Raw genomic sequence first — 62,444 nt, 5'->3', positions numbered from 1 at the left:
AGGAGTTGCACAAGATCTTGTGCAAACAGAACTACACTGAGTCTGTTTATTATTCTACTTGTGCACCACTAGATTCAAACAGTAAGCAAAATATTTTCTATACTATATTTTGAATGCCATATACATGAGAATTACATTTATACCAGACTGCAGAGCTCTTTGCACTTTGGGTAATGTGTCTTGTTTTTAATACTGTGTTAACAGTATTCTAGTTCCTGTAAGCAAATTCTTATTGAGATATTTAAATTATATATTTACCTTGTTTGGGGAACAACCCAACAGAACAATTCCTCGATCATGTGATATCCTTTAAAAAAGGTAAAGGTAGTTCCCTGTGCAAGCACCGAGTCATTACTGATCCATGGGGGGGATGTTGAATCACCATGTTTTCTTGGTAGACTTTTGTTACAGGGTGGTTTGCCATTGCCTTCCCCAGTCATCTACACTTTACCCACAGGAAACTGGGTATTCATTTTACCAACCTCGGAAGGATGGAAGGCTGAGACCCAAGCTACAAGTGACAAATTACATTTGCCTGACAAGTGAACAGACCCACGTGTATTCCTCCACTTATCAAGTGGAGCACAAGTGAATGGCAAGTGAACAGGGAGGAATACACATGAGTAGACATGGGCATGAACCAAAAAAAATATAATGAACCTGCGGTTTGTGGTTCGGTGCCAGCGATGAAACCGAAGTAACGAACTGCAACGAACATTTCCAGCTGACGAACCTGTTCGGGGTTCTTGGTTCATCGGCAACTGAATGGCCCCCGTTAGACTTAGAGAGCCCATATTCACAGGGAGTGTTTAGCAGGCTCTCCTCCAGCCAGCATCCCAGTTTGGTTAAGATTGCAATAGGGATCTTGGAGTTATACCCTCTCCAATCCAAGGCCCCCAGGAAACTTGCTCTCAATATAATTACAGCCACCAGTTGACGTTGGCCCAGTGTAAAAGGGGTGTACTCAAAGGTGTACCTTCTCCCCTCAGGGGGTGGGGGGTCTGGCCATTTGCCAGTGGCACCCCCCATGTGCCTGCCCGCCAGGCCTCACAGGAGGGCGTATTTATTCCCAGCGCAGGCCAGAAGGCAGGTGATGTTAGCAGCCGCTGGGCCTGGCGGGCACAGGGAGGCAGTGACATGCCGCCTCCCCTCGGGGTGGGGGGGGTCTGGCTGCTTGCAGGCGGCAACCCCATGTGCCCGCCTGCCAGGCCTCACAGGAGCACGCATTTATTCCTTGCGCAGGCCGGAAGGCAGATGATGTCGGCGGCTGCCGGGCCTGGCGGGCACGGGGAGACGGTGGTGTACTCCCTCCCCTCAGGGGGTAGGGGCCTGGCTGCTCGCGAGCGGCACCTCCCATTTGCCCACCCACCAGGCCTCACAGGAGCGTGCATTTATTCCTGGCCAGGCCGGAAGGCGGGTGATGTCGGCGGCCCCTGAGCCTGGTGGGCACAGGGAGGCAGTGACATACCGTCTCCCCTCAGGGTGGGGGGGGGTCTGGCTTCTTGCTGGCGGCAACCCCATGTGCCCACCTGCCAGGCCTCACAGGAGCACGCATTTATTCTTGGCGCAGGCCGGAAGGCAGATGATGTCGGTGGCTGCCGGGCCTGGCGGGCATGGGGAGACGGTGGTGTGCTCCCTCCCCTCAGGGGGTAGGGGCCTGGCTGCTCGCGAGCGGCACATCCCATTTGCCCACCCACCAGGCCTCACAGGAGCATGCATTTATTCCTGGCGCAGGCCGGAAGGCGGGTGAAGTCAGTGGCTGGCGGGCCTGGCGGGCACGGGGAGACGGTTAGCGTGCCACCTCCCCTCAGGGGGTGGGGGGTCTGGCCGCTCACCAGCGGCACCCCCCATGTGCCCACCCTCCAGGCCTCACAGGAGCTTGCATTTATTCCCGGCGCAGGCCAGAAGCGGGTGATGTCAGCGGCCGCTGAGCCTGGCGGGCACAAGGAGGTGTTGGTGTGCCGCCTCACCTCAGGGGGAGGGGGGTCTGGCTGCTCGCCGGCGGCACCTGCCAGGCCTCACAGGAGCACACACTTATTCACGGCGCAGGCCAGAAGGTGGGATATGTCAGTGGCCGCCAGGCCTGGCGAGCACAGGGAGGCGGTGGCATGCTGCCTCCCCTCAGGGGGCGGGGGTCTGGCTGCTCGCCAGCGGCACCCCCCATGTGCCCACCTGCCAGGCCTCACAGGAGTGCGCACTTATTCCCGGTGCGGGCTGGAAGGCGGGTGATGTCCCCTCTCTATTTCTATCTCTATTGTTTTCTATATACATTTCTCTAACTATATGACATTTTCTGACTGTTAACATACATTCTCTAATGTATGTACATACATTCTAGTGTATGTTCATTATACTTAGACATTCTCTAATGTTTGTATCTTTTTCTGTTTTTGATTTTCAATCCTTTTATCTATGTATGTGTCGTGTTCTGTTCGATTCTATATCTATTTGTTGCATTCGCATTCTGTTTCTAGATCTAGAACAGTTGATATCTGTGTACCCTTTTCTGTATGTTTCTCTGTATCGCTCACTGTCTATTTGTAACTTTCTATCTGTTTCTTTCTATGTGTTTCCACCACTATCTATCTGAATCTATATCTTTCTGTGTATATCTGCCCTCTCCTATTTATATCTCTAGCTGTCTTTTTCTCTCTTTCTATAACTATATCTTTTTCTACATCTTTCTCTATCTTCATCTATATGTATGTTTGTGTATCCATCTTTTTCTAATGTATTTCTTTTTGTTTTTCAATGCATCTTTCTATCTATCTGGCTATCTTGTTCTGTTCAACTCTGTATCTATTTGTAGCATTCGCATGTCATTTGGAAGGGAAGTGGGAAGATCCCCCAGCAACCACGGGGCCTCACCTGAGGGTCCCCCTGAGGATTTCTCTGGCAGCAGCCAGCATCACCCACCTTCCTGCCTTTGCGGAAAGGACGGGAGTTGCAGGACACATTCCCACTCAGCTTTAAGGGGTCTAGTCAGTCCTGTTGGAAGGGGAACCGCCATGCTCTCCAACCAACTGTATCCCTATATGATACAATCGGCTGCGCAATCGCAGCCGAGCTGTCCCTCGTGACCAAGGAGGGAGCAGTAACAGGATAGTCCCCTGCGCACCAGGACATCACAGGCATGGCACCGCACCACACGGGGGTCATTAGAAAGGACCCGAAAGTGCCTCCATATGGAAGCATTGAAACGTGGACCTCTAACTGTCCCAGGGGAAGGAGGACGAATGGTTACAGACTGTGCTGCAGAGCTGGCCATGGATGATGGGGTGAGGGGTGGACTGCAGGCAGGGACACCACCGAGAGTTTGGGATGGGGATGGGAGGGATCTTTCATAAAATACAAACCATTCCTCCAGGGATCCGTCACCCACTCCCTCCTTAAAATGTTGAGAGAGATCCTCTCCCCACAGCGGGAAGACCTCTTTGGCCTCCTCAACAGTCCCCACAGGTGACTTTGGGGGAGCGGGAGGACTCTCTGCTCCCTCCGAGCCACACCCACTACTGCTTTCCACAAGTAAACCAGGAGGACTGCCATCGCACTTCACCCCACGACCACCCTTGGTGGCCAGTACAACAGGAAGACTCATTGTGCCACCAAACTAGAATTAAGGAGGACAGAAAAGGAGATGACTCTGTGAGCTCTCAGCCACAATGCCCACTGAGCTTGGCCCCAGGGCCTGGCAGCAGCCCTGGAACCAGAGGGAGGGAGGGAGGGACTAGAGCCATAGCCCACCACTCCCACAAACCTGACCAGATCAGGCACTAATAATACTGTGAGCCCTTAGCCAAGGTGCCCACTGAGCTTGGCCCCAGGGCCTGGCAGCAGCCCTTGAACCAGAGGGAGGGAGGGAGGGACTAGAGCCATAGCCCACCACTCCCACAAACCTGACCAGATCAGGCACTAATAATACCGTGAGCCCTCAGCCATGGTGCCCGCTAAGCTTGGCCCCAGGGCCTGGCAGCAGCCCTGGAACTAGAGGGAGGGAGGGACTAGAGCCCTAGCCCAGGACTCCCAGATACCTGATCAGATCAGGCAGTAATAATCAGGGTGAGCCCTCAGCCCGGGTGCCCACTGAGCTTGGCCCCAGGGCCTGGCAGCAACCCTGGAACCAGAGGAAAGGAGGGACTAGAACCCTAGCCCATCACTCCCACAGACCTGACCAGATCAGACACTAATAATACTGTGAGCCCTCAGCCCCGGTGCCCACTGAGCTTGGCCCCAGGACCTGGCAGCAGCCCTGGAACCAGAGGGAGGGAGGGACTAGAACCCTAGCCCACCACTCCCACAGACCTGACTAGATCAGGCACTAATAATACTGTGAGCCCTTAGCCGAGGTGCCCACTGAGCTTGGCCCCAGGGCCTGGCAGCAGCCCTAGAACCAGAGGGAGGGAGGGACTAGAGCCATAGCCCACCACTCCCACAGACCTGACTAGATCAGGCACTAATAATACTGTGAGCCCTTAGCCAAGGTGCCCGCTGAGCTTGGCCCCAGGGCCTGGCAGCAGCCCTAGAACCAGAGGGAGGGAGGGACTAGAACCCTAGCCCACCACTCCCACAGACCTGGCTAGATCAGGCACTAATAATACTGTGAGCCCTTAGCCAAGGTGCCTGCTGAGCTTGGCCCCAGGGCCTGGCAGCAGCCCTGGAACCAGAGGAGATAGATCCCTATCCCCCAAATCCAAGCTCAATTATATTCTCTCTGTCTCTCTCCCCAAAGGCTAGCAAGTAGCAAGCAACAGCTCTGTCACACTCCACTGCTCGCTGAAAGTGAGAGCCAGCCTGGGAGCCCAGTGCTTTTTATAAGCACAGGTCCCATAGACCAACACAGGAGGTCTATGGTTGGCCGTCAGAGCTGCCTATCGGGGTTTGCAGGGATGAGATTGGAGTGCCCATGGCTACAGAACACCACCCTCCACCCTCCCTCCCCCAGGTGCCTTCTCCCAAGTTGTAACCACTTTGCAGCTCCATGGTTGGAAGGAAGACCTGCTGATCAAGGTAAGCTGGACTTCGATTCGGGTTTCCGGGGTGACAGAAGGAGTGTAAACAGAGTTCAGGCATTCCCCACGGCTCCATTTCCAAGGGAATTGATTGATGGTGCCTGACTGTCTGGCTTCATGAACAGCAGATGGGTGCAATGAACCGGGCTTCTTACAAATGCTGGATTGTTGGCCTTGGACATTTATGAACTGCCAGATCGCGGCCAGACGATCAAGCGGTTCATGGGTTTTTAGCATTCGTAATGCGGTTCGTGCCCATGTCTATATGTGAGTCTGTTCATTTGCCAGGCAAGTGTAATTCGTCACTTGTAGCTTGGCTCAGAGTCAACCTTGAGCCAGCTACTTGAACCCGGCTTCTGCCAGGATTGAACTCAGGTCGTGCAGAGCTTGGGCTCCAGTACTGCAGCTTATCCTTTACTGTGTCCTTTAAAATCTTAAATCGAACTATAATGCTTTAGCAATTGGACATCACAACTAGATGTGGGGAACAGATCCCATCTGCCTGTTATACCTCCAGATTTTTTTAGACTGATGGAGTAATTTTTTGTTATTCTATTTACTTGTGTTTTGATAGTGCAAGAAAAATAAGGGGATTAATTCCAAGGCTTTGTGGAAGACAGAGACAGGGGTGGCACCAAAGGTGGATATTGAGGTGATTCAGGCATCAGAGACCAGAGGGGACAATAGACATACTTGATTAAGACTGCAGAAAACTTTCAGGTTGCAGAAGGTGGTAGAGTTGGAGAAATAATGAAACTTGTTGGATGACTGAAGCCCTTCTTATAAAGCTATATGTAATGAAGAAAGGGATTGCGTATCAGATTGTGTCAGACAGCTGACAGAAGTCTGCAAGCTGTTGTTAGTTTTCTGTAAAACTTCAGGCAAGTCTCCTTGGCTCAGTTTTGTAATAGCCAAGCAATAATCCTTCCTTGGGTGCTGCGTCACTAGAAGCAGTGGGTTTAAGAGGAAGACAAAATCCTCTGAAATAGCATCTGCTTGCAATTTATCCATTTATTTCACCTAGAGACAAACATTCTGTTGTGGATATGATAACAAGGACCGTGATAAAGACTTGGAGGTATGAATCAGATTAGTCTGTGGTGTGCCTTCAGTTTTAACTAATAAATCCTAATTTCATTCTACAGATAATGCTGTGCCACCAGCTGCCACTGTTGTTTTTGTTGGAGCAGAGGGTAAGGAAATACCCATGTTTCTGTAGAAAGCAATTATTCTCTTGTATGGGAAAAAATGATTTTGATGACCCTGATCTTTCAAGAGTGGAGCAACCTTTAACCCTCCTATTTCCAGTCATGCCCTCAAAGCTAAAAACTAGACAGAGCTTGCTGAGCAAAATCTTCAAAGTTCTGTTGGCTGTAATTGCTGATGTTTCTGCCATGGCATTTACTATCATTTAAGATGTGTGATGCTCCCATGTGTTCAACACATGGCTACCAGATAGTTCTAATCTGAGGAACTATATAGTCAGTGGAAAGCAGTTGCTGTCATAAATAAAAGGAGCCTGAGCAGTTACTACAGACTTCCTTCTCATGGTGAATTAGGAGAAGACCCAGGAATTCAAGTTGATTCTTCAACTAATGTCAGCAAACTTCAGCAGGAAAATGCTGGCACTGTACTTATGTCAAAAGAGAATTATGAGCTTTCACTCTTGCTTGGAGAAACAAATTTGTCCAGTTACATTCCAAGGTGCTTAAGAACTAGATGAATTGAAATATTGCTCCATCTTCTATACTTTATATATTCTGATGCCTGCTTTCAAAGTACACCTAGGGGACAAAAGTTAGTAATAATTCATCATAGTGTGTGTATGTATACATACATGTGTAGGGATCCAATATAAAACTCTCTTACAATGTGTCTGGCTATGAGTTCATCAAGTCCAGCTTTGTGTACTTTGACTGATAGTGGGTCTGCAGGCAAAGAGGACTTTCTGTGTTTCCCCTTCAATAGGGTCTCCAAGGTAGCAAACATCAAACATTAAAACATTTCAACATTAAGAACATTTAAAATAAACATTTAATATAAAGGATAATAACAGTTATTGGTGGTATGACAAAAATTCTTCACCCACTGGCAGAAGACAACAGTATTGGGAGACAGACAAATCTACCTGGAAAGGGAGTTCCAAAGTTTAGGCATCAAGACCAAGAAGGCCCTTTCTCAGGTTGCCACCCATCTAGCCACTGATGCTGAGGGTGTCCAAAGCAAGGCCTCTGAAGATGACCAGAGTTGATGGATAGGTTCATATGGGAGAAAGTGGTCCTTAAGATATGCAGGTCCCAAGCCATGTTGGGTATTAAAGGACAATACGAGCACGTTAAATTGGGCCCAGAAACAGTGTAGATGGAACAAGACTGGAGTGATATGGTCCCTACAACCCACTCCAGTCAATATTCTGGCTGCAATATTCTGTACCTATTGTAGCTTCTGGATGGTCTTCAAGGTCAGTCACATATAGATGCATTCTAATCTAGATGTTACTAGGGGATGCACCACAGCGGCAAGATTCCCCCCTCCTTCCCAGAAGGGCTGCAGCTGTTTCACCAGTGGAAGCTGCTGGAAGCCCCCCCCCCCCCGCTAAGCCTATTATTGACTATATTTCCTTTTTGTTCCAATGTAACTGCTGTTTTCTGACATTTTCTAATGGTCCCTTTCCTATAGAACATTAATCTTACCCGCTCATGGAGCTATAAATAAATTGCTATAATGCTTGTATTTTTTCTCCAGGTTTTGCATTGGGCCATATTAATTGCCACACTTGAATCCAACTCTTTATTCAAAGTTTAGCAGCAGCATACATTGGGCTGCTAAACTCTTTTTGCAACGATCCTGTGAGATGTTAGGACAAAAGATAGTGAGTTGCACAAACTCACTTCATGGCAAAGTGAGGATCTGAAATAAGGCTACTTGTATAAATTGAGCACTGAGACCAGTATATAATTTGCTATGTTACATTTAGTGGGCATTTTATTATCTTTTGTTTTTTCCTTGTGTTGTTACCTTGAGGAAGTAGATTACAAATTATCTATAACCAGGTTTATTGAATATACCTGGCCCTCTCCTCTCTTTAGAAGATCTATCCCCTTTCTTTGGGCCTTTTGGGAGTCTGCATTAACTTCTCAAACCTCCTTGACAACTTTCCCCAGTTCTCGTCGGTATTAAAACTGTTTTCAGTTAGGACTCTGTCTCCCAACCATTCACATTTGATTCCTTTCTTTGATAGGGCTGAAAAGAAAACAGACCCTCCTCTTTCCAGCTCATGCTACCCAATCTGATCCCTTGGAGTAGCCTGTCACTCAGAGATCTTTGTTTCTGTTAAGGGATTAATGCTTAACAGTCCTGCAGCTATATGTGTACAGCACTTCCAGGCTTTTAAAAATGTGCAATCTGTCGCAACAGTAAATACAATTTGAACACCAGGAGGTATACCATAGCAAGAAACAAGCAAGCCGGCAGACAGCCCCTTCCCATGAATTACAAAAAGCAGCAAAAAAAAAAAAAAGACAGCTCTGTAAATCTTCTACAACCCATCTAATGGTCCTGATCCATGGGTTGAAGACCATGCTAAACTCAGTTAAAAGCTGTAAGTTAACTCCCTTAAGCAAGACTGCCCAATACTGTGGCATGATTTATAAGACAAACCCAAGGAGCTAACCTGCATAACTAGGTGAACATTGCATGCATACCTTCTTGGCTTTTTGACACAGTGAAGTCAGGTGAATATAAAATCTCCTGTATACATGATGGGCAGAAGATATGGTGGATTTGGATTACTTGAGCAAAACTTGGCTGGATGAGGTTGACTATATCACTGTGTCTCAGATTAATTCAGCCAGATATACAATCACCAACTTTGTACTGCGGGCCTGTGGGCGCTGTGATTCTCTGGAGCACTTTTTCCTTTCACAGATTCCAACTGCAATTTTATTGCATTTTGCTGAGCTGGCCATGCTGATTCATACCTCCATAACTTCAAGCCTAGTGATTCTGAAGCTAGGTTTGATCATATCACCCATATTATATATCATCTATATTGGCTGCCTACTATCTTCTGAGTCAACTTTGGGGTGCTGGCACTTACCTTATAAGCCTTACATGTTTCCACATTTCTGAAAGACCATGTCCTTGGTGTTTTATTCCAGAAGTCTCTTTTGTTATTGTAAAGGGGTGAAGCAGGGATGTGTGCTGGCCCCTTTACTATTTAATGTGTATATTAATAACATAGTTGAGAATTTATCCAGCCCCCACTTTGTTCCCTCTTCTTTAGGTCAACAAAAAAATTCTATTTTGCTTTATGCAGACGATATGGTTTTAATTTCCCAGACCCAAACTGGTCTGCATATGTTACTACATCAACTTGGGCATTATTGCAAGGAGGAAGCTCTTAATATCAACTTTGAAAAGACTAGAGTAATGGTCTTTAGTAAAAGGGCAAAGCTGCCCTCCTGGAACATCCTTGGTAACCCTATCAGTCAATGCAGTTCTTTTAAAAATCTTGGTGTTACTTTTAGAGAGACCTTAAACTGCAATACTCATTTGGAAACAGTAAAATCTTCAGCATTAAGAATGGGAGGGTCTATCCTGTATTTGTATTACTCAAAAAGGCAGACATTTTATTGATCCAGTCTTGCAATTATTTCAAAGCAAGGTCATTCCACATCTTCTTTATGGAATTGAAGTTTGGGGATGGAGAGAGGGAAACCTATCTAGTATAGAAGTAATCCAGAACTATTTCTTATCCTAGCTCTCCCCAGGGGGTCTCCGGCTGCTTTGATGAGAACGGAATCAGGTATCCCCTCCCGTAGAGCTTTAGCGCATCTGGCCATTATAAAATATCAGGTAAAGAATAAAAATCCTAGATAAGTTTCACTTAGTCAACAATCCTTGGATCTCATACACTAGGTTATTTACCTCATTTTATCCTTTTTTTGCCCTTCATATTCTGACCCTAAAGTTTCTGGCAGAATTTTTATCTGGTTTAAGCTTATACAGACATGGAGAAAATCTCATTTTTGCTTTCTGATGTTGATGTGTACATTACGTAGAGTTTCACTTTTTGCCTTTGCTGCTATGAAGATCGAATGCAGCAAAGATAGAGGGTGTTACCTGAAATAGCAGTTAACGTGGATTTATGGTTTTAATTTATGTCTGTTTTAAAAGAATTTTCCCCATGTTCTGGTAAATCTGCATTGAATATAGCTGTATTTTACCTAACTTCTATCTTATCTAATGGGTTTTTTGTAATTTTGTGATGGCCTATGGCTATATACAACAAACTCTCAACTGAAATGATTTTGTATTAAATATAGCTTGATTCTTTTTTACTTTTAAAAATATTCAATGCTTTTCTACTTACCAAACTTCTCTCTTCTTGCCTTCCTGGACTCACCATTCTTTCAGCACCAACCTCCTAGTTCAGCTTTCTGCTCCATGCGCTATTTCCAGGGTCACAGAATCACAGGGTTGGAAGGTACCTCCAGGTTCATCTAGTCCAACACCCTGCACAGTGCAGGAATTTCACAACTACCCCCCCAACACCCTCAGCGACCCCTGCTCCATGCCCAGAAGATGACAAAACCCATCAGGATCCCTACCCAAACAGGCCTGGGGAAAATTGCTTCCTGACCCCAAAGTGGCAATCGGCATTACCCTGGGCATGTAAGAAGGGGCCACAAGAACTAAGTACTGATGTAACCCTTTCTGCCCTCCCTCTCATGATCTGCCTCGGTTCAGAGAATCAGGATTGCTGTCAGATGGCCATCTAGCCTCTGCTTTAAACCTCCAAAGGAGTGCCCACCACCTCCCAAAGAACCCTGTTCTCAGAGGGACCACTCTGTCAGGAAGTTCTTTCTAATGTTTAGCCAAAAACTCTTTTGATTTTGGTTCTGGTCCGACCTTCTAGGGCAACCGAAAACAATTCCATGCCATCCTCTATATGACAGCCCTTCAAGTTCTTGAAGATGGTTATCATATTATCTCTTCTCCTTGGAATACCATATGCTTAAAATTCTCCGCCTTCAAACATTTACTAGATTTCAGTATCTTCAGATCTATTTATCTTGTTTAATTAATTAAGGAATATACATGGAAATGTTAAGTGGCCGTTTTTCAAATACAAGTTCCAGGAGTTGTTAGATGAGTTTAATTTATTTTCTTAATACTTTCATACTTTTCCCCAACATCTTTTTTTCCAATAAGGGTATCAGTTCTGAAAGCAGATAAAAGCAGTAGATTCCATTCACAGCTCCATAATTTAAAAACTGACTTATAGTAACTATCACAATCCATTTTCTCAAAAATCTTCTGAAACACATATACAGCTTCATGCAAATTCTGAAGCTTGCTTTCAGTGTTTATTAAAATAAACAGCAAGAATCTAGACATTTACGCTGAGTTGGGCTACCGGTGAACAAAACTTGATCAGAAACAATTGTTATCAAATGTCAAATATTACATCATGTAAATAAGCAAAAGAATTGAGAAAATCATGTTTCTCTTTACATCCTTCTTCTTAAATCCATTAAACTGACACTGGATATTAAATTAATTAATTTTTAAAGCTTGTTTCTGGTATAAAGGAAAAACAACAACAAGGAATTGTTGCCATAACTTAACAGAAAGCAGAACTAGGTTTTCAATTATTCAGAAGAACAAATGTTATAAATGTAGCTGCTCTTCGGTGACAATTATATAAGTAATAAACATGCAGCAGCTGTATTTGAAGCAGTGATTATATGTAAGGATGACATGGAGCCTCTACAGTATTTACTCAGTCTCTTTGTCTTCATCTGAAAAATGTGGAACAGACTTCTTTGCTACGACATTGTCCAGTCGCTGTCCTTGAAGGTATGGATTCAGACTCTGAAAAGTAATATTTTTAAAGAGATTAGGATGAGAAAGAATATTCCAGGGGGATAAAACATCCTACTATTTAAAACAGCCTTAAAATTTAGCAAGTCTATTATTTATTTTGATATTTATTCATAGTTCCCATAGTTCAAGGAATAAAATTCACCACCACCTAAACTGGATAAAACCCAATACAATTAAAAAAGTCCAACCACAGACCACATCACACAGATCAGAACCCAGCAAGATTTTTGAAAAGATCAAAAGACCCAGTGGAAAAACTTTTTCTCGCATGTTAGATTAAATAACAGTGTTCCAAATTGCTGCATGTCATTAAATCTGAAACAAATTAAGATTATCATTTCAATAGTCTAGTAGTACAAAAGAAATGAAGCACACATTTGCTATTTTACAAACACAGTTCCCAATAAATAACATCACCAAATGTGTCTGTACAAAATAACTGTTTGAATTCTTTGATACATCAGGCTGGATTGGAACTGCTGGCAGCTGAGTAGGACATTCCTGTCTACTGTAATTCATTAGGTCTCCCAAAATTCTTTTTGTGGGGAGTTAAGGGACCCTTAAGAATAGTGGGGAGTATGTAATGGGTAGAAGGAATCAGGAGAAACTGGCCTTTCCTTGTCCGCCTGTAGAAGAAGCATTCTGCCAGTATAACTGATGTTACCAATAGAATGGCAACCTCTGAATCCAACCCATTAACACCTGTTAGTCTAGGTAAGTGGTATAAAATTATGAATATACATAACATGAATCCAGGTAGAATTAACCATCTCCTAGGATCACAGAACTGCCAGAAATTCATTAAAATCTAAAATTTTCCTGTATTTTAAAAAGTAATCATTAAGCCAAATACTATAAAACATTTCTTCATCTTTATTTACAAGAGAGGCAGTCATTTTGGATCATTTTGCCCAAGATACAGCACATATCACCTATCGTCAATTTATTTCATTCCTAGCATACTCAGCCAATGTTAGTCTTAAAATTGCCTTACTCTCTTTTATTAAGTCAGTCACAGTAAAGTAGAGGGCTATCATTACTGCTACTATAATCAAAGTACATCTGGTATTGTTTTTATCAGATTCTGTGCTGAAATCTTTCCCATATCAGAACTTTATCATAGCCCATTACTCATAGAGTGCAATGCCAAACACAGCTACACCATTTAATTCCATTAATTTCAATTGACATAGAAAGATGTAGCTGTTTAGGATTGCACTGAACATAACATATCTGTGTACGTGGTCAATGTCTATATAGGAGTGACAGGAAGTGCTCGCATAGCTTGCAAAAAAGTGTGCACTCTGTAAAGAAGCTGCACATTTGCAGTATCTACTCCATGATCTGAAACTATGCTTGTCAATCATGCCCACTACGGGGATGGATCCTGTGCCCACATGCAGCAAATGCATGCAGGTGGGGTAGGACCAGCGTGCTCAGTCAAATGCAAGGGCAGGACAAGCATGCTCATCCCTCTTTATGCATGAAGGCCTTGAATACTGTGAGAGTGGCCTGCTTGATGAGGTTAGGAGGGCTTCTACTCTCCTAGCTTCCCGCAAACGCCATTTTCATGTTATAAAAACAAGTACATATTCACATTTGAATACAAAATTGATAAATATGTATTCATAAGCTCATATGATGGCTATCCGGCCATGAAACAAGTCTGTTTGCTGCCACTTAATGATATTTCCAGTTCTCCTGCCCGATTAGGCTGACTCATCTTGGTCTGTCATGGAAAAAAGATTCATGAAGATTCAGTTCATAGATATTAGTCCTTACATCCCTTTCATCTTCATTAATTAAAATAATTATTAAAGAGGCATCTGTTCAATGGATGGGCCAGACTTAATTAGTTCCTTTCTCTGAGACAGGAGGAGGACATTAATACAAGATATTTAAGAAAGCCCAATAAATGATAAAGAGCTCTTTGTGGATTTACTGTGAAGACAATATCTATGTTGATATATATATATATATATATATATATATATATATATATATATATATATATATATATATATATATATATATGTATAAACAGAGAAAGAATAAATATGAATCTCCTTTTGCTAATAAAGTGTACTTCAGAAGTCGTAGCATCTATGAGTTCTTTATTAGCTCTCCATGGCAAGTGTTTGGCTGCTGTGTGAAAAAGAACGTTAGGCTAGATGGACCACTGGTCTGATCCAGCAAGGTTCTTATATTCTTTAGTCACATTATAGATATGTTACCAAGTACACTAGCACCTAGTGTTGCCAACCTCCAGGGGGTGGTTGGAAATCTTCCAGAATTACAACTGATCTCCAGGCCATCGAGATCAGTTTCCCTGGAGAAAATAACAGCTTTGGAGGGTGGAATCTATGGCATTATACCCTGCTGAGGTCCCTCCCCTGCCCCCTCCAGGCTCCACCCTTAAAAGCTCCAGAGATTTCCCAACCTGGAGCTGGCAACTCTAGTAGCACCACAGCCACACTCATAATGCCCACTACACTTCATGTGTTACCTGCAGACTGCTGATCTAGCAGATAACTAATATTTAGTACAGAATGTTGATAGATGTTTTCTGAAAATTCTATAGGACTGAGAAATTACTGTCACATTCAAAGCTAATACTTGTGCAAAAGAAAAAATATTTAAAATACTGGATAATGTAATATTCAGATGGTACTACACATTATTTATTGGATTGAAATGTAGTTAGCTACCGAACAGATTAAGAGAGTTTAGAACAGTAATCCACACATTAGTGTGCCACGAGTGAATTGTTAATATGACCCCACCCCAAATTAAACTTAAAAATTAAAGTCTTCACTCAGACCAGAGATACTCACAGAAAAAGATAGCTGCCTGCTATATCTCTACATGATTTTTAATATCTAATCTTGCTTCTTTCTGATTAACCTGTTGGGCAATTCTGCCACTTATTTGCAACAGGTTATAACTGGATGACTTCATCATGCCTGGTGCACAGAGGCAGGAGGAATAGCTGCCACAAAGAAAGACGTGTTCCAAGTAGTGAGACTAAAATAATAGGTGTATTGTCGAAAGTTCTTGTGGATATTACGGGCTGTATAGCTGTGGTCTTGGCATTGTAGTTCCTGACGTCTCGCCAGCAGCTGTGGCTGGCATCTTCAGAGGTGTAGCACCAAAAGACAGAGATCTCTCAGTGTCACAGTGTGGAAAAGAAGTGGAAAATAATACGGTTCTTCTAAACTCTAATAGTAAATTGTGATGCAATACAGCCCATCTAAAGGTTAATCTTGAAACTAAGTGTTCAGCTCTCTTAACAAGATGCACTTGGTCAGAGAGGCCCTTATTCTTCGTTATCTCCTCAAGGATGTTCAACTAGGAGAACAGTGCTAATTGATTTTAGAGTTGGGAGGGGAAGAGAAGACCAGTGATGTAGTATTTCTGGAAAATTCCCTAAAGCAAGGTTTTCCATTGGTTAACATAAGTCATCTGGTAGAGCAAACCAAAACCTGTATCTAAGCAGGAGTCAGTTTGCACTTTTCCCACACTTAGCATGCACACATCTATTGTTTTAAGATGCACAACCTGCTCTTTACAAAGGCTTACATCTTGCCTGTGTGCTTATCCTGCCACTCAAGGTATTGCTGTATACTGAATTGCCAACTAAGCTGCAGGTACTGACTGTGTTATCTAGACAGCTAGTTTTATTGTTTTAACCGCTAAACAATCTGTTGAGATTGTACTGGCTTTTGTTTAAATGTACCAGCTGTTGTTTAATTGTTAATTAATAAAGTTTTGTATATTTCTAAACAGTTTTTATTTTTGAGCAAGACCACTTTGGGATCCAGAAAGGGTTTTCTGACAGTTTTACCAGGTTTAGAAAGGGCTCCCTAGGTTCCAAGTATTGAAACCAAAATGACAGACCTTGACCCTCTGTGAGTTTAGGCCCTGCAAGGTGGGAAAAGTCACACATAAATATTTTGGGGTATAAAATGAAGTGCACCATCAATTTTAAAATGTGCCTTAGGTATCTGAACATAGGAAAAAGAAAACAGAAACGTTTGCAAACAGTGCATTGCTTATCACAAACATTCTCTTGAAGCAAAGTATAAGGCCAGGTTTTAATACAGATGTACTAGTCACAGCAATTTCAACAATGTGATTTTACTTTGCATTCTTGACCGATCCTGCACTGAGGAACTGAAATGAAAACAAGTTGTGTTATGAAAATTACCCTTTTCTTTCTTTTTGCTCCACCCTTCATTTTCTCAAATACTAAATTCTTATTCTGAAAGAAAAAAAATACAAGTATGGATCAAATTTTGTAACTCCTCTGTTCAAGCAAGACTGTGCCGTCTAAATATTAGCATATGAAGATTCTGGAAAGAAGTTTAGAAGAGAATGTCATGTTGCTGGAAAGATAAACCACAAGAAAACATTTGAATTACTACAGCTATTAATAAAACATTTTGCTATTCTTCTGGGATTCTGAGTGTCATCAACCATTACAAGAACAGGAATATATGATGATTTTAAGTTGCATGGTGGTTTTAATCTTAACCATTTTAGCAAGAGAAGAATCAAAGTGGAAAATAGCTCAGTGGTAAAATATATGCTTTGCTTGCATAATATCCCAGGTTCTATCTCTGGCTAATGAGATCTCAGGTAGCAAGGACAGGAAAGATCGAAGCCTGACACCTTGGAAAATCCCACCAGAGGAGACATTCCTAGGACATCCATGGGTCTGACTCCATATAAAGCAGCTTCACGTATCACATAAAGACTAGAATTAAATTCCCAGTGTGAAGGAAAGCTTTCTTATGATGGATTTTGATTCCTTGAGTACTCCCTTCCAAGACTTTTAACAAATTCTTCTTACCTTGCGTCTCCTGCTAATTTCCATATTTCATTCAAGTTGCTAAACACAACTTGTCAGTATAAGGAAATTCTGTTTGCGGTCCTTTCAGTGCCTTTCCCTTCCCTCATTTAAATACTACTCTAATAAAACTTTCTTTTTGAAATAAAACTGTTTGGTCTATAACATTTTTAATAGAGTGAATGTTTTTAATACTGCCAAAAATTGCCTTGGCAGACAGAAGAGTTGTACAAAAACAAGAAGTGGTGGGGGTGGGGTGGGTGGGACTATGACCACTGCCTTATGTTTCCACATACTGTTATATTTCATAGACATAGTGAGCTCAAGTAAGGTCTTGATAGCCAGGCATATGCTTAACAGATTTTATTTCAATTGAGTTTTACTGTGGAGAGAGGGAGAGAGGGAGTTAAGAAAATAGACAAGAGAAACTATATTGTAAGAAGCTGAACACTATACAGAGAAATTTTTATAAACTGGGTAACTGTAGCACCAAGAAGCAGTGCAAGAGACAAATTAACAAAGCATTTATTTCCAAACTGAAACCTCAATTTGCGTGGAACGAATTATTTTAGAAGGTTAAAACGATCTATGCCAAGTGCTGTCTGTTTGGTACTTCTCATGTTAATTTAGATCTCAAATTCACAAGACATATCTGTTGTCTGAACTCAGCTATTTCAGCTGAGCTGCGCCAAAGAGACAAGGGAAGAAAGATGAACTCTGGCCAAGTAAAGACATTCCTGGCTACAGCAATCTGTGCACATTTACACATGGGAAAACTTCAATTTAACATAACACAAAAAAATTCGGAAGTGTTGATTTTTTTCCCCCTCTGGGAAGCAGAACATCAGTTACAGCTTCTCTTAACATACTGCTTTATCCAATGATCTTTAAAAAAGCTGCCCCTCCATAAAAGCCTAAAAGTTGCAACTTGGAAAACTCCATTCAACAAAGATCATATTTTGTTTTGTCTGAAGATATTTTAAGACCATTACTAATTCTTAAATATACTAGGGAGTGGAGTGCAGATAAGGTTATGAAATCTGATATAAGACTTTATTCATGCAATCACGGTAAATCTGAAAATACAGGAAATTCCACAAGTCCTGCAAGTGGAGAACATAGCCTTTTTGGTTAGATGCTGGGCATCTTTTGTTCCCATATTCAGGCTGGTACAAGGTATTCTATCACCAAAGCAAGGTACACCTGCCCATTAATTCCTAACAAGCACAACTTGGGTTTATGGAAAACAAGTTGCAGTTTCTTGGAATATAGTTATAGTTATCTTTAATATTAAATATATAATATTAATTCACTGAAAGGGATCTTCCCAGCTGAATTAAGTTTTAAGCAGTGTTAAAATTGCCAATGAAGTCAACGGACTTAGACTGGAGTAACTCTCCATAGGATTGCGTTGTTATTGTAGCTTAAATAAATGCTAAATAAACCATTTGCTGCATAAGAATTTAACAACAGATTAAATTGTATTAACCAGGACTTAAACACATGTTGTTATGGCAGGGCTGCTGTGAAGTTTACAATGCTTGTACTTCTAAGTTTATGGACACAGAAACACTTCCTTGATAGACTAGCAATATCACATTTAACTGACTCAATGGTTACTTGAAAAAGTTCAGAGCAAAGACAGCTACGCACCCATTTGCCCATGCTGGGATAGTCATGTTCCGGATCAAACAGGTGTTGGTGCAGCTGGTACTCTTTGCTGAACTGTGCTGTGTCAGGTGTGTTTTCGAGGCATCCATCATCAACTGCAAAATCATTGGGGAAAGTCTGAGTTCCATTACAACTTGTAATAAATAACCAAGAACTTTACATCAAGATCACATGCAATTAATTTTATCATAAAGGATGAGAAACGAGGATAACATTATTCTTGGCAATAATCCTCTTGGGATATTTTATATGATTTCTTTTTTATTTTATTTTTTTTAATATTTTTATTGAATTTTAGAACTGTAACAATAATCAAACAACAAACCAATATAATACATTGCATTTACAAATATTAACACAGTGCTTCAGCTTTAATACATTAACAATGAGTGGTGTGAAGAGGGAGGTTGCAGATCTCTTGCTTCTATGAATTCGTAAAATGGGATCCACTTTTCCCAGAAGTTTGATCCCGAAGATTGATATTCCGTCTGATGTAGATTGTCAGTTATTTTTTCCATTATCAAATGGTTCCAGATTTTTGTAAACCAAAGTTCTGTAGTAGGTGGAGATTGGTCTTTCCATTTGGTTGCTATGGATATTTTATATGATTTCAATGTGTGTGTGTTATGTGCTGACAAGTCATCTCCGACCTATGACAACCCTATGAATGAAAGACCTCCATTAACAGACTTGCTCAGATCCTGCAAACGGGAAGATGTGGCTTCTTTGATTGAGTCAAGCCAGCTTGTTTTAGGTCTTCCTTTTTTCCTGCTGCCTTCCACTTTTCCTAGCAATATTGACTTTTCCAGAGAATCTTGTCTTCTCATCACGTGACCAAAGTACGATAGCCTTAGTTTTGTCATTTTAGCTTCTTGGCAGGATTCAGGATTGATTTGATCTAGCACCCACATTTGTCTTTTTGGCAGTCCATGGTATCCGCAAAACTCTCCTCAAGCAACACATTTCAAATGAATCAATTTTCTTCCTGTCAGCTTTCTTCACTGCCCACCTTTCACATCCATCCATAGTAATGGGGAATACCACCGTTTGGATTATCTTGATCTTGGTTCCCAGAGTGACATCTTTATCTTTGAGGATCTTATCTAGCTCCCTCACAGCTGCTCTTCCAAGTCTCAATCTTCTGATTACTTCATTGCAGTCTCCCTTTTGGTTGATGATTGAACCAAGGAATAGAAAATCTTGAATAACTACAATTTCCTCATTGTCATCTTTAAAATTGTGTAATTCCTCAGTAGTCATTACTTTTGTCTTCTTGATGTTCAATTGTAATCCTGCTTTGGCGCTTTCTCCTTTAACCTTCATCAGTAGTCATTTCAAGTCTTCACTATTTTCTGCGAGTTACGTGGTGTCACCTGCATATCTCAAATTGTTAATGTTCCTTCCACCAATTTTCACTCCACCTTCTTCTAGATCTAATCCAGCTTTCTTTATGATATACTCTGCATAGAGGTTGAACAAGTAAGGAGATAATATGCATCCTTATCTGACACCCAACTGGAAAACAGTGTTTCCCCATATTCTGTCCTGACAGTAGCCTCTTGTCCAGAGAACAGGTTGAGCATCAAAACAGTCAGATGTCGTGGCACCCCCATTTCTTTTAAGACTCTCCACAGCTTTTCATGATACACACAAGTCAAAAGCTTTGCTGTAATCTATAAAACACAGGCTGATTTTCTTCTGAAATTCCCTGGTATGTTCCATTAAATGTAAATTTGCAATGTGACCGCTGGTGCCTCTTCCTTTTCTGAATCCAATGATTTCAATAATCTCTTAAAATAAATTAAATCAGTGTCTTTGAGAAGGGTCATTGGTTAATGTGCAGCTGGAACAAACTGTCGTTCATAAATTTACCCAGAGTTTGTATTTGTAATCATATATGTTAGTTGGATATGTAGCATACTTAATACAACTATTTTGTTGTTGCTTGCTATTTAATATGTGAATTCACAATCCTTATTTTGTTGCAAAGGCGCAACTACTGAATGGACTAATATAACTAAGTAAGATTTTTTCCCCATGACTTTGCTTGGAAATAAAATAAATTGAAGGAATAGTTCATAATGAAATAAAATGAGAGATTTGTTTATCCTCGTGAAGTTTATCTCTCTGGCACAATAGGATGATAATTGTAACTCGTCAGTGAATCATTTCTCTGCATTCTGATTATTATCAGGTGGAAGTGGAATCCTGCTAATATTTGAGACTACTCCCTTGACCTTTATTCAACACAGGCTTGAGTTTGTTCATTCTTCTTCCCACAAGCTTGTTAATCAGTAAGACTGGGCATTTCATTGGTATTGCAACATCATATTATTTCTAAGCAAGTTTCATGGTCTGGGAGCCGCTAGCAGCCCTGCAGGTATTACAAAATTGAAAAGTCTAGTGGCCTGTCCTACAAAGGATAGCAAGCCTTGATATACCACCCCTTCTAATTAAGTTTTAGCAAAGAGGTGAGGCTTCAGAATATCAATAGGGACCTAACTAGTGAATGCTTTAAGGTGCCAAAAAGCCCAAATCCAGCCAGAACATCTTGCTATAGAAATAACAACTAAGAAAGTCTTGTCTTTTACTAAGCCAGTCCACAGACTTCACTGAGGAAATTCTCCAATAAGTTTAATATGTAATATATTTTTATAGTATCTACTTAGGCACAGTCTGCAGTTTATATTTAAATTTCTGAAACCACTGTACTTAGATACTCATAAGATATAATCTTAATTGAGAATGTATCCATGAAAGAGGGCAGCTTTACACAGACAGCAGCAATTTCTGAAGAATGCTCTCAATTTTCCTATCTGGATGCATCATCTTAGTTGAACCACCACCAATTTTTGCTGTATTTTTAAATCAAGGACAAAGAAGAGAGGCCGGAAACTTTTTAAAACAGAATAATTCCACTGGAGTCATGATTTCAATCTTGATGTCTTAAATACTAACAGAGACTATTGGAGTAAACAAATAGGAGGAAAAAAATTACATCTGAATGAGAGAGATGTAAGTCTATATTCAGAATTTTTTTTAAATGGGGTTGAAAAGGAGAATATAGATGCTGTTTCTAGGAGAAGGAACTACACAACATTAATCTACTGCTTAGCACACCACAAGGAACTTGTGTACCACATGGGAAATTCTCACAGAAATTGTCAATAATGTTATGTCCGATGGTTGTTGTGGGTTTTCCGGGCTGTATTGCCGTGGTCTTGGCATTGTAGTTCCTGACGTTTCGCCAGCAGCTGTGGCTGGCATCTTCAGAGGTGTAGCACCAAAAGACAGAGATCTCTCAGTGTCACAGTGTGGAAAAGATGTAGGTTATTTGTATCTACTCAGGAGGGGTGGGGTTGAGCTGAGTCATCCTGTAAGAGTTTCCCAGGGTGTGGAATGCTAATGGCGGGAGGCTTCACTGTATCCTGAGGAGGTTCTTTTGCATATGGATTGGTACTTGATGTGCTAATCTTCTCTGCAGGACTATTGTCGGGTGTAGAGTGTTTTGTTAGCCTGGTGTTTTTCAGAACTGGCAACCATGCTCGGTTCATTCTTAAGGTTTCTTCTTTCCTGTTGAAGTTTTGCTTATGCTTGTGAATTTCAATGGCTTCCCTGTGCAGTCTGACAAAGTAGTTGGAAGTGTTGTCCAGTATTTTGGTGTCCTGGAATAAGATACTGTGCCCTGTTTGAGTTAGGCTATGTTCAGCCACTGCTGATTTTTCAGGTTGTCCAAGTCTGCAGTGTCTTTCATGTTCTTTTATTCTTGTCTGGATGCTACGCTTTGTGGTCCCGATGTAAACTTGTCCACAGCTGCAGGGTATACGGTATACTCCTGCAGAGGTTAGGGGGTCTCTACTGTCTTTTGCTGATCGTAGCATCTGTTGTATTTTTCGGGTGGGTCTGAATACTGCTTGAAGGTTATGCTTTTTCATAAGCTTTCCCATCTGATCAGTAATTCCTTTGATATATGGCAAAAACACTTTTCCTGTGGGAGACTGTTTTTCTTTGGTTGTTTGATTCATCCTGGGTTTGATTGCTCTTCGGATTTCATTTCTGGAGTAGCCATTTGCCTGAAGTGCGTGGTTTAGATGATTAATTTCCTCATTGAGAAAGTGCGTCTCACATATCCGTCTTGCACGATCCACTAAGGTTTTCATTATGCCTCTTTTCTGTCGGGGATGGTGATTGGAGTTTTTGTGTAGGTACCGATCAGTGTGAGTTGGTTTCCTGTAGACCTTGTGACCTAACTGAAAGTTTGCTTTGCGGATGACCCAGGTATCCAGGAATGGGAGTTTTCCCTCGATTTCTTTCTCCATGGTGAATTGTATGTTCAGGTGGATGTTGTTGAGATGATTCAAAAACCCCATCAATTCTTCCTCCCCATGGCTCCAAATGATAAATGTATCATCCACAAACCGGAACCATACACTAGGTTTGTGGGGTGCTGATTCTAGAGCTGTTTTTTCAAAATGTTCCATGTAGAAGTTTGCTATAACTGGGCTGAGTGGACTCCCCATGGCCACCCCATCCATCTGTTCATAGAATTCGTTGTCCCATTGGAAGTAACTGGTTGTCAGGCAATGGTGGAATAAGGCTGTTACATCCTCTGGGAAAATCTGATTAATAAGTGCAATAGTGTCTTTTACTGGAACCTTGGTAAACAGGGATACAACATCAAAACTGACGAGTATGTCTTGTGGATTGAGTTTCAGAGAACTGATTTTGTTGATGAAATCTGCTGAATCTTTGATGTAAGATGAGGTTTTCCCGATGTGGTCCTGCAGGAGATCTGCCAGATGTCTAGCTAATTCATATGTCGGTGAACCAATGGCACTCACAATGGGTCGGAGTGGGACTGAATCCTTATGTATTTTGGGGAGTCCGTATAGTCTAGGTGGCTGTGCTTCAGTCTTGCATAGTTTGGGAAAGCTTATGAAAAAGCATAACCTTCAAGCAGTATTCAGACCCACCCGAAAAATACAACAGATGCTACGATCAGCAAAAGACAGTAGAGACCCCCTAACCTCTGCAGGAGTATACCGTATACCCTGCAGCTGTGGACAAGTTTACATCGGGACCACAAAGCGTAGCATCCAGACAAGAATAAAAGAACATGAAAGACACTGCAGACTTGGACAACCTGAAAAATCAGCAGTGGCTGAACATAGCCTAACTCAAACAGGGCACAGTATCTTATTCCAGGACACCAAAATACTGGACAACACTTCCAACTACTTTGTCAGACTGCACAGGGAAGCCATTGAAATTCACAAGCATAAGCAAAACTTCAACAGGAAAGAAGAAACCTTAAGAATGAACCGAGCATGGTTGCCAGTTCTGAAAAACACCAGGCTAACAAAACACTCTACACCCGACAATAGTCCTGCAGAGAAGATTAGCACATCAAGTACCAATCCATATGCAAAAGAACCTCCTCAGGATACAGTGAAGCCTCCCGCCATTAGCATTCCACACCCTGGGAAACTCTTACAGGATGACTCAGCTCAACCCCACCCCTCCTGAGTAGATACAAATAACCTACATCTTTTCCACACTGTGACACTGAGAGATCTCTGTCTTTTGGTGCTACACCTCTGAAGATGCCAGCCACAGCTGCTGGCGAAACGTCAGGAACTACAATGCCAAGACCACGGCAATACAGCCCGGAAAACCCACAACAACCATCGTTCTCCGGCCGTGAAAGCCTTCGACAATACAATGTTATGTCCCACCATGTAGCTCTACATAAGATTCTGAACTAGGATATATGCACAATTAGAACAAAAAGGAAATCTAAATATGGCTGTTCCAGGTGGGTAGTCATGTTGGCTTGCAGGAAATTTGGTCTTTAAGGTGCTAGTGGACTTAAAACTTGCTTAACTAAGGCTGTAATCCTGTGTGCACTTACTCTGGAGTAGGTTCCATTGAACTGTCTATGGAAATTTGTTGGAATATAAATACATGTTGGAATAATCACATCACCTTTTCAAAAGCATATGGTACACCACTATTCAAGAAGAAATCTAAGTAAACAGCTGTCCCTTAAGCCAAATTCCATCTATTTAATGTTATGGATTCTCATTTTGTCTAAGAAAGGATTTCTGGATAATAATTCCAATTTTGCAAAACATTTAAGCTCCAAATTAGAACAAGGAACGGATCTCTAATGGAATCTAGCTCCAAAAAACCACAAGTAGAACGGTACTCATAGAACAAATCTTTCCTGCCTCTAGCTGTCTTCCACAGCCTCCTGCACCATCTGAAAAACTGCGACGGAGAGTTGGGAGGCCATAGGAAACATTGTGGGAAGCAGCATATTTATGTCATTCTGATCAGAAAACTTAGGTTATCCTTAGGTTAATTTAATTAACTTAGGTTAATTTTTAATGTAAAGGTACACAAAACCCTGCCTCTTTAATACACAAAATTCATGTCAATGGACTTAGAAGAGTGTAACTCTTCTTAGGAGAGTACTACAAATCTTGTAATTTACCTGTTTTTCCAACTGGGCAAGGATTTGGAGGATCAGGATATCCCTGATCATCACTGAAATCTTTAGGTATATTGTCACCAGTTAACTCAGCTACAATATTTGGTATATTTCCATATGGGCCCAAGTGCTGCAGACCTTCATGTGCACCACCTAATAAAGACAAAATCATATAAACTTTGCATTAGACTTCCTAAGAAACCCAAGTCAAGATTTCTGTTTATTTTTGCAATAGCAGTGCCAGGACACAGCATTAAGGCTGCAGTCCTAAGAATAATTTCATGGTATTAAGATCAATAGCACAAAATGTGTCTTACTTCTGACCTGTTTAGGATTGTTCCCCAAATTTCCCTCTTTTACCTTTCAATACCATTCTGTATCACTTCTGTAATCCTCAATCAGCACCTACTTTGCTGCTTTACTTGAACTTCAATAAGTACATTAACACTGGCTTCAAAAGCAACATGGACCCAAGAAACAAGGCTGTGTAATGTTCATACAAATTAGTGATGCACATGTACAAATTCATTATCATATAAATCTTCATATGAATGACATTACACGTTTATGTGGAGCTGCGGCACAGTTCAAGAGTCTCTGCTTTGCCTACAGAAGGTCCCAGGTTCAGTCCCTGGCATCTCTAGTTAAAAGGACAAGGGGGTACATAATGTGATGTGAAAGACCTGTCCCTGAGACCCTGGAGAGCTGCTGCCAGTTTGAGTAGACCCTGCTGACCTTGATGCATTGTTTCAGTATAAGGTAACTTCATGTGTTAGTTCATGTATGTATTTCTCCTCATAGGTAAACTGAGCTACCACATGTGCATCTGACTAAAAGTTCCATATGAATAATATGTAAAGCAAAAGTTAACCTCCTTGATAAATAAGGAAATAATGATTCTGCATTTCTCTTTTACAGAACTACCTAACCCTCAGTTGTAGAATGGTGCCTACAATTATTGTTATAAACAGACCTTCCAGTAGACCTCGGAATCCTGGATACTAGGGTCAAACACCTTCATGAATGCCCTATATCTATCTCCCATGTTGCTTTCATATAAAGAGTGTTATTGTTTACCTAACAGTGCAATCCACTCCTAAGAAAGTCAGTTGGGCATAGAAAGGTATAATTTGGTTTAGGATTGCACTGCAAAAATAGCACAGGTTGACATGTTGGAGAAATTCACTTCTTTTAACTTTTATGGAATTAATAAGAAGGTGCCAGTAGTGACATATGGATCACAGAACAACAAGAAAATAGGGTTCTTCTTCTGGAATGCACATCCTGGCATGAATTGCCAGATTCCATGTTGGATCCAACTAGCTTTTCCACTGGTGAAAAAGGGAGTGAAAAACTGGCTGGATTTTTCCTTGGGTCTAAATCCATTCCAACCATCTTGGAAATTCTAGAGTCTAGAGAGAATGAACTTGAATTTGAGAAGGAAAACAATAAATATATAGCAATAAATCAAAATTCCTAACATACTTTCCACTTCCCACAGGTGAGAACCCACAACCCACAGAGAGAAAGGCTATGTAACCCAATTGTAAATCGTATGCTGTATATAACAAAAGGTGCCATTTTCTGTTAGTTATCTTTAGTTAAAAGTTTCAAGGTTAGCAGGGCTGGGAAAAGACATCTATCTGAGAACCTGGACAGCCCATGACAGTCAGAGAAGACATTACTGGACTAACCGCATGAATGGTCTGATTTGGTATAAGGCAGCTTCAATTGTTGAAGAGACATCATCATTTGCATGACTGTTTCCTATTTGCCAACATTCTTTAATATACCTTTCCAAGCAAAAGTTAGAGCTTCCTGCCCTACAACAAAACTTAAGGCATGCTGTACCATACTGGTTAAGCGGTCAGATTATAAATCAGCACTCTGCTGGTTCAAATCCCACTAATACCATGAGTTCAGCAGGTGGCTTTAGGTAAGCCACTCCTCTTAGCCCCCCTTCAATCCGCCTCACCCATGGAAGGTGGATATGACCTGCCAATGCAAACTGGTAGCTTATGTATTGGAATGTGGGAACTGCCACCACCATGGGCCATCTGTCCTCAGCCAGCATAATACAGAAAGGGGCAAGCCAGAGGAAGTCACTGTAGTCAGTTCCTTCCCACTCTCCTCTGTCAGGGCCATACTCTCTCCCTCCCCTCTCCTTCAAGCTTCAGGGCTCCTTTCAGGGCCATTTTTGCCTTCCAGTCTGCCCCTATTTATACCACACCTTTCTGCCAATATTCCATGGTGGGAGTGGGGACATGGGGAGCACTGTTGTATGAGAAGTGACATCATTTCCAGGGAAAACCAGAAGAGATATCATGCCACTCTAGGAAATGCCAGAAGTTCTATGGTAAAATCTTTGTAGCACTTCTGGAGGGTCAAGCTAGCAAAACCTCCAGGCTAATCCTTAGATAGTCCTGTTGATATAGGCTGCAGTTAGCCTATTTTTAGCCCTTCCTCTAGAAGTAGATTATGAGCAACCTCAGCAACATATGTCAACAGTCACTGAACAGATGGTACTTCTCCAATTCCAGGTCCCAGTTCTTAAAGCGGTTCCAGCTGCTCCTCCTTACTTTGCAACACCACTATGGAACTGGGGGGAGGAAATTAAGCTGGCAAAATTCTCATCCAAGCTCTCAATTTGTCCTGCTGCAGTAGATGGTCTCTTTTGAGGCTATAGTGGGCCTATTAACTTGGGTTAACACACATTCTCTCTCATTAAGCTTTTGTGAGTCATAGCTCACTTCTTCAGATACAGCTGAATGTTGCCTGGTGTTCTTTTTATTCTCATGGAGCTGACTCCAACCACATGATCTCTATACAAATATAAATACAAGTCCTTCAGATGCTTGCTGTTTTATAACCCACAAATCAGGATCGAGTTGTTCTGTAATATATTCCCCAAAGTATTTGGCTATAGCTATCTATATTTTCCACTTAGTTTGAAAGAGAAAGCTCATCAGCCACCATCAGCTCTGTTCCTCTACATTGTACAGACCTCTTTGCATCAGGACTCTGCCTACTATGAAAAAAAAAGCACCTCACAGTCTCCATATATAGTTATTTACTGTATGCATATAGTTAAAATTTCAAGTGCATGCCAAAATTTCCTTGGACTAAATACAAAGCAATCTTTTATACTAATACACATTATTGTTTCCTTCAGTTTACCCCCCGCCCCACTTCTGCTGCTTCGTTTTCCCCAAAAGACAGAGTCAATAATCCCCTGATTTTAATGCCTTATTTTTGTACTTTTGCGTGATTTTATAGTGTTTGCAAATCATATTCCTTATAAACCTTCACGAACTGTTTACCTTGTAAAGGACCAGAGTGGCAGAAATAAAGTACTGACTGGTATATTGCAGACAGTAATTCAAACACACCATTAATTCTGGTATTGTACTTTCGACATTAGGCTTACTAGACGGTGCAGTTCCAGAATCAAACACATTATAAACAGGGTGCACTGACAAAACCAGGGAAGGTAGCAGGAGACTGTCCTCCTGACTGCACTGATAACAATAGGAAGGAAAGAATATAAAGGAAGGAACAATATACAGAAGTGGACAGCCTAATGCAAAACAATCAGCTATACATAGGGTTGCCAACTCCAGGCTGGGAAATTCTAGGATGGAGCCTAGGGAGAGGCAGGGTTTGGGGAAGGGAAGAATCTTGGCCAAGTATAATGCCATCAAGCCACCCCCGAAAGCAGCCATTTTTTTCTGGAGGAATTGATCTCTGTAATTCCAGGAGATCTCCAGGCCCCACCAAGAGGTTAGCAACACTAGTTATACAGACAACTATCACCATGCTGGCCTCAGCTTACCCATAGGACCTTGATCCTCTTAGAGTGTATGCAGGCTGCCAGGAGTCATTTTGTAGAAAAAGAGCTGCAGGAACTCATTAGCATAAATTAGCATATACCACGCCCCTTGATCAGGCCAAAATGGCTGGGAATCGGATGCTGCCAGATGTGCGAGTGTTCCCCCACCTAGCAGTGACCCAATCAGGGCTGTTCCGGCCCCAATCCAGGCCAAAAGGGGCCTAAAATGGGTCAAAATGGTCATTTTGGGCACTTTGGCCTGGATTGGGCCCCAAACGGCCCAGATCGAGTCGTTGCCAGGCAGGGGAGGGGTGCCTCACCAGGCAATAACACATACCTGGTGGTTTTGGCCCTGACCCTGGCCAAAACAGGCCCCAAATGGCCAAAATTGGCCATTTAAGGCCCGTTTCAGCCCGGATCAGGGCCAAAACAGCACGTACCACATCAATGCCAGGCAGAGAAGGGTTCCTCCACCCAGCACCGACCCGATCCTGGCTGTTCCGGCCCTGATCTCAGCAGAAATGGGCCCCAAATGGCAAAAAATGGCCATTTTGGGCCCATTTGGGCCCAGATTGGGGGTCAAAATGGCCGGGACTGGGTTGGTGCCAGGCAGGGGAGGCTTCCCCTACTTGGCACCAACCCAATCCTGGCTGTTTTGCCCCCAATCCTGGCAGAAAAGGGCCCCAAATGGCCATTTTCGGCCAGGGTCAGGATCAAAACGGCAGGGACCAGGTTGGTGTCGGGCGGGGGAGGTTTCCCCTCCCCAGCACCGACCTGATCCGGGCTATTTCAGCCCCTATCCAGGCCAATATGGCCCCATTCAGGCCAAAACAGGCCCAAAATGGACAAAAATGTCCATTTTGGGCCCATTCTGGCCCAGATCGGGGCTGAAGTGACCCGGATTGGATCGGTGCTGGGTGGGGAAGGGTTCCCCTGCCCAACACCTACACGATCTGGGCCATTTCAACTTCGATTCAGAGGCCTACAATGGCCCAAATTTTTTGAAAGTCTGCTGGAATGGCATTCCGGCACGTTCCCCCTTGAAATGAGCCCTGCAGGCTGCCAAGCAGTATTTCGGAATTGTTACTTCAGCTTTCTGCTCTAGCAGCACCTGTATTCTTTGTGGCCTCTGTAGATTCTATTTTAATTTGGGTATTGGTGATCATAGTGCTTTTCTATAAGACCAAATTCCAAGTCCTTCCCTCCTCCTCCAATTTGGAAGCTGAGTGTCAAACTTCCTTAAGTGATGAATGTTGTTTGAAATGTGTGGGATTCTTGTGTAATAGTCCTACTGATGTCTATGGGTGAATAATGAGTCATAGCATAACCAATGTGGTGCTACAAACTCAGAGATTATGTATCTTGACTAGGGCTGTGCCCGAAAAAGATTCGGAAAAACCCGAAATCCGAAAGCGGCATGCTACTTAGGATTTGGGTTTCTAAGGCGCTTCAGTATGCTCTGTAAAGATTTGGAGCATACTGAGGTGACAGGGAGGGCGGAATCCCACCCCCACCCTTAAACTCCGACCCCCACCCTTTAACTCCATTCCACCATCCCCAACCCCACTTACTTGGTCAGGCGGAAGGCTGGAGCCAATGCGGTGCTAGCCAGCTGGCCAGCGGAGAAGGCCTTCCCTGCCACCGCTGCGCAGCCACGGCCAGCTGGCAGAGAGGGCCTTCCCTGCCGCTGTTGCCATGCAGCCGCAGCCAGTTGGGTGGCCAACACAGAGGGCCTTCCCTGCCACTGTCACCGTGCAGCCGTGGCTGGCGCAGCCAGCTGGCCAGCGGAGAGGCCCACCGCCACTGCCAGAGGCAGGCGGGAGGGCCGCCTCCTTTAGCATGGTGCCAGGTAAGTGGGGGTGGGGGGTAAGGGTGGGAAATGGGTACGTTTAAAGGGCCCTGCCACTTGCGAAAGGGCCCTTTACTTTAAACTTAACTGCCAGGGCCCCGAAGCTTCCCAAAGCATTACAAATGCTTTGGGAAGTTTTGGTTCGGTATTTCCAAATTGGGACAAGCATGCTGGCCCCAATTCGGAAATACCGAAGCTTTCTGAATTGGGCCCGAATCGGGTATTTTACCCAAATCGGATACCTGAAGTGCACACCCCTAATCTTGTCAGATGGTAGCACTCATTAAACACGTTATTCTAGAACCATGTCACTACCAAACCATCCTCTACAGCAGAAGTCTTCAACCATTGGGCTGGAGTCCTCAAATGGGTTGAGAATCCTATACAGAACAGTCTTTTTTCTGTCTTTTGGAAGGACCTGTTGTATAAAGAACAAGGGTACCATAGCTCTTGCCTTTCCTTGCATGTAAGCTGAGAAGAGCAGCAGAACTGGAAGATGAGGTCACTGACAGTGAAATCCTAAGCAGAGTTACTCCAGTCTAGGGTCATTGCTTTCCTATCCTCAGTTTTGGATCTGTTTTCCCATGGTCCCATCCTTGACACTGATGAAAGTAAGGCTCTGGCTCTCCTATTTCTTGTTAATATGAGTTGTGGTCTCATGCCTGCAACTCAGCAGATCCCATACTCAGTGGGTCTGCTAGGTCTGGAAGGACTAAAGACTAGTGCTCTAAAGAACAGGCAAGGAATTGTTATTTACAGCAAGTTTTTTTAGACTAGTGTGAACTCATTCAGTGAGGGAAACAGAAAAACTATCATTTGAAGTATGGTTGGACAAAATAATGGAAAAAACACAAAGGAGAAGAAAGCCATTCTAGTATGATAAAGAGATGAATAAGCTTGTTGGTATTCTCAGAACTTAATCCCCAGAATTTCTGTGAGACAGAATGCATCTGATATTCTTAATTATTTTAGTTTCAAAACGGGCCCCTCAGTAGCTTAACTGTAAGCTCTTTCTCAAGCAGATATATTTGAATATATATATACATATTTTCCTTCAGAGGCAACACAGATGAAATTAGTTGTTGAATTATTACCTATATGGCTTATATTCCTGAAATGGAAAATTCAGTCAGACCTTTTAGGGTATATGCTTAAACCAATTATTCTTGAGTAGTCCCTTTGCCCCAATATGTCAATTAAAGTTACAAATGAAATAAAAATAGTATATTAAAGCAGTGAAAACAACTAGTGTCCTTGGCTTTTTTCCCAGGAAAAGCTCCAAAACTAGTAATAACAATCACTTTGTTCACCACTTTGAATGGGGCACTAATCCATCTAGAAGAGTGATATGTAAGTGCAGTTGTTGTTGTTCAGCTGATTGGCACCAGCAAGGTATCAATCAAAATCTCATAGTGCATTGCCTATATTAGCCAGTCTAACATAACTTCCTTAGGGTCCTTGGAATTCAGATTATAAAATATCTTTACAAACACTCCTGGATATAAACCACCAATTTCTGGTCCTACAACACAAGCTCAATCAAAATGCATGAGTTTTGTAACAGAAAAACTTGATAGATTGGTTTTTTGTCTTCAAATGCTGCTTGAATATTTGTACTTGCTTTAAAGCCTTTACTCACACCATCCTGCTGCATTCTGACATCATGCCAAGCCATAATAAAACTCCATTCTACTGTGATAGGGACAAATGTGGATCATTTATCAAGCATGCTCCCTCCCTGACTGCAATATTGATTGATTGATTGATTGATTGATTGATTGATTGATTGATTGATTGATTGATTGATTGATTGATTGATTGCCCATCTTTGTCACAGGGACTCAAGGCAGATTACACAGAATACAACAATACAATCAACAGGAAGGAACATTCAACTGCCAATGCAATAGGATTTGTAGAAATCTGGAACCAACCAAGAATTAGAAACAGCGGTGAAACAAAGCATAAGTGTTAACATGACACAGTAAGTGATGCAAAAATTCACAGTAAGACCCTACTTACAGAAACAGGCAGTACAAATCATGTACAATGGTATAGTTTACAGGCCCTAACTCAAAGGTTTGCTCTGAGCCATTTTCTTACAGCATAGCCCCATTTTATTTATTTATTTATTTTTAACCCGCCCTCCCCACAAGTGGCCTCAGGGCGAGGTACTTTCTATGCAAACCGTCTTGAATATTTCAGTTTTGCATAGTTGGAGGAAAGCCAAGAGGATGAGAGCCTTCCTGACCTCAACAGACAGGCCATTCCATAGGGTAAGGGGCAACAACAGCGCATGAACTCTAACTGAAACCAACCTCCCAGTTGCCCATGAAATTCAAATACAGGGGCCTGGGTGAACAGGACTTTGTTTGCCCTCTCAAGCCAGGATTCTAGATAAGGAATGAATTCCAGTTTTCATGGAGGAAAATAAACTCCAGTTTGGCCAGGTACCTGAATTCAGGCAACATGTTTTTTACTGGAGTTTGCTTTTGCATTGCATGCAAGAAGTAAGAAGCAAGGGCGGGCACTCTGGCCTATTGTGGTGAACTGGAGTTTAATTGCAGTTTAGTGTGATGTCTGAATGCAGCCCAAGAAAAGCAATGTGAAGCAACAATCGAAGAAGACCTTAAATAATGTAATACTTTTTGTTCTTTTAAGGAATTATTGCAAATCTTCAAAGGAAACCCAGCCAGAAGCAAATAAATTGTTGTTAACATAGAACTTTGATTTGTAACACTAACATCTTGGATGTTATTCCATTACACTCTTACAAAACGCATTTGGCTTCCAATTAGCATTGCACCATCTGCTGACTGAAGCGTATAAATACTCTAAAGTGAATTCCTAGAATTTCCGTCCAACACTCAACAGCCACCTAATGTCTAAGCAAGGAACAGCAAAGCATTCATTACGGCTGCTTCTGAAACATATTTTAATAACAAAATTCCTACCCATATCATTCATAATGCCTAAAGTCACACAAACGGAGTCAGGCATGTTGCTGAGTCTCACTGTTAACTATGAATTCAGCTCAAGTCTTAGAACAACACTTTTCCTAATTCTAACAAAGAAGACTTACATTTATGTCACTAAAATATTTCTTCCTTTTGTTTCTCATCTTCCTCCAAAGACTTTTAGACCTTGGACAGCCCCTGGCAGTTAGACAGTATTAGGCTAGACAGGCCAATGGTTGGACTACGTAATGCAGTTCCATGTTTCTACATCAGTCAGAAAAGTGTGCAACCACAGAGAGACATCAACATTTCTTTAAAAAATGCCCCTGAACGACATACTAGCAAAGAGCCATGATATTCTTTCTTTTTGCACGTACATATCTATGAGAGCATCCTCTATTCACAGAAGAAAGTTACTAACTAAAGTTTAAACTTCACTTTAAGCAATTTGGAGGGTCATTAGAGGGTAATGTTTATATGTACTGCAGCCTACATACTTCACAGGAGAACCTCAGATCTTGAAATCCTGATTATAAATATTTATAAAAATACATGAGACTGATTTAACACATCAGCAATGCTGAAGCAATGTCATGATCCACACAGCAATGGATAGACTATTTGCCATACCGCTCACCTTGATGGCATTAATGACTCTTTGCATCACCTTAGAAGTGATAATCTATCCTGTACATTTTGCAACAAAAAATTAGATTTTGTAAAGCATCCGTTTTGAAGAGGGCTTAAGGAAATGTACTAAAATGATTTCTAATTTTGCCCAGTAGGACTTTCTAAACTCTGGCAAGATGTTCTCATCAGAAATATCGTAAGAGTTTGGAAAGTCAAATTTTGCAAGCACATTCCATGAAAAGAAACCTTTTTTATCCTCTAATAAGCATCCTTAGTACTGTAGCCTTAATCAACAGAAACACATATAAATCATATTAGTAAATGATATAAGATAAAACTATTTAACACTAATTTGCAGGAAGTCTTCATTTCTTCGAATTGCTTTTTCATATAATTTGAACCATAAGCTGAAGAATGATAATAAATTAATTACAAAGTCTAATTATAACAAAAATCGTAATAACAATTCAGAGTGATAAATATTCACCTTCAATGTTCTGTGGACCGACCAGATTCATTGCTTGGTGCGCGGGGTATTCAACTCGGGGTCTGGCAATACCCAATTGCTCCATAACCCCATGGAGAAGTCTTTGAATATCAGCTTCAGAAACTCTGTCTGATGTCCTAGGATTGTGACTAAAAGTCAAAGCTAGCCTAAAAGCTAGCAGAAGTAACACACTGCAAAGCAAAGTTGGAGCCATGGTGCTGTCAAGCTATATTTTGCAACCTGTGGCAACAAAACAAAGAAATACATTAATGAGGACACATGTCACATCCCTTTCCTTTTAACCATGTATGGGAAAGACTAATATCTCAAAACAGGGCTGACAACAGATGGGGCAAGATCCTGTGGAATCTTTCAGGGATCATTTTGGGCTGTAGTATAAAAGGAGAAGGAAAGAAAATCCCACATGCAGATTTTCAAATGTGAAGATTTCACATGTTTATTTCACTGCACATCTACATGCACAGAGAAAACTTTATCCATTATGGCTTCTCAATGCACCTACACTCGGTGCAAAAGTGACGATTTATACAAAGTCTATATGCATTTTGCTGCGGAGAAGTACCATAACTGTACAAAAGCCATCATTTGTAGAAAAAAGAAACACAAGTAGCTGCATCCATTAGAAATTCATATATGGATAGTAAAACAGGATCAACCCAAAATCACAACATTGTATGCAAGCTTCCAAGCTCACCAGAACTTTTATTCAGGAGTACATATAGAATGGGTGAAGAGTGAGGACATTACTTGTCATGAATTATTTATTTTTATTTTATTTATTTCGCATTTCTATTCCGCCCTGTGAGTGGGCTCAGGGCGGATCACAACCCATTAAAATACAGTAAAATTCCATTTCCATAAAACATTTAAAAACATCATTAAAATAAAAACATATTTCTAGTTATACAGCCAGTCTTACAAACTAAAACAGGATGGTGGACAGCCTTCACAGACAGAATGAAGCAGAATGAATTTTTCAGTGTAAGAGTGATTAACTATTTAAATCACACTTTTTACCTCTATAAGAGCCCTGTGACAAGGGAACTATGTCCCCTTGAGAATACAATCTAATAGATTTGCCTAAGGATACCCACACAAGATTATTCATCCAAATGTATTTGGGTGCACCCAAACTATCAAGGTGCCATCACCCTGGGCTGTCACAGCTCAGAGAAACGGGTTGTCAAGCCCATACCCACGTCTAAAGCAAGCTGACCACCCGTACCTTATTTATTTCAGAAACAATTGTGGAAAACAACAGATGCACCATATATGCAAAAAGCAGCTTCAATACATTACGAGGATGCGATATACTCAGAAAGTACTGACAACGTTCTGACATAAGTAAGACATCATTTTCTTACAGTCTTCTAACATGTTCCTTATTTTGGAGCTCAAGTCAAAAGATGTGCCAAATGCCTTTGTTTCCATATATTCCATCACCCCTTTTAAAACTAGTATACCCTTTAAGTCACATTGTTGTTTGTCATGTAATTATTTAATATAAAATTGTTGAGTATAAAAATAAACACTCAAACTTTACAAAGATTCTAACAACAAAGAAAAACAGAATGCCCCTTCACTCTTTAATAAAAGTGCAAAAATTAATTTCTCTATAGGTGGTAGGGATTCATGACCACTCCCAGGCTGCCTGGTACCTATTTTTTGCTGCATGTAAGCTTACATTTTACAAATACATATAAAATGTTTTGTGTAGTTATCTTAAAAAACTTTTATGAAGGGCCTTGAGGGAAGAAAGCCTGGAGTACACCCTGGGGCTTTCCCCCATCAAATATATGAGAAGGTAAGAGCTGTACCTTCTCTCCTCTCTTGGCTATTCCACAGAGGATCCAATGTGTTCAATGGGATTGATGCCACCAACTCAAGTTGGCCCAATGTGAGTATTACAACAAAGCAGAAGTAGGAGTTAATGGTGGCGATAATGTGACAGGAAAGAAATGGCTGGATGAAATTTCCTGGAATTTGGTTCCAAAGCTTCCATGCTGAAATCTGTACATTGAATTGTGCAAGTTCTTTCTACCCATTTACCATTATCTCAATTCTCTTTTAGGGTTTTGAAATGAACAAACTTTACTTCTTTCCTAACAAAATTCTATAAGGCTGGGTAGTGCTTCTTATCTGTAGGTTTGATTTTTGAAGGGCAAAGTGATCATGGCTGTCAGCCTTGTGTTGGGATACAAAGCAATTTCATTTTCAACATGGCTAGATAGTTTATTTCATTCAGAGACTGGAACTGTGACACATTCTGCACACGTAACGAATGTGTACATATTCCTTCCACCCTCATATCAGAGCCAACAGTTCCCATTTTGCATGTCAGATAGGATTCTCCAAATGTCTAGAGATTAAGCAATCTAACCACAGCTGATTGTCATTTCACTTAAACATACACCAACATCCTGTTTACTTCTGAAAATTCTTCCAGCTTGTAGCCCATATATTTTACTTGGAAGTAAACCCCACTGAATTCTATGAGGCTTACTCCTCAGGAAGCGTGCACAGAATTGCAGCCTGAATTTAATTTCCATGATGTGGTGGGTTCCCCCTCATTGGCAGTCTTCAAGGAGCGGCTGGATGAATACTTGTAGGGGATGCTTTCGTCTTGTTCCTACATTGGACAGGGGGTTGGACTAGATATGAGGCCTCTTCTATGATTATATGAATGCTATGGGGAAAACTCATTTCATATTAAAAACATAGCATAGACATTATTATACAGCAAAACAAGGTTTGTGCGGTTTTTAAAATAATCTACTCCTTCCCAGATCTGAAGGAGCGTGCATTCGTCTTTTTACAAAATTCCTTCCCCCACCCCCATCCAGCAGCCGCCAAAAAAACAAAAAACCCTATGACAAAGGCTAAAAATAAAGAGCAGCTAGGCCCACCCTTTGCTTTTCTATGGCTCCTCCCTATGTGAGAAGTCCCATCCGCCTCTCCTTTTCGGTATCCACCAGAGGGGCGGACCCTTCCGAAAAAGGCCTTTTTATCAATATAGAAGAAAGCGGAGGCACATAACGGGGATTTGGTCCTCGGCTCTCTCTCCATCAAAGCTCCTCAGCGCGGCCCCAGATGTATCTTTCCCACCCCTCTGCGCGCCCTAAACATCCCTGCCGCGGTCTCGTTTTGATTTCCCTTCCTCAGTCGTGCGGGACATTATTTCGCGCTCCCGCCGAAAACCGCGTCCCACTCACCACCCCGATCTGGAGAAGCGGCTGCCTGTGCGCCTTCTTTGCGGCTGGGCGCGGGCCAGGGCTCCCAGCGTCTCTTGCTCGTCCAAGCGCAGGGGCTGCCCGTGCGCTGCGCATGAGTCATCCGTGCGCTGCTAGCTGGTGGGGGAGCTCCTCCGCCCCCTCCTGCCCTCCCCTCTCCTCCAATTGCAGGTGCATCCGCGGTTGCTAGGAGTCAGACGCAAGCAAGCCCCGGCAGATGGACACTTCGCCCCACTTGCAAGCGCTGGAGATAAGGCCCCGACGCCAGGCAACACCCCTCCCGCTGTTTTGATTTCCTTTTTTCCAGGCTTCAGCTAATTCCCTCTCAGCCTTTTCATACCGAAAAAGGAGATCCTACCTGGCACTAGTTTAATGAGAGACGTTTTTCTAAACTATGGAACCAAAGCTAGTGGAAACGCTGGTTCAAAAGCCCATTGAGGTATGAACCCATCACTCTCCACCTCTGGAGGAGTGTGTGTATCGAATCACGTAGATTACTACTCAGCTCTCTGAAGGAAAGTCAAGATTAAATTTTATCTACATCTGTCCAGACATTTATAGCACACACACCACCACCATTCCCCGCCTCCAATAAATAGAAGAGCAAATAGTTAAAACATTCCCAATCTTCTCAAGATCAAAACATCCCAGAAATTTGGGGGAAAAAACGAATTGAAACTAAACCCAGACAAGAAAGTAGTGATGCTGGTTGAAGGACATTATGCTTCCAACCTTTGATGGGGTTCAGTTGACTCTGGCTGACCCAGTTAAGAACCTAGGGATTATACTAGATCCAATCCTGCTACAAAAAAAGGCATTCTCACAACTCAGACTAGCCTGGAAGATGACCCTACCTGGACACGGCCGATCTGGCCACCTGGAATCATCGCACAGTAACATTGAGACTAGACGACTGCCATCTAGATAGGCCTTCCCTCAAAGTTGACTCCGAGACTCCAGCTAGGGCAGAACACTGCAGCTTGTTTACAGAGCATGCATATCACTCCCATTCTGCAGTCACTCCATTGGCTTCCAATCAGTTATTAGGCTCAATTCAAGATCATGACTATCATATTCAAAGCCCTTCATGGCCTCTTCCCCATGTTCAGCCATAGCAGCTTCACTCCAATGGATAGAGCCTTCTGCAGATACCACCCTGCTGTTGGGCAAAATTAACAGCTGCCTGCACACATGCAGCTTATGGAATGGCCCATCTGAGGACAGGAAAGCTCCCACTCTACTAGCTTTCTGCAAACTATGCAAAACCGAACTATTCAGGAGTGCTTTCTACACAAATTATAGGGCTGTGTTGTAAGAAATAGCTCGGAAAGATGCATTGATAGGGACAGGGACTATATACTATTCTGCTTAGTACAGTCTGCTGATGTAGACATGTGTCTACTAGGGGGTTTCCATGTTGCTAAACATGCTGTGTAAATTAGTTATGCTTTGTTTCAGAAAGATTTCATCTCTGTGCCTGGCTTTATGCTTGTTTTTTCAAATTTTCTGCTACCATATCTCTTTCACTGAATGCCCGACTCCTAACTGTTCATTATTGTACTTTGCTCAGTGAATGTCCTAGCTGTTGATTATATTGTATTCTCACTCGCACTGATCCACCCTCAGTGAGAAAAGCAGACTATAAATTAATAATAACAAATAACAAAAACATCTTTATTTGGTTTCACAGAACAACAAGTTTTGATACACTGCAGCAGAAATTCAAAGGGAAGGCAAATTTATGTTCACTACCTGGCTTAGCTCTAGAGTACATTTCATCAGGGCTTTTTTTCTGGGAAAAGAGGTGGTGGAACTCAGTGGTTTGCCCTTGGAGAAAATGGTCACATGGCTGGTGGCCCCACCCCCTGATCTCCAGACAGAGGGGAGTTTAGATTGCCCTATGCACCGCTCAGCGCGTAGGGCAATCTAAACTCCCCTCTGTCTGGAGATCAGGGGGCGGGGCCACCAGCCATGTGACCATTTTCAAGAGGTTCCAGAACTCCGTTCCCTCGCGTTCCCCCTGAAAAAAAGCCCTGCATTTCACACACCAAATTAAAAGTTGCTCATTCATTTCCTATTACTTTATTGACAACACATTTATTGGAAATGTTTTTAAACCCCTAGGAATCACATGATCAGAATTAAATTATGGATCCAAAACATTCTAATCTAGAGCATTCTTAAACCAAGACCTGATTACACCATATAATCCCTTTTAATTGGGAACAAAATACCTTAAAATACTGTGTAAAGGCTGGAATAGTCATATTCAAGATGTGCAAAAACCTGTCACCTGAGTGATATTGTGGGTAAGGTTTCTTCACTCAAGGAAAACAAAATCAATTCCTGTAAAAAGTCTGTATATAATTGCTCATTTGCATGTGACTAGAAACCTTAATGTCTGGGAACTGTGTTACCATGGATGCTTAGATACACACAGAATGGAGGGGAAAAATTACATCAGGAGTAAACACTTCCTCCAGATGTAACTAAAGAAAAAGTGCTTGGGGGTTTTGCCTATTTGTAGATAATACCCACATTGTCTTCTTTTGACTCTTTACCTAGTGTATCATCTAAAATTAATCTCCTGTATTGTTAACACGATAGTATTTCCATGTGCACCCAGCCTTTTAAAGGTACCTGTGTTATCTATGCATTCAGCTTTGCATTCTAAAGACATTTGATTGATCGCTTTTTAAATATTTGCAACTGGAAGCTGCCATTTACCTCTCTCCACCTTTCCCAGAAGGCCAAATTGAAAGTAGGTAACAGCTCCACCACCATCTATTGAAATCTAACAGCCATTTTACACAAGAAAGACAGGAGGCCTTAGAGATCATGACTCAAACATCTTTTTTCCCTTTCCTCTTTAAAAAAATGCCGACAGATGAAGAGTTCGGGAAACCTCAAATACTACTTTGGTTTCTTTTAGGATTTTCCTCTGGACCAACAGTGCTAGGTTTAACCTCTTTTACTGTTTAACCTCATAAGCACTGCACTTGGCACAATCTCTTCCAGAGATACATCACTGGCTTGGGAGTAATAAATACAAGTTGATATGAGTTTTATGCATAGTCCACCAGAAATAAACTGCATTCAGAATGACCCACTAGAGTTCTAGAAAGGTGAGGTTCAGCTTTGAAGACTTTCATTCCGTTACTTTATTTCCTCCAACACTTGACAAATCAAACAGCAATTTCATTTGTTTTGACATATCATCTGCTTGGATCAACTGCATTCCTTGCTGTAACAAATACATCCCTTAGCCTATAGAGCACAATAGGAGACCAAGCAGAGATCTCCTTGAGTTCATTGACAGAGTTCACAACTTCCTTCTGTCACCTTAAGGGAAACAGCCCAACTTTAGCATCTCCCTCCCCTGCACAGTTTCCTTCTGTTCATGTTCCGGATGGTACATAAGAATAGCATAGTTCTCTGCTGGCTCATTGGGTTCCAGTAAAGGAAAGCTCTTAAAAGGCAATTTTCTCTTTTTAGATTCTGGCAAACCTTACTAGTTGACTGATACAAAATCATCAGTGGTATTTGTTCCCACTTTAAATGTCACCAGTGTGCAGATTAGCACAATGTGAAACAAATACTTTCACCCCAGCATGGTCTTGGTTTATCTCAAAAAGCAAGCCCTTTCCTTCACTGGAGGGCACTTTGGGAGCGGTTTCCAACTCCTTGCTCCTATAGCAACTTATAGATGTTTTGAGTTGCTTTCAGAAGATTTACAACTTCTCTTCTTAGAAACTGGATTGGCTTTCCGTTACCCTAATTATTCTTTTCCCCCAAACCACTGGCTCTACCTTCCACAGATGGAAGTACTCTTAGTTCAACACTTTGTATAGTGCTTAAGAGCAGCAGGACTCTAATTTGGAAAACCAGGTTTGATTCCCCACTTGAAGCCAGCTGGGTGACCTTGGGTCAGTCACAGCTTCTTGGAGCTCTCTCAGCCCCACCCACCTCACAGGGTGATTGTTGTGGGGATAATAATGACATACTTTGTAAAGCACTCTAAGTGGGTTTTAAGTTGTCTTGAAGGGTGGTATATAAGTCGGATGTTATCATTTTATATTTTTACTCTTATCAGGGCTTAATAGACAGAAACTGAGAGCGGAACTACAAGTGACAAAAGGCACAAGTTGGACACTTGTCAGCTTCCCTCAAGTTTTGATGGGAAATGTAGGCAGCTTAGCAGAATGTTGGACAAGTGACAGTTGAAAAGTCCATTGGACAGCAGTCAGAGAGCCAAGCTGCAAGACTAGGATGCCTACATTTCCCATCAAAACTTGAGGGAAGCTGACAAGTGTCCAACCTGTGCCTTTTTGTCACTTGTAGTTCCGCTCTGTTTCTTTCTTTCTAGGTCAAAGGACTTGAAACACAACCTAAAGTTACTATGTAGCAACCTCTGCTTCTTGCAAATCAAATCCCTGCTCTCCCTCTCCATTTCTCTCCTTTGTACTGTTTGAAATTCCATACAGTCTGCTTCCAGACAGAATCTTTCCTGGTAGGGTCACACTCGCTGAGATTCTCCCCGCCTTTTAACTAGGTTCCTCTTTCTGCCCCCCGCACACACAGTTTATGCCATGTCCTTAGAAAATATTTGGGTACCTTTGGCAGCCCTGTAGCACAGAGTGGTAAGCTGCAGTACTGCAGCCCAAGCTCTGCTCAAGACCTGAATTCGATCATGGCGGAAGACGGGTTCAAGTAGTCGGCTCAAGGTTGACTCAGCCTTCCATCTTTCCGAGGTCGGTGAAATGAGCACCCAGTTTCCTGGGGAAGGCAATGGCAAACCACCCCGTAAGAAGTCTGCCAAGAAAACGTGATGCAATCCCCCCCCCCCCCCGCCATGGGTCAGTAATGACTCGGTGCTTGCACCTTTACCTTTTTTAAACCTTCCACCATGCTGGAAGTCAAGCAGTACTAAAAGCATTAGGTGCTCCACAGTTGTAAATGCTTCCAAGCTGTCAGCTTCAACTCCCACAATGCAACCAAGGACACATTGATCACCATCTACCTAGGCTCTGACTTTTCTTTTTCTATGGCTGGACAAATAACTTCAATTCATTTTGTTATTCTCTTTGTAATCAGTCATCATTTAGGCAAATACTAGCTAGTCAAACACATGCTGCAAGTCTCAATTCCCTTATGTATACTTATCTCTACCCTCCAAGATTTTGGGGGAGTCCCACTCAGATTCAGCTGGCCCTTTCTGGTCAGGGGATTCTGTAGTTGCTTGCCAGATTTTAACAGAATAAGGAGCTTCGATGATCAGAACATCCCTTTTGCACTGCATTAGTGGCTTTCTTAGTGTCTGCACAGACAACTAAGTTTTGCCTACATCTAATGCAGGGAGTAGAATGAGGCAGATTGCTTAGGCTGTAGAGTGGATTAAACTACCATACTGCAGGTGGTGAACCACATGCTTGTTTAAAACAAGAAAACTTTGTAAACTAGCATAGCAAGGACAGTGTTGGATTTTAGGGATTTTTACATTACCATGGTATCTTGTAGCAGTAGTTTGAAGTGTTGCATTCTGTTCTACCCCCTCTAAGTATTCTATCGCTACGTTTTGCTGGCTATGTTGACCTTAAAGCTGCAGCTCCAGTTCTTACTTTACCTGTTACTACTGTTCAATAAAAGGAGTATCCTTTGGAACTGTCAGCAGGGTACAGTTCAGGCAGATTCGTTTAAGGACTCTTCCTTTAGTTATGCATCCCCAGGTTAATATTATTTCTAAATTGTAGAATACAAAATGAGTTTGAATTAGGAAATCTACCAGCTAAAACATTTTGAATCAAGAATCTTAAGCAAGCACTTTCAACAAGAAAATAAAAGGTAAACATAAGATCTGCATTAGCCCTACAAAGGCTAGTACTTTTGTGTGGCTAATTCTAGGAGTTGGTTGCCAAGATTCCAAACCTTGCACACCTGATATGTGCAGGTTTTGGCAGACAGTTTCTTTGGGAACTTTTATTTAAATTATTTAAAAATTTGATTCAACCAATAGAAAAGCTGGTTCTGCAGCAGTCCTGTTTCTTGCAATTGCCTGATGCTTTCCTGCTCCATGTCATTTTCTAATATTTGATCTGCTGGAGCCTGGGGCAGGGTTGTTCTAGTGACAGACCCCACTTTATACAACTGACTCTCGAAAAGAAAATTGTTCATCAATTTGAACAAAGTCACCCAACTTCAAGAAAGGATGGAAACAGTGATTTATACACTGAAGTGGCACATATGGACATTTTCAACATTAGTTAGGTGTCTCAGTGACAAATTAGGCAGACATATAGCTGCCACTACATTGATACTTCAGGTGTGCAAGTATAACAAACTCAGCATTGGTACTTCATAGTAATAACCATTTACAGAGTTACAGAAAAAGTTAAAAGCTTTTTTTTATTTCAAAGAGACAGGAGCTTAACACTCCCATTGCAAATCAAAGTGTACAGAAAGCTAAAGAAAAATCAGTTTCAAGTTTAAATAATTTTTACACTGGATAACCGATGACCATTTTCAATAAAAGATCAGACCATTGTAAGTATCCATTTGTGCAAATGAACAGTATGGCTTTTTACAGTTTGTTTTATTTCAGTGACATAATCAGCATATTTTATATTTTAGAATTATACAGTTGGCTGTATTTCTCTAAAAAAAATTAAAAAATTAAGACCTGCAGGTTATTTTTGTCCCTCTCCCCAGTTACATAGTATAGCTGCATCAGAATATTCTACAGTGTGCTAGAAGCCCCAATGTACATAAAATTAGACAGCTGACTACCTAGAAAAATGTCTAAGAGCTGCTAACATTTTACTGGGTGGCCAGTTGCTTTAGTTTACAAAAATTCACTTGCTTTCAGAAATACACAAGCTCTTGGTTTCCCACATGGTTGCTGTTGTTCACAGAAATTGGAACACAGTACTGTTTCACATACGTGTGAATGTTGCAGCAGCTGGCTGTATTGCAAAACTCAAGGCTGTGAAAAAAGGCTCCCCAAATATAAGGTCTATACTTTGCTAAGAAGGGCTACTCAGTTTTAACTGTCAGGTTTCTAGAAGACAGATTCCCCGATACTTGACATTTCAAATTACAGCAGCCGGCAGCACTAGCAAATCTGCCCCCTCCAGAAATTCCATTCAAAATACAAAATTAGTATATAACCTATCAGAAGCCACAGAGGTAGAGCTATCCTTTATATTAACAGAATTTACTTGTTTAAGCTTCAGTCACCACTGATATTTGCAGCAGATTCAAGGGACAGGTGTATTTAAGGAGAACTAAACCATTCTTTAATTTTTTTTCTAAAAACAGAGTTAAGTAATCATTCAACAGGATGTGGCTACAATCCTAAACGTGTACCTTGATGCAAGAGCTCACTGAAATAAAAAGGACATCCAAGTAAGCAGGATTAGAATTGGTTGTTGTTAAACCTATAAATCAAGAGGCTTAATAATTGGAAGAAGCTGAGTTGTGGAAATTGGGTTCTTTGGAGACCCTCTGTAACGAGGCTTTTTTTCTGCCAAGGTCTTTCTAAAAGCACATTTATCAGGTGTAGCAACTGAAACATTCATACTTGTGTTCGCTCTTACAACTGTTTTTGGTGTTTCATGATTTGTGAGGTCTTCAAGGACAGATTTGGATTGGTTATAAGAAATCAATTTCTCTTTGCATGTTTTATCAAGGTTTCCAGCTTGTTCTATTGAATGTATCACTTGTGAGTAAGATTTGGAAGACAAAGCAAGCTGATCACATGTACATATTTGCTTGTTCATTGCTTCAGAAGGTAGTGAAATTGTAGATGTACTGGAGGCACCTTCTGCAAAGGAGGGTAGTGCGGTTTCAAAACTCATTGACTTAACAAGGGGATACCCATCACCAGATTTCATTAGTCTGCAGGTAACTGCTTGCCTATTAGCCTCCAAGAGGGAGTTCATCCTCCTTACAGACTGACGGACAGGGGTACGTTGAAACTTCAGAGATGGTTTGGGTTTGGTTGCAGAGCAGGGTTCATTCAATGACAGTTTGTTGAACCAATGTATATGGTCAGCAACCTTTCCTGAAGGTGAAGGTTTGGATTTTTCAAAAGTTTCCATATGCAGGTACAGTTTGCTGCTCCTGTCTTCAACTTCTGGCAGCTGAGAGAGAAGTAGCTCTCCTTTTTTTCCAACAAGTTCCTCAGTCTTTTTCTCTGAATTACAGAATTTTAATGTGTTATCTTCAACAATACCTTCTGTGGTGAATTGCCAATTTGATTCTAGAATTCCTTTTTGCAGAGTGTGTATAGTATTCAAATGGTCACCTGGAAAAATCAGCTCAGTTGGCTGGTCCTCTTGTACTGAGTCACCACTTTTGCTTAATTCATAGACCGGATGATCAGGCAATGAAGTATTTTGTAAGAAGGGTCCCTCCACAGTTTTCATTTCATCCATGTTTGACTGAGGTTTGTTAGTGGCACTGAGTTCATTCGCAGAGTTAGCAAGCAGACTCTCCTTTTCTACCTCTGCCATTTCCTGAACTTTTAAACACTGTCTCTCCACGCTTTCTGACATACATGCCATTTCTTGTGTTAAATTTAATTGTGAAGGTTCTGTTTCACATAAGTTATGAAGGTTACTTCCAGATTCGGAAAACGCTTTCTTAATTTTCAATAAAGTGTCTGTCAAATTATTTTCTTCCTCACAGAATGAAGTTTGTTGTTTATTGCTGTCCTGTTCAGTACTTGCTTCAGTGGGCCTGGGCACAGCAGTAAGGGCTGAATATTTTCTAGTAGTAAGAGCAGGCTCTGAAGAACAGGCTTCATCTTCAAGACATGCCTTTAAAACAGCACCACTGTTACTGGTTTCCTGAGGTTTTGTGGTACTGGGACCTGTCCAGGACATTCGATAGCGTCTTTCATCAAGGTGATTTGGAATTAACAGGTTCTCCTCTGACTTGCTGATGTTTTTGGAACCTAAAGAAATGTAATACTTCTTTAAAAAATTCAGCCAGTTATACTCCTGCACATTAAAACAAATGATAATGCCATAAGAAAGAGAAATTGTCTCCAGGAGAGGACTTATCTACAAGACAGGCAAATATAGCAGCTGCTCTGCTCTTGCCCCATTATGATGCAAACACCTCAACACATTTAGAGCATTAACTGAGGAATAGTCATTTGCAGAGCCCTGGTCATATGTAATGAAATATAGGGACTATCTTATTCAGTTTGTTAAAGGGACATCTTGTCTCTATTGTCTGTAAAGACAGAGTGCACCCATGTTTGGGACAACTTGCTATTGCACTAGCCCATCAGGAAACAACACAGTAGGGCTGCTTACTAAACTCTCCTTCAGCATGTGCATTCTTTTAGCTTGGAGCCACCTCAGCTTCTTGCCTATTTTTTCCTTTTGATGTGCAAGAGCAGAAAAGGAGTCATGAACTGCAACCTACATAATTGCCCATTTTAAGACCAAAAGGCACAAAACCCCGTAAGAGCAGCCAGGCAGTGTAGAGCAGGTGCATAACAGCAGGAAGAGAAGCCAGGAGTAGAAACGCATCCAAGTAGAATAAGGAGATGAGATTGCCTCCTAAATTATTAGGCAAGGTAAAATCTTGAGTCTTCATGAACACTTTTTCTAGGCATCTAGATCAAATGTCTACTTAAATCATATACACATAAAATGTTACATATAAAATATTTTAAACTCCTGAACTATGGAGCTTGCTTTCATATTTTTATGAAAAACTTGACATAAAGTAAAGTCAGAAATCTCATGCCAAACCTGTTTGATGAAAATATTCATCTAGTGGCTCTACAAACTTGCACTGTTTTCTCCCTCAATTCAAGGGACCGAGTATCTTTATATCTACTATAAAGTATTTCCTTTTCCTTAAGATTCTAATTCTTTTTCTACCATTTAACAAGACATAGTAAGCAGCGTGACATTTTTAACAAGTTTACCTTTCTTCGTTTTAGAGTCACCAGCACACGGGCTTAATAATGCAATGGTCTTTACAGAATCTGCTCCACTCTCTGTGTCTTGTTGACTTGCAAGTCGACGACCAATATTTTCAGATCTGGTGGTAACTGGATGCCCTACTGCAGTATTCTTTTTAGTTTAAAAAAAAGAAGTCAACATTTCATGTTGATTCTACAAATGTTTTTACAATTTAAGGAAACACAGAAGAATGATGCTACCCCATCATATGTGTGTGCTAGGAACACCACAAAGGCTTGCGTGGCCTTGCGAGGTTTCCATCCTCTTTCCAAATATAAGAACTTGGGAACATACAGCAACTCTAGTAGCAGTACTCATCTCCAGGCCCTTGAGACACAGATATGTGGGATTAATGGCCTATGGTCAGGAAAGAGAAACGGTAGATAGGGCAAGAGACAGAGGCCAAAGTAGTGATGTGAGGCTCTGGGAAGGGGAGGAGGAATGCAGAGTTATGCAGAACCGAAAAGCAAGTAAGATTATGTGTGGGAGACAGAGAATGGCAGTGACAAAGATCTCCATATGGTTAATGCACTATTTCAGCATGCATCTTTTAGGCTTTGGAACTTTTGCCACAGCTACTGGGTTGGATCCAGGGCAAAATTTCTGCCTGCACTAGATAATGGCAGCCACTTGTACTAAGTAAAGGTTAATATAGCCCCACTTGCATTTCAGCTTGTGTAAGATCGCATGCAAACATTTATGTCCATTTATGTTTCTTCTTGCCCGTTGCTGGATCCAAGCCATTGTGTCTTATCAAAATTGCTGTAGGCTCGCATTGGAGTCTCTTATTAAAAGTCACAGCTCTTCAGAAGACATTGCCTGGAGAATGATACTGCAACCCAAGGATTACATATTAAATATGATCATGATCTGTCCGCTCTTTACTCCTAAACAAAGCACTAAATGGGGTTTAACACAGCAACTGTGTTTAATATGTATCTATTATGTATCTATTATCTATAATTATCTATATATAATTTTAGTAGCAACTTTTTGTTAAAATTAAGAAATGGACTTCAAAAGACCTGAAAATAACCATCACAGAATAGGCTTCTGTTACAGAACAAAATAAGAAAATAAAAGTCTATATAGTACCTCCTTGCTGCTCTTTCCCAAACTGAACTTTAATCGCAACGACCTGCGCACCATTTCTTTCCGGCTAATCTTAGGAGAAAAACAACCCATTTTTCCAGACTCAACCCTGAAAGAAAGTAATGTTAATTTTACATTGCATATTCTTAATGCAGCAGTTTATATACAATAAAAGATCCCTTCAGGATAAACAGAGTGTTTATACTTTAAAAAAAAATTAAAAAGTGAGACCTAAGGGGGAAGACTGTTCTTAAAACAAAAAAGATTTTTAAAATTAAAGCTGACAATCCACAGAGACGAACCCAATCAGGAAACCCAAAAGATCTCAGCTTCATCTTTCAAAGAACTAAAGCCACAGAACCTGGGGGCAGCGTTTTGATAAACTTACCTGTGAACTTTTTTGCTGGCAATCCTTTTGCTTCTTCGGCTTCCTATGCTAGGCAACTGTTTGTTACTAGTGGCTGAGGTAGATGGTGAACTCTGAGTTGCCTCAAGAGATATGCAAGGACTTGCTTCAAACTGAGCTGAAGAACATAAAATTGAAAAGTATATATTGGCAAAGTTACTACAAAGTAATTTTTCATTTAAAATCCAACATCTTAGCCTCCATTGGCAAGGAGTAAGGGACTCCAACACATTTTTCGATAACTGCTTATTCCAAAATCTTTATTTCCTGCAGAAAAAAAGATGCTCTTAACACATGCACTCACCCTCATATATCCTCTGTATATGTTTAAAATACAGAAAAATAACCATTCTTGGTTACGTCATTTCTCTAACCATATAGTTCAATCCATTCACAGAAGTGAACTTGTTACCTCTCAGTTTCTAAAGTGCTGGTTCTTACATTCAAGTCCCAAACTAGCTTGGGGCCACAGTACATGAAGGACTCATTCTTCCACTACTGTGCAAGCCACCATCAAACATTGTCCTCACATACCCAGCTCTGTGTTTTCAGCTTCAGAGGTGAAGTGGGTCATGGCCAGAAACCAGGCTCTCTCAGCCTTCCCCTCGAGGCTCACCTGGCACCTGCGTTACTGTCTTAGATATTAGGAGAAACGTTTATTTTTACCCAGGATTGATCTTTTAAAAATTGTTTCTAGTCTGCTTTTAGCCTGAGAACTGTTTTATGAGACATATTTTAAACTATTCAATGTTTTACGGTGTTTTAAAAAAATAATGTATTGTCAATTACTTTTGTTTTAGTATGTTTTATTTCATATGCCGCTTGGAGCAGGAATTTTGGAGAGGCAGTACAGAATGTTTAGAAAAAAAAATAACATTTTTATAGTTGCATAGGCTTAGGGAAGCAGCAGCACCCAAAAGAATATTTAACACACCTTAGGTCTGCTCTAATCAACTGGTGGAAGAGGAGCCACAGCCCTATAACGAGCTAATTTCACCTTGCTGGTGGGTTATACTGTATGGTGCCACTTTTTCTATAAAAATGAGACTAAACACACCCTGAAATACTCTCTGGTGCCCATAAACTCCAGAAGTACAAATATACATGTGAAAGTAAGCAGAGTTTAATGGTTAAGAAAGTCTCCAACACCGTACACCTAGCAAAACATTACTTCAGGTAGAAGCTAGGGGGAACCCTTCTCTCTGACACGCTAGTTTTCTAGATGCAAAAGAGTTTTTAACTGGGGGAGTAGTCAAATTGTCCTAGCTCAGCTAGGGAAAAAAAGCCAAGAAAAATCTTTGCCATGATTCTCCTGATTGTCTAGATTGTCCCAGCTGATCAGAATTACATTGGACTCTGAAAGTGTTACACAAATGCTAAGCAGTTAAGTATCATATTATTTAAGGAGCCAAAGTTTGTTAGCTTTAAAGAGTGTTTCACTGCAGTAACTCTTTGCTTTTGTCAGGCTAACAAAATGAAATGTTACTAAGTAGAAATCTGAATTTACACCAGAAAAAAATTATTTGAGTAAGTATCACTCTACCTGATGCAGGTGTTGAACTAATGCTAAAAAGGCTACTCGGTAGCAATTCAAGAGCCAAGTTATGCCTGAGAGATCGTCTTTTCTTGCTAGAGAAACCTTGACAGGAATCAGCAGGGCATTTACGCTTAATACTTGGAGTAACAATCATTGGGGTCACTGATGAAAATACTGTAAAGAAAGCAACAGGTGTCATCAAATGGTACACAAAAGTATGATAGTTACATAGTTGAAGTAGTCTTGTATTTGCAGCAGTGGTTAAAAGCGGGTCTGGCACTCATCTATTATTTTCATATGTGATAACTGGACACAGAAGAGGTTAAGTAAGAGTTGCCTGCTTCTTCCTGTTGTTAGTGATGTAAGTGTCCATGAAAAAAGGCCAAGAAATCTATAGGGGAAAACACATTAACACTTTCCTGAGTAAAAACTGAAAATTTGGATCAACTGAAAAACTGTTCTGAGAGGCATCTGCTCATAATGAAGAGAAACAATTAGATAGCCATCGAGGTATTATTTTCCTTGAACTGGATGGCCAAGGAAAGCCTGATCTCACCAGATCTCAGAAGCTAAGAAGGAACGGGCCTGATCAGTACTTGGATGGAAGACCACCAACTCCAGGGTTGCTACACAGGGTCAGGCAGTAGCAAACTCTCTCTGTTTGCCTCTTGCCTGGAAAACTCTATAGGTTTTTCATGTTGGCTGCAACTTGATGGTATTTTACATACATAGGGTATTATTTTGGCCAGCCTTCATATTTAGCTAACTAGCAATGACCTCATTTCATGTGCCAGTTGAAAAAATGAAAAAAAATCAAATCTGAATTCCTTGAGCCAAACCTCCCTTTGAGAAGTAGTGTATTTGAGCCATGGACCTTCAAGTTATCATCGGTTGGCACAGAGTAGAGGGGCTTAGAACCTTTCACTGGAAACAGACAACTGTTTCTCTATGCCAACATACAGACTGGTCTGTTCAGTGCCTTTCTGCAAGGACTGTAATTAGTAATTTGAATGACATGAGAATGAATCCTATGAATTGATTTTGGTGAGCATTCTGTGTCTGCAGGAAGAGCTGCTGTTGGCAGATTAGTATCTAACCCATGGTGTCTGGGACAGTCTGCATCTACTATATTTTTGAATACCCTATTGCATTAGCAAATTATTTGGCTATACACAATGGCTGATTCAACACACGTTGGATAATCCACTTTCAATACTCTTTAGTGAAGATTTGAAACTGATTTTCCGTGTGTAGAACAAAAAATCCACTTCTAAAGGATTACGAAAGTGCATTGAAAGTGCATTATTCAACGTGTGTGGAAATGGCCATTGTTTCTCTGTTGCTTCACTATCAACATGTGTTGTTTGCTTCTGTATTTAAAAACTGTTTTACATATTGAGGATCCCAAAAGTTAACAAGGTTTATTATTGATAGTCAATGGCTGAAATTTTTCTGTTCCCCAGATTTCTTTCCTTAATGTCATTTGTTAAAAAGAAAAAAAATTGTTAAACCACTGCCTGTAGATGACAAAATATATACTATTTGCAACCAAAGGAAAGAGTTTGGCAAGTCTATTGTTTGAGTGGGGTGGAAGCAATGTTTCCAAAGCAGCATATATAGAAGCATATAAAACTACAGTAGCTGCACCCAAGCTTTAGTATGCAGCAAACAAATGCAACCCACTTTCCATTTAAAAGGCTCTTTAGTCAATCAGTGCAACAGAAAGTATAAGGATGAACCAAAGCAAGTTAATATTAGACTTGCTTGCAGAGAAAACTGCCACTCACTATCCAGGCGCAGTTTTGTTAGACCATAACGCATTAAGTGCTTCATGCAAATGCACTATACCTACCACTTTCATCTCTTTGAGGTGTGGTGCAGGGTGTTCTGTTAGATTTAAGTTTATTCAGAGCCCCACTAACAATATCTGAAATTGAAGACACACCACGCAATCAAGCTTTCAAACAGGAAATTGATCCTGCTGTTTCTTAAGACAGAAACGTGGATTCTTTTTAAAAGCACAAAATATTCTTAATAGAACATTAGCTTCAATGGGCTGGACCCAAAGGTCTGTTTACAAACTTTAGTTATTGAAACAGAACTTTCCTACTTATTCTCTCCCTGTGCAGTCCACTGAGCTCCCTGGAAGTGGACACTCAGGAACAACACAAGGGACAAAATCAACCCCCCTTCTGCTGATGGAAACTGACCTTGGATCCAATTATGTATCTCCAAATAATATGGAAGTATTGCACAGTAGACCATGCAGGACACAGCAGCAAGTAGTACTTCACTAGAACTCAACCATTGGTTTGTCAAATATTTGGTTGAGACACATGGTTCTTGCTCTTCAAGAAGCCCCTTTGTTGATTTTTGTAGAAGTGGAAAATTCAGTACAGTTTTAGTTCTTCTACCATCCCCATCCTATCTGGTATAGTTGAGGAGCAGATGTGCTTGGATCCTGCTGAGAATTTTCATGCATGCAGGGGAGTATGAGCAATCTTTGTCAAGTCTCCCCTCCCACAGAAGTCCATGCCTAAAGTGCTGTTCTTGTGGGACCCTCAGGCATAGCTTAGTGGGAGGGGGCAAAAATGCCCCCCTTGTGCTCAGAGAAATTCTCAGCAGAATCCCAGCCACTTATATTAAACTAAAGAGAAAAATCTTTCCAGTCTTCTTTCAGCAATTTGAAATCACAGCAAAGCCTGATATAAAGCAGTTTCATGCAGTAATTAAAAGGGACTGTGTCAAACTGATAGTCGTAAACAAAAGCAGAAGAATCTGCATACAGTCACTTTACACAGATTTAGAGATGCAAAAAATATCCTTGAAATACATAATGGGAAGCCAACAATTGATCATACAAATTCATTTCACTGGATTTTTGGCATTTAGAAGCTTTGGGTACCATTTGTTATATGTTAATCATTGTGTTTTATTCTAATTATATTTGACAATGTGACAGAAATAGTCATCACACTTAATAGCTATCAATCAAATATTGCCACCTAACAAGTAATACACACTAACAAGTAATACACACTACAAAGAAAAATGTACATTTAATATAACAACATCTTGAATCCAATCAATACCCTTTTTCATATTCACATTGGTTAGGTTAGATATGGACATAACGCTTTACAATACAAATTAAATCCCTACTTAGAGAGACTGCCAGGACTATTTACACTATATCAGAATCTTGACAAAGGACCAAAAAATTAAGCACAACATTCAATCACTATGTTCTAGAAAGTTCGATAACGTTCTGCTTTCAAAAGGCCATTGGTCAAGGATTGCTTGAAAGCAACACAGAGACATTTTAAGTTATTTGGCTGCTTTGTTTTACCCAACTACCACTAATTCAACTTGATAAAAAGTTCACTGAGAGAGCACTCTGGGAGTGAGACTAAAGTATTATCCACTATTACGTTACAATCCTATGCCCTAATGAGCAGTCACAGCAGGCCTTACTTTCAAGTAAACATTAAAAAAACCTTGTCTATAAGTTTAGTATTCAGCAACCCATCTCCAAAAGCTGAACACACACAGGCAAGGAACTGATTAGAACCAAACAATCTTAAATCTAATGAGCCACTGTGCAGTTCTATCATTCAGTATCAAAAGGATTGAAGAAAAAAGGTTTAACTTTGAAGAAGCAGTTTCATAAGGGCAATCCACCTACCTCCTATGCTCCGTCTCCTCCTCCGCTTGTGTTCCCCAGGAGTTTCACCTTCACTTTCTTCATAATCTTGTAGTGATGGAGTAGAGACAGAATCATCAATACCAAGCATAGCAGGTATCTTTTCCAGGATAAACTTTGGTATGTGTCCTGAATTAGGGAACAATTAATGTGTGTGTTATATATGAAATAATATGACTACATAAAAGCTTCCAATCACACTGATAAATGTTGTCACCTTACCTATTTCTTCTGCATGGTCGATAAGTGTCTGTACAACTGCTGCTTGCAATCGAAGTTTTCTGTCGGTGTGAGCTGACATTTTGTCAGCATCACTCGACTGCAAGAGATTTGGAGCAAAAATTACTGCCAAGTTACTGCTGTCCATCTTGTTCTCAGCGGAACTGAAATCACAAATCAGTAATGTCACAAACGAAATCTTGAAATCTGTCATCTCAGTTAGAAGTGAATTATGTTGCATTGTTATTGACCTGAGTTCCAATTGCAACATTACACTTTCTCTTGATTTATAGGTTAATTAAGAACACAACAGGAGACTGTTCCTTTTGCAATTAGCTTTTAAAGGAGTAGTTTTCTCAAGCTCACCAACAATTTCAACAAAGAGTAAAATGAAGAACTAAACTAAGTTCCCTGCAAAAAAAAAGAGAGATCCAGGCCAACGTATGAATCAATTAAGGATAGCATGGTGAGGGTCTCAAACTATTCTTCATTTGTGAGGATCAGTAAGGAGGGCAGATGTTTTATGTTCTACTGGACTGATGGGGTTCAGAAAAAGTATCGGGAAAAGAGAGTAAGAGTGAAATCAGGGAAATTTGAAATGGGAGAAATTATACTGTTCCCTACACAAGAGGGCAGAATGAGAATGACCGTTTTGGAGGAGTTTGACATGGATTTGAGTAATTTCGTACTTAACAAAAAATCAAAAGGCAGGTTTCTTCATTAGTCAAGAGGGCAAAGAGATCCTTAGCAGTACAATTAGATACGGTCTTTTGTTGAGGTCCCTACAGGCAGATAAACAAAAACCTGAGCCTGTGTCCCACCCCATGCAAAGGGTGAACAGTGAAGTAGGTCTGATCTGGGGCATAAGGACTGCCCTGCCCAAGAAGCTCAAGAGTGGGAATAAATGGAGGAGAGGACAGTGCGCTGACTTTACCACTTTGTATTTTTCCTGCTAATTTTAATTGCTTTTTGTTGCATGAGAGTGGAAGAATGAGGCAATAGTTTTTTGTCTTATAACTTCCAGCATCATCTTTCCAGAGGTCACAAAGGACTGCAGGGGGATGCAGGGGAAATCATTATATCATGTCGGAAGCCACATGGATACAACTCAAAATATCCTCTGCTTACCTCAGAGACACTTTTTTGAGAAAACTGAAAAAATATCTCAGAATATCAACTATTCTGTCACTCATAAGACAAGACAACAGCAGAGTGGCAGAGTTCTTCTCCTCACTGCCTAGTTGTTGGGCCTTGAAGAGAGCTTCCTGGAGATTTCTTGGGAGGATGGGCTCAGGCAGTTCTCTGAAGAACTGTTTGAGAAGCCCTGCAACATCACAGGGCTGGGCAGTGGACAGGCAGTTTTCACCTTGATCAAGTTTACTCTAAAAAAAATAATACAGCCAATGTAAATCAAAGCCATATAAAGGAAACACAATTTCAGAAAGTGAAGTGCTTTGAACAAAATCTGTGCAGAATTCTGAAGGAACTGTAAAGCCATTCAATTACACATAATTGTGTGATTGAATGTTTAATGTTTATATGCGCCCCCTCGCCCAGCTGGTGCGGAGTATTGGACTTGGGTGTCATCAATATGCTGATGACACCCAACTATATCTGATGATGGATGGCCGGCCCGACTTTGCCCCAGATGTCTTAGAGCGTGCCTTCGAAGCTGTGACTGGGTGGTTGAAGCAGAGTCGGTTGAAGTTAAATCCCACAAAGACGGAAGTCCTGCATGTGGGTCTGGGGGCCATGGGCACGGGACTCCAGCTCCCCGCTCTTGATGGAGCGCTACTTCCGCCGGTCTCGAGAGTTAGGAGCCTGGGGGTGATCCTGGATGCCTCCCTGACTATGGAGGCACAGGTCGCAGCAGTTGCCCGATCTTCATTTTTCTATCTAAGACAGGCCCGGCAGCTTGTCCCCTACCTATCAACCCATAATTTAACTGCAGAGATCCAAGCAATGGTCACCTCTAGATTAGACTACTGCAACTCGCTCTATGCAGGGCTTCCCCTGGGCCTGATCCGGAGGCTACAGCTGGTCCAAAATGCAGCTGTGCAAGTAATTGCAAGGGTTCTGATTAGGGAACATATAACACCTATACTACGCCAGCTGCACTGGTTACCAGTTGACTACTGGGTCTGGTTCAAGGTTTTGGTGTTGACCTATAAAGCCCTATGCAGCCTGGGCCCAGCATATCTGCAGGACTGCCTCTCCCCATATGTACCCCAGAGGATGCTTCGTTCAACAAATACACAACTGTTGGTGGTCCCTGGCCCAAGGGAGGCCCGCCTGGCCTCAACCAGAGCCAGGGCCTTTTCAGTCCTGGCACTGACCTGGTGGAACTCTCTGTCTGAGGAAACCAGGGCCCAGCGGGATTTGTTATCTTTCCGCCGGGCCTGTAAGACAGAGAAGTTCTGCCAGGAGGCCACACTAAAGGCTAGGTTGGGCCCCCACTGGCCACACTGAAGATCTGTCCACCGCCCTACATATGAGCCAGGGCTTGAAAAGCAGTATTTTATCGTCGCCATCTGAAGAGAAGCTGTATTGTATAAAGTTGTTTTAATGTCATTTGTATAATATTTTATCTGTTTTTAACTATTATTTATGTAAATTAAAATGTTGTACTCCGCCCTGAGCCCGCCTGGCAGGGAGGGCAGACTAAAAATCTAAGATAATAAATAAATAATAATAAATGATAAAAACATGAATTGGAAACAAGGAAAAGAGCAGTACCTTCAATGTTTTTAAACGGACAAACGATCCAGATTTTCTGAAGAGTCCCTCTGTGTGAATGTGTTCTTCTAAGTATTTACAAGCTTCAACTAAAAAGCTGAACAAAAAGCATTTGGCATTTAGAATTCAATTACTGCAAAAACTTTTATATTCAAACAGATAAATATCATGCCTCACTGCACTCTGAATTATAAAATGCTACATCTGAAGAATCCCACGTCTACTATGTCTTCCCCATCAACACCTCGACCATGTTACACAATTTCAGCAGCAGTGTTCCTTTATATCCCACAACCAGGCACAAACATCGTATCCCAACTTCTGATCAGTAGGCTGTTTTGCAATTTACTTTTCCCTAGCGAGTCGCTGAAGATGAACAAGAACCTTAACTTGACAACCATTTTATGTATATTGATGATGATTGGAAGCACGAAGAAAATATTTCAGGGAATTGCATCCTCCCCCAAGTATTCAGCATGTTCCTCTCACTGTAAAGTTATGTTTTTCTACAAGAACCAACTACAGTATTTCAAATTAAAGATAACATGTCTTCTACTCACAACTTTAATATACATGTATTACTTACCAAGGTATACTTCCATATTCAGGGACAACTTGTTGAGGTAATGCAAGAAGAGCTATTCCAAAGACTTTACCCTGAGAAATAACACAACATTTAAACAGGGCACTGCAAACAAATCTGTTTTCAATAAATAGCATAACAAGAAAACATAAGGAAAGCTAGAATTATTGACCAATAATGAATAAAACACCCCTTTAGAGTTGCGATCCATTCATAAATTTCAAACAACCATTTACAAATCACTTGCTCAGTGATCCTACCGCTCTTTCCTCAGAAAACTAAGCTACAAGCAACACCAGACACTTGCTTTTTAAAGTGTTGGGGATGCAATTTTACCTGGGAACTGTAGTTGAAAACAGCGTTATGCCCCGGACGCGTGGAGGCAGAGGAGAATCGCTTTTCAAAGACAGCGGCATGGGATTGCTGGGGGAAAGGAACTTTAAAATTGTTTGCTTGCAATTTCAACGGAGAGAGGAATACAGGACACTGTCCCTAGTGCAGGGAGACAGGGGAGGGTAAGAGCTGGTAGTTCATCCCTTCATTGAGATTGCAGAAAAACAATGGCAAAGTTCTTCTCCCCAGCAATCCTGCATGGCTGTCTTTGAAAAGCTCCTCCCCCTTCCTGCACTAGGGACATAATGCTGTTTTCAACTAGAGTTCCTAGATAAAACTGCATCCTCAGCCCCTTAAAAAACACGTGTCTGGTGTCACTTGTAGCTTAGCCCTCATTTGTTGAAAGAAGTGGCAGAAGCTAGAGATGCAAAACTTCTGTGGAAATTTTGAACCCACAGGGGAACCTTGCCTCCAACCTTGCCTGGTTGGAAAAAGCAGAAATTTAGGAGGAAACCAGTGTTTGGATATTAAGCTAAACCTTTTAACACTAAGCTCTTTCATAATGGTTAAACACATTTTAGCATATTAATTGTTGCCAAAATTTACACTGAAACTTTTTAAAAATGTTATGTCTACATTATGATAAGTTCTTTTTAATGCTCCCCAAAATTTCCCAATTTTTCCTTGGAAACATTGAGAAAGTCCTCAGAGTTTTTCATTCTGTACATTTGGAACATGAAATGCTTTGTAAGATAAGTTTTCTCTCACTAAAAAAGATGATATTTTATATAAGATTTTTAGGGTTGCCCCATGTTTCTCAATGTTTCCACTGGACAAACTGAAGTCCAGGCTTTCTCATGCTATACATTTTGATTGCAAAAAACTTTGCTTTAAGAAGCATTTCCATTCACCCTAAAAGAGATAATAGTTTGTAAGAGGATTTTTCCCCAGTGCTTCCCCAAATTTTCCAATTGTTTTCTAATGGAAGGATCAAACTCCACCCCCACCCCAATTTTCAGGTCCCGCCCCCCCCCCCCCCGTAGAATCCAACCAAAAAAAGTCTGTAGGAAGTTATACGGCTACTGGTTTCAAGTGCAACCAAACAAATTTCAGATGGTTGAGGCCGCAGTAACACACCCTAAATCATCATGCCTTTTATGTGAATGCCTGCTACATTTATGTCCTATCCTATCCATAAGGTTCTGAACAACTTTAAAGAAAAATGGAAAATCTAAATATTTAATGAAAGCCTCCTAAGTATCTTGTGCCTTCAGACTCTAACGGGCTTATTGTGTTGCTAGTTTCAGAAGTAACAGCTTTTTTCATCAGATAAAAAAATGTGTGCATCTAAAAATGTTATCTGTAGCCTAGTCTTATCTAATCATGGTGGCCTAATTGCATGACCCTTGCTCAATCACCCAAGAATATGTAACTGAAGGCTCAATTGTCTTTAGAATGTAAATTGCACCTTTGTTCTAAAATTCTAGTCACAATGGCACCAGTGCTGTGGCTCGAGATGTCAGTGCATCATGCTATTCCTCCACCTTATGCCCAAGTTTCCATTCTTATTGTTCTTCTATCAAAAGTACAACTTTTTTTTTTTAATTTACAGGGTGTTTATCTGTCTGTCTGTCTCTTGTGTAAGAATTACACAATCATTGGGAGCACGGGTTGTAACTGCTGTCGCCAGAGGCTGGATAATTTTTTCTTGCTTCATTACCCCATTCCAATTATTAGGCAAAAGATTCTAGAATCCCAAAAAGCTGAGATTTTATGTTTTAAAAAACAATACGGCTTGTAGGATCTGGGTACTTCAGTGTTCTACCACTTACTCTCAAATTAAATGGGAGTCTTCACTTTTCTTATAAAATGGAATTCCCCAAAGAAAAAATGAAAATATAGCTAGTTTAACATTTCAGAACCTAAAGAAAGAAAACAGAAACTATACTCTTATATCCATACAGGATATGGTCTGGGAAGCAAAGGTACTGGATTAGACTAAAGAGCTAGATAAGATCTGACTGTTTTGTACTCTGGACAAGAAGCTACTGTCAGGACAGAATATGGGGAAACAATATTTTCCAATTGGGTGTCAGATAAGGATGCATATTATCTCCTTACTTGTTCAACCTCTATGCAGAGTATATCATAAAGAAAGCTGGATTAGATCTAGAAGAAGGTGGAGTGAAAATTGGTGGCAGGAACATTAACAATTTGAGATAAGCAGATGACACCATGTAACTGGCAGAAAATAGTGCAGACTTGAAACAACTACTGATGAAGGTTAAAGCAGAAAGCACCAAAGCAGGATTACAGCTGAACATCAAGAAGACAAAAGTAATGACTACTGAGGAATTACACAATTTTAAAGATGTCAGTGAGGAAATTGTAATTGTTCAAGATTTTCTATTCCTTGGTTCAATCATCAACCAAAAGGGAGAAATCAGATTATTGAGACTTGGAAGAGCAGCTGTGAGGAAGCTAGAAAAGATCCTCAAAGATAAAAGTGTCACTCTGGGAACCAAGATCAAGATAATCCAAACGATGGTATTCCCCATTACTATGGATGGATGTGAAAGGTGGGCAATGAAGAAAGCTGACAGGAAGAAAATTGATTCATTTGAAATGTGTTGCTGGAGGAGAGTTTTGCGGATACCATGGACTGCCAAAAAGACAAATAAGTGGGCGCTATATCAAATCAATCCTGAATCCTCCCTAGAAGCTAAAATGACAAAACTAAGGCTATCGTACATTCATAGGGTTGTGATAGACCAGAGGTGACTTGTCAGCACGTAACACACTCATTGAAATCATATAAAATATCCCAAGAGGATTATTGCCAAGAATAATGATCAAATCAATAATGATCAAATCAAGCCTGAATTCTCCCTAGAAGCTAAAATGACAAAACTAAGGCTATCGTACTTTGGTCACGTGATGAGAAGACAAGATTCTCTAAAAAAGTCAATATTGCTAGGAAAAGTTGAAGGCAGTAGGAAAAGGGGAAGACTGAAAACAAGATGGCTTGACTCAATAAAAGTAGCCACATCCTCCAGTTTGCAGGATCTGAGCAAATCTGTTAATGATAGGACGTTTTGGAGGTCTTTCCTTTATAGGGTTGCCATAGGTCGGAGGCAACTTGATGGCACATAACACTACTGCTAAATGTATTGCCTCCTGCTAGGAAAGGGAAGGGTGGTGATGAACACAGACATGGTCTCTGATGCTTCTGTTTGTTCAAAAGGCCTTTTTGTGCCTAGTTAAAATGCAGTATCTTCTTCTCGGGCAGAGATACAAGGCTCACATCTGCTGCTGTGCCTGGGGCATAATTTTCCTTTTCAAAAGCCACACAAGGCAAGGATGTCATTACTAAGCCTCACACTCAGGCTCAAACCATGTTTCTTCATGGAAAGATTCCCACCCCCCACCCCCGAAGAAGAGAAAGCAATTACACATTTCGTCTACGTACTTCTCTACTCCGTGCTCTTCTACTTGGGCAAAAGCCTTCGCTATCTTTCAGTACACAAGACGAGATGCACACCCAGAATTCATACCCCCACGCTGCCCCCCACGTTAGAGCGGCTACCCTCCTCCAAGTTTATCCTCACAACCACCCTGTAAAGTAGGCTAGGCTTAGAGAGAGTGACTTAGAGAGATCACCAAGCAAGCTTCATGGCAAAGTGGGGATCTGAACCTGGGTCGCCCTGGTTCTAGCCAAAACACCCTACTCTCTCCCTCATACCGACTCCTGCCTCTCAAAGAGGGGACCGCAAAGACCAGGCGGAGCTTCTCGATAGGCAGCTGCCCAGCTCTGCCCCGCCACTTTCTCTGGCCACTGCCGGTATTCCCCGTAAGCCCTTCTCGAAGCCCATCGTGCTCTGACTGATATGCACGGTGGAGAGCCGAAACGCAGCTTCTCCCTGGTTCACTCACCGCTTC

At 41.3% G+C, this 62,444-nt stretch overlaps 2 protein-coding genes across 2 annotated transcripts; both read right to left on the bottom strand.

Annotated features, from left to right (window-relative positions):
* Positions 1-11,151: 11,151 nt before the first annotated feature.
* Positions 11,152-38,013, bottom strand: SCG5 (secretogranin V). The gene is made up of 6 exons (XM_054972805.1): positions 37,899-38,013; positions 34,666-34,905; positions 24,917-25,066; positions 18,403-18,515; positions 16,108-16,161; positions 11,152-11,888 (listed from the first exon to the last, which is right to left on the bottom strand). Exons 2-6 carry the CDS (start codon positions 34,877-34,879, stop codon positions 11,793-11,795), a joined length of 627 nt encoding a protein of 208 aa, XP_054828780.1. The 5' UTR covers positions 34,880-34,905; positions 37,899-38,013; the 3' UTR covers positions 11,152-11,792.
* A 6,286-nt stretch (positions 38,014-44,299) lies between these two features.
* Positions 44,300-55,016, bottom strand: ARHGAP11A (Rho GTPase activating protein 11A). Its single transcript, XM_054972804.1, has 7 exons — positions 54,857-55,016; positions 54,617-54,763; positions 50,938-51,105; positions 49,377-49,512; positions 48,992-49,097; positions 47,860-48,007; positions 44,300-46,869 (listed from the first exon to the last, which is right to left on the bottom strand). Exons 1-7 carry the CDS (start codon positions 54,999-55,001, stop codon positions 45,350-45,352), a joined length of 2,370 nt encoding a protein of 789 aa, XP_054828779.1. The 5' UTR covers positions 55,002-55,016; the 3' UTR covers positions 44,300-45,349.
* Positions 55,017-62,444: the final 7,428 nt, after the last annotated feature.

Source organism: Eublepharis macularius, chromosome 2 (assembly GCF_028583425.1).
Source record: "Eublepharis macularius isolate TG4126 chromosome 2, MPM_Emac_v1.0, whole genome shotgun sequence".
Taxonomy (NCBI): domain Eukaryota; kingdom Metazoa; phylum Chordata; class Lepidosauria; order Squamata; family Eublepharidae; genus Eublepharis; species Eublepharis macularius.
This window is presented reverse-complemented; position numbering and strand designations above follow the sequence as displayed.

What these genes read in the sequence shown, in the direction of transcription:
- SCG5 (XM_054972805.1), bottom strand. Translation starts at nt 34,879, where the DNA reads ATGGCTCCAACTTTGCTTTGCAGTGTGTTACTTCTGCTAGCTTTTAGG. An exon ending in CGGTCCACAGAACATTGAAG is followed by an intron (nt 25,067 to 34,665) that starts GTGAATATTTAT and finishes TGTCTTTATTAG; the next exon opens with GTGGTGCACATGAAGGTCTG. An exon ending in GAGCAAAAAGAAAGAAAAGG is followed by an intron (nt 11,889 to 16,107) that starts GTAATTTTCATA and finishes ATTACTTTTCAG; the next exon opens with AGTCTGAATCCATACCTTCA.
- ARHGAP11A (XM_054972804.1), bottom strand. Translation starts at nt 55,001, where the DNA reads ATGGACAGCAGTAACTTGGCAGTAATTTTTGCTCCAAATCTCTTGCAG. An exon ending in GAGGAGACGGAGCATAGGAG is followed by an intron (nt 51,106 to 54,616) that starts GTAGGTGGATTG and finishes CTTTCTTTACAG; the next exon opens with TATTTTCATCAGTGACCCCA. An exon ending in TGACTCTAAAACGAAGAAAG is followed by an intron (nt 46,870 to 47,859) that starts GTAAACTTGTTA and finishes ACATTTCTTTAG; the next exon opens with GTTCCAAAAACATCAGCAAG.